This window comes from Thunnus albacares, chromosome 16 (assembly GCF_914725855.1).
Source record: "Thunnus albacares chromosome 16, fThuAlb1.1, whole genome shotgun sequence".
In the NCBI taxonomy this organism is placed as follows: domain Eukaryota; kingdom Metazoa; phylum Chordata; class Actinopteri; order Scombriformes; family Scombridae; genus Thunnus; species Thunnus albacares.
In genome coordinates, this window is record NC_058121.1 from 17,380,539 (window position 1) to 17,442,041 (window position 61,503).

Genomic DNA, 61,503 nt, shown 5'->3' on the forward strand with positions numbered 1-61,503 from the left:
GGGGGGGGGGGGGGGGGGGGGGGGGGGGGGGTTACAAGGTTACAAGGGTAGCTGTAACCTTGCTAAAGCTAAGAGACACACCATGAGGGAGAAGGACAGTGCATTTTGCACACATGAATGATAACACTACTGAGAGAAAAACACATAAAATACACCAAGAACTAGTCTCACAGAAATCACCAGCCGTACAAACCCACTGCAGGAATGGGACCAAGATCATTTTGGCCAATTGTTCTTACTTTTCTTTTCACTATATTCCCTCCTTGTTCTTCAGTCTTTATTACCTGGTGAAACTCTTGTGTGAGAAATAAGAGCAATTCTGGCTTCATTGACATTTAAAATGTCAGAGTGGGTTACTGTGACTAGTGTCAAAATAAATGTAGCTAATGTGCTCATTAATCTTTAATTGCTTGGAGGGTCTCGGTTTTTGGCAGAGCTGAAATGTCAGACTAAACAGGTTACATAAGTCACATCATTCACTCTAGATTGTCTTTGGTGTATAAATTTATGTCAACACCTGAGCTGAACCAGTTTGTCATTATAGTGCAAAATATTTTCTAGCCAAAATCTGGTTCTTGAACTGTAGCCAGAGACCAAGGCACATCAACACATCCTTAACTGGAGTGAATTCTCTAATAGCGCAGTGCTATAAAAGGCTGCACTCAAGAAAAAGGCTCAGTATGGCCATGTTTTACTTTGCTAAAATATACATGCTAACTTTATCTATTTTGGCAAGTGAACTTCCTCACAGCATCTTACAACCCAGACATTGAATAGTGATCGCACATCATAGTCACTTATTTTTGTTGTTTTATTTCTCTCTGTGCATTGTTTTAGTGTCTCAGTGTGAGACTGGGTTTATTTCATAGACACAGAGAAGCACACATAACTCAGCTATTCTCCATGTAGTCATAGTGTCCGCTAAGGCAAGGCAAGCAGAGGATACACCAAGTTCACGGGGCAGTTTTGTTTTGTTGATGTAGTTTCACCATTTTATAATTTCACTTGGATGTCTTGTATGTGCTTTGGACTAAATACATTTTCAATATTGCCTTTTAGCCAAAGCAAAGAAATCCAGCTACAAAGAGGACACTGTAATGCTATTCAAGCACCTGGCACAAAATAAAATTCATCACAGGTTAATTAAAGGTAGCATGAAGCCCTGCAAAGGAGGCTACATTTGTCTCAGGACAGACGTGGTCACTGACAATCTCCATCTTAATTACAGTTGCTGTTCCTGTGTGTTTGTTCGATGCAGGTTGTTTATTTTCAACTTGACAGGTTTCTTATATTAATAGCAAACATAACTTCTTCAAAGCTCTGTTGTTCTGCCAAAGTCCAAGACTAAACTTTGTGTTTATTAGAAACTGACTCTCTATTGTGATTTACAATTACTCTGCATAACTAACATTTATCCATCTGGGCAGGAGATGCAGTTCACAATATAATAGCACATAACCAATATTAGAGTTTCTTTAATGGACATATTGTGTCTCTTCCCCTCTGCAGCATCATCTCTAAGAGAACCTGGGCAAACAGAAGCAAACACAAAAAGTGTCACCTTCACTGTTAGAATTACATATTTAGAGGAGCCAGGCTCATCTTACTAATGGAAAGAAAAACTAATAGAAACGTGTTTCATTCCCATCCATTTTCTAATGACGCACCTGAAAGACTTTTTGTGTTGTGTGCCTAGATGAGTTCTCCAATTTCTGCATCACAGCAGAGTGACAGTCTCCATGTCCAGTCTCTCCAGTGAGTACAGGTTCAGCCATTATTTGTGATTTTCCACATCTTGCAAAAACAGCATCTGTGCCCCAGACATGTTATGCCACGATGACGAGGGAGGCTCATCAACAGGTTACTGCCACTTACAAGTTCTGCCTCGCTTCCTGTCTGCTAGAAATTAAGCCGTAAATTCTGGAAATATATTAAACTAAATTGACATGTGAACTAAAAAAACAAAAACAAACCTAATAGATCACTATGTGTCTATCCACCTCTAACCAAACACCCCCTCGCTACACTTGCCATACCTTTGCACCCACTCAGACTTTGCTCAGCCTCCTCAGCTGTGACATTTCTGTTTGGAAGGAAAATCCTGCTCAGCTTTTTGCAGCAACCTGCTACTTTCCGTGTGTGTAACCAGCCCAAAATATTCCCTGTCCTACTGACGTCCAGTTCAACCTTCCTGAGTGATGTATTTACAACACTGGGTCCAAATCCTCCTCACATCTTACCCCTGCCAAGGAAACTTTTTGCCTTCTGCGTCACAGCAGCCTGTTACTTCCACATACCGGTCCAACTCTAACAGTGTCTGTTCTAGCATATACAAGCTAACTCCTGTCTGCTCCCTGATATCACACTCCCATGATCGCCTGAAACGTATTTCCTCCAGTCTATGGCGTAAACAAGAAGATGACGTGTAATGTGGTTTTCCGCTCTTGAAGACAACAAATTTGGCACGAGGTGTACCACAGGGATCTATTTTTGGTCCTCTTTAATATATTATTTTTTTATAATAGTTTTCTTTGTGTTTCAAATTTTCAAATTTTGTTTGCGACATGTTTAATGTAGATTTTTAATTTTATACAGATGCACCATATTTGACTCAGCACCTATAAACAACAGGACATTCACTCAGCTCCAATAGGATTTAGTTGTGAGAACTTGGGCTGTCTTAATGTACATGAAAAGCTGAGTTAATGCTGTTCTCAAGAAACTGGGGCAAGCTCTTGCGTCAGGCAGATACAATTGATGACTGTGTTAATGCATGATAGTGCCTGCCAACATCATGCCAGTTGTCATTATTTTGTGCTACAGTTCAGCCAGCACACCATTTGCCTTTGGCTATATTTGTCCAAATGTTGACAGAGCATAAAACATGACTTTTTGAAAACCTTATTTGAGCCCAATTTTCCCTGGCAAAGTCAACTTACCATTTGATGTTTTCCAGCATCACCCCTACCAGGTGTTTGCTGTCCTCTACTGGTGGTCACTGAAGCAGTTGAGTTAAATGTCTTGCTTAAGGTTTGGATTGTCAGTCAATAACAGGAGAACAATACTAATTAATACTAATTATTATTTTTTAACATGTTCCTATGTTGGTGATTTAGTTTGTCCACTACACTAACCTACAGGCTGCTGCTGACAAACTACTTGAAGTATTTTATCTGCATTTTACACACCAGCAAACTGGACATGCAGAGCTCACTAGATCCAGTGTAATCATATGAACCATAGATTGGATGCTATATAATTACTATTGCGGCTTCAACTTATATTTCCACATTTAGACACCTCTTGGGTGAAGGAAGGCAAACAGTATTGTTACATTAAACACTAAAAATCTTATTTTAATCCAAATTGATTTTTCTTCAATGAGGCATCATTGTAGCATTTACAGCAGGAAATCAGTGCTGCATGGATTTTGATAGCTCTAAAAACAGCACAGGAACCAACATATTCCTCAGTATTTGTAGTAATTTTGGACCACTAGGAATAAGGTACAGGACTATGCAGGATAAAACTGCTAGTTAGAAAACATGTAATGATTAAAAAAAAACCCTTTGAAAACATGATTTATTTTTGTTTAATAAGCAGGAATGCACAGATTATATTAATTATAGCCTACAACAAGACCACAGAATTAACCCTGTCATGATATTAGTATGATATTGTGACAAAGTTTGATTATGTGTAAAACTAGTCAAAACAGTTTCAGTGTTTACTGAATTGATATTCTATAAGCTGATTGTTTTCGGTTCATTTCTTGCTTCATATGATCTTTTCTTTCTCTTATGATTTCTACCAATGATCTCGCCTTCGGTGCTCCACATATCATGTGACGGGGGAGTGGTAGAAAATCAGGAAACACATCGCCGCTGCCAGTCTCAAGAAAAGGTAGAGTCCAAACTTTTACACAACTGAGCTGCAACATTTAGTAAGAATGAACAACACTAACACATTAGGATGGTTAACGCGGGTTTATTGACGTTGTTTCACATTTTAGGAACGAAGAAACTGAAAGATTTTGTTCTGCGAAAAACGAGAAAGGAGAATCTTCAAATTGTGCTGCGACTTTGTAACTTAATGACTTCTGCAAAGCGCTGCATGTTTGAGGAATAAATCTTATTTAAATCATCTTTAACCCTGATAAACATATGCGGATCATACGTGAATAGTGATCCTTTACGCACTCCTACTGTTGTCATTGGAAAGCTCCTATGATTTCCGCATTGGGACAAAAACACACAAACAGTAGGCCTACACACACGGGCAAACAGTATAATTAATGCAAGAAGCATGATTATAAATGTCTAATTTTGTTTTTAAGTAAAGTCATTAATCATGATCAAAATTAACCCCGCCATTAGCAATGACATTGTCGGATATAGCCTCAGATCGAGTTTCCTAACAGATGGTTATTTGCATACTGGTCATAGTTTCAGTCTTCTTATGTCAACAATACAGGAAGTCTGCATGACAGGGCTGTAGTGAACAGTCCTGTCACACACAGATAAGACTACATGCAACAAATGAGCAAATGTTTGATTTAGAAAATGGATTATAAAGAATAACATGTGAAAGAGATTGAAACTGAAAGGCCATGTTCTACCATCTGCTGTAAATGACCATGTTGTAATAACTTGCCTGACCTGGAGTAGATGGCCAAAAGTATAAGGACACCCCTGTGTAATCAAGTCTGGGGCTGTTTTTCAGTGTATCCCCCTCTACTCCAAGATGTGTTCCAAGCAGTGTATTTTTGATATGTTTTAAAATATGTCTAGAGGAGAATTAAGTTCCAGTTAAGGGAAATCTTAATGCCACATCGTACAATGATATAGACAAAAAGTGCTGTGTGGCAACAATTTTGGGAGGGCCCTTACCTGTTTCGACATGACAGTACACCTCATTAATGCTTTTGTGGCTGAATGGGAACAAATTGTTGCAGCCGGTGTACAAAATCATGTGGAAAACCTTCATAGAAAAGTTGAAGGTGTTTTAGCAACATAGTCATGCTTATGACTGTGGAATAAAATGTTCAGAAATTACTTATGGGAATGTTCAGGTGTCCACATACTTTTGGCTGGAAAGTGAAGCTCAAAGACATGTCCACGGGATTCAAACTTGTGACTAACATGACTGTTAATGGGGCTTCTAGTCTCAGCACAAGGCTAAGAAGGAAAAGAAACTACCACAGTAGATATTTTTGGTGTTTTACGGTTGAGAGGATTTGAAAGTAGGCTGAATATAGTTTTTATGCCAACATGAAATCAGGTTACTTGCTATAACTTTAATGCCAGCAGCACACCATTGACCATTTTTGTTATGTGTAGCAACTTTATTGCCTCTATTAAAGCTACCCCACATGGAAGTGTAGTCACTAAAAATGATCCAAAACAAAAGTTATTCTCTCAAATCACCAACACACTAAAATAACATCAGTAAGTAAGGTAATGACATCTCTGTTTGACTCATGAATGAATTAACAGACAGTGTTGTTGTTGTGTGTCCTCACAGATCTCCATCATGGCCTACCAGGCTGGGATTCAAGAGGAGCCCAGTGTTCTGGTTAACAACATCAGCTCCAACATCCAAAAGCTGACACTGCTGAGTAATGCCCACACACACACACACACACACACACACATACAGAAGTCATCCTCATCATCTGCAACAGTCAGATAACATCTGTAGTGACAGTTTATTGCCTCCAGTGTGTGAATGGAGTAAATAAACAATATCTTCTTCCCTCTTTTCCTCCTCAGTCTCTGAGCTGCAGAGGGCAGTGTCTCTGTTGGGAACGGAGCAGGACAGCAGCCAGCTACGACACTCGCTGTGAGTTAAGTGGACTTGATTATGACATGCGCTTACATAATTAATCTATTATGATGAGCATCTTTTATAGATGATTAGTGCAGATGCTGGTACAAAACAAATCAACTTTTCAACCATGCCTGTCATGCAGTAGGCAAGTTATAAACCATTAAAACCTATACTGTATCAATACAGATACAGCTTTTTAAACCTGATATCAATCATTTTCACTGCAAGTAGCCTCTCTGCTACTTCTCCTCTCAGTGATCTGACTGTCATAAAGTCTATAAAGTCTTTTTGTGCTCAAACAGAATGAATTCTGCGTGTCTGACATATTTTTGTCTTTGGTCACCAGACAACAGAAACAACAGCAAGGCAACCAGCTAGCTAAGGAGACTGACCGACTAATCAAGGCTTTCAGTGCACTTCCTGTCGGCGCAGATCAGGTACTGAACTCTACAGTAACTTTGTTGTACACTATTGTTTAAAGCCACCAGACTGAATAAAAGTTGCAGACAATTAGCTCCAGCTCTAACTCTTGTGGCCTCTCTGTTGATATTTGTTTTTTTACATGTCTTTCAGCGACAGAGAAAGATACAGAAAGAGCGTCTGTTGAATGACTTCTCCGCCGCCCTGAACAGCTTCCAGAAGACGCAACGCCAGGCAGCCGACAAAGAGAGAGAGTTTGTGGCCCGAGTCAGAGCCAGCTCCAGGGTGTCGGTGAGTAACCTGCTGTAACATGTCACAAGAACAGTTAAGGTGGAGCAGAGCGATATCATACAAAGGTCACCACACTCATGCAAGAAAACTGGTGAACTTCCTAAACAAAAAAATGTGTTTTTATGCACTTTAGTAATATCAGGAGCTTGATCAGTGGGTACAGACATGAATTTAAATGTAAGACCCTGGCAAAGAAAGTTGATAATGTAGACATACAACCCCCAGCCGGGTGCATGCCCAAGACAAAAGCAGCAAACAAAGGACAAGGAGAGGTAGTCTGCAATTGTAAAATACCTCAAAATTTAATGATGCAATGTTTCGATCATCAAGGTCTTCATCGGGCCGTGTGAACAAAAAGCAGACTGCATATACAGACAAAAAAAATACAGCTCCACCTACAGTTAGAGGATTACATGATATAAAATAACACAAATTTAAGACCCATTATCATTAACTACTGAGAAAATATTTGGATTTTCGTAAATATGTAAGGGGCAAGATCATTTCCTTTTTAGCGACATCTCCCACTGCTGTCAGCCAATTCTATAAAAGAGCTTAATATTAGTAAAAAGTAATTGCAACACATAAATGTCTTGTAGGCTACATTTCTACCCTTATTATTCTTGACTCAATTTATAGTCATTCATAATAATTTAACCTCTATGTCCATGTCCTTGATGGAGCATATCGGGCTCTGGGGACTGCAAACATTTGAGAATTAGCTTTATATACTTCCCCAGATATCTGCTGCCTCTTGTATCTAAACTATACAGTATTATACTGTATAATCTTAGAATTTCTACCATCAGACACTGTCTTCTTTTGGATCTAAAATCCTATTTTTATCTGAATTCTGAAAGCAATTTTCAAAAACAAAAAATCAAATTAAAATCCTTTTAATTTTAAAAACTCTGTATTCCACTGCAGTATACTTGCAATTTATAAATATATAATTTAAATAGTATGTCAAGAAAGGTGGTGTTGAGCTTTTATTTGTTGTTGTTTTTTAAATTTGTAATACAATGGATGTAAGTAGTCTGGAATTTGTTGTCAAATTTATTTGAACTGAGAGTTTACATGAGAAGCTTCACAAGATGTAGTTCTCACATTACTGTGCCAGACATTTAGACACTGACTCCTTTGGGAGAGCCTGCCTGCCTGCTTGCTTGGCAACTTTGTTCCCTTGTCGCTTATCTCAGTGCACAGAAAAGTACCTGTATCTGCTGTGTTCACACTGATAAGCAGGAACAATTCTTTACTGCTTTGACTGGTTGGTAATTCTTGGCTGGGACAAAAATCTGTTTGCCCTATAATGTCACCATACATGAGGTTTTTGACAATTAACTTTACTGCCGATACTGACTCTAATTATATTTAATGAGATATTACGGTAATGTATGTATTCATAAACCTCTGAATTCACTTTAACAGGGAGGCCAGCCGGAGGATAGTTTTGGAAATGTTCCTCCTTCACCAAGGTAGGTCTTACATTTCTGTTTATTATCATACTTTCTTTTCTTTTAATATTATCATCATTATTATTGTGTCTACATTTGTTTCTGCAGTGACTCCCAGATGCAGGCTCAGGCTGAGGCCATCACTGAAGAAGACCTGAGGCTAATCCAGGAGAGGGAGTCGTCCATCAGGCAGTTGGAGGTACAAAAAAGAACCAAATGTCTACACCAGTGTTGCCAGTAATATATAATGTATATAGTGAAGTCAGAGGCATACATTAATCACTTTTCTTTATGTTTATTAATTCAGTCTGACATCACAGATATCAATGACATCTTCAAGGACCTGGGGATGATGGTCCACGAGCAGGGAGACATGATAGGTAAGCTCCTGTCACTGACATGTAGATGTTCCTTTATTAATGCAGCTGCTTACAACTGAGACATCACTTACTGATAACAGGAATGTGGGCAGGGTCAACTCAGTATATGCCACATTTTAACCCAGAACCTGCCCAGAAAATAGCAGCGATTATTAATGTAGGTACAGGGACATTCTAGATGTTCACAAAGTGGGATATGAAAAGATACAGTATATTAATTCCTGAATACCTCAAAGTCACAATGAAACAGCATTTTTAAGGCATCTTGCCTGTTGAAACAAAACTTTTCAAGTACATTTTCTAGCTATATTGTCAGTTAGTTAGTTGCCTCCTGTTAATCTCTGCAACAAATACTGCACCTGTTCTTTGTGAGCTACATTTTTTATTGCAGTCAAATCTATTTTGTTCATATAATTATATACAAATTTGCCTAAAAAAGGTCTTTATTATCTATACAACATATGACAGCCCCTATTCTTCAATAGATGCAGAAAGAAAAAAACTTTAACAGGAAAAAAAGGAGAATCAGCACAAAGAACTGAATGACAAATTCTAAATAAACTAAACTAAAACTAGTTTATTAAACTAAATAAAGTGCAAACATATATGAAGAATAATCAAGCAATTCTGTACATACCCAGTCTATCTACTTATCTAATGACCGAGCAAATACAATTGTGTAGATTTGTCTCTTCTGCCCACCAGTTGCTTGTAAAACTAAAAGTGTATGTGTTTTCTGTATGTGCTCTGTAGACAGTATAGAAGCCAACGTGGAGACCGCAGATGTGAATGTCCAGAGGGGCACACAGCAGCTGGCACGTGCTGCAGACTACCAGGTAAAACACAACTGGACAGACAAGAGGATGGACAAAAGAGAGGACAGACAGATACACAAAGAAGGGATTAAAAGAAAGGAACAGCAGGAGGGGAGAGGAGTTCAAAGAATAAATGTTATAGAAGTTAGCTCGTAGCTGGTGAACCGGTGGAGGAGTCTTAACAAGATTGGTTGCTCGAGGCGTCTCTGACGTAGCAGTATGTGTGCATATATGACCCTTTGACCTCCTTCACAAGGACTTGCTTGTGTAACCAAGTTTTTAGTCAGTTTGCTAAAGTAAATAAGAGTTGGAGACAGAGTGTTAAGGAGAAATATAAAAGAAAAAGCCTAATCACAAGTTGTGAGTCATTTCAAACCATTAACTAGTCTGAGAGGAATAAACTGATTATATTTTTTACTTATTTATGACTTGAACAACCACTTTGTGCTTCCCCCCACCCTCAAGCGGAGCTCCCGTAAGAAGATATGCATCCTGATGGTAGTGTTGGCCATAGCTGCTGTTGTTATAGGACTCATCATCTGGGGCGCTGTCAGATAATGAAGACTCTTCCTCTCCTCCTCTTCTCCTGTTGAGTCATCAGCCTGGACAACGGATGTCCTCCTTTGCCTCATTGAAACTGTCTGTCTTTCTTTGATTTGATTATATTTTTAAAATACTCGAAACGACTGCACAGCCTTCACTGTGAAACGAAACCAGTTCTGGTAGCTTGATTGTGATTATCAGTTTTAATTGAATGATTTGTGTGTGATTTAGGCGTGATTTACGAAGACAGGAAAAGTTTTAGTCCTCATCTGATTGTCAGAGGGAAGTGTAATCATAGGTGGAGCTTGCTGTATTCATTGGCAGCCATGTTGGCTCCAACAACTGTTGCTGAGTAACCGTTGCCACTGCCCTATCAATGTTTAGAGGCTCACTGACTAATGAAGCAGTAACTTCCTCTAGACAAGTATGGATGGGTTAGTAAGGCAGTGCTTTTTTTATCATGTATCTCCTGTACTTTAAGTTATAATTAATTAAAATGATTAGTTAATTTCTATTCAAATTTATGTAGTCGTATTACAATCACTAATCTAGACATGACCATCCTAAATCTGTGGTTATGACAGTATATCACACTCCCACTATCAGCCAAGATAAGATTTTTTGTTAAATAGCTGTTGTGTTTCCTTTGACTACACAAATTGTTTTTAACTATGTAGCCCAGAAGACTGGAAGTCAAGAATGTTTCCTTTTTATGATTACTTTATTCATTAAATTAAATATCACATTTCAGATGAGTACACACACATAATGTAAGTATAACATGTAAATAGGACAGGCCAGGTGAAGTTATAGTTGTTTTTTATGGATTGTTTTAACCTGCTTTGGTGTGCTGTACTTAAAGGCCCTGCATGCCCACACTGGTGTATCCATGTTCTGGTTGATTAGACCTCTAATTAGCCAACCTAAGTGAAAACACCTGTGTGGGTTTACCATTTGCGTGGACTTTACCCATAGAAAAGTACTGACAGTCAGCTGTCACTCTTTTCTGCACCTGAGAAACTACTTTTTCTATATTCTTGATATGAAGAAACCAAAATTTTTACACATCCAAAGTGCAGTTAGTTAAAGCAAACACTAAATTGTTTGCCTCTACTATTATACTCAAATGTAAAACTATGATTACATGTATATTTTTAATAAAAAGATTTAGCTGCCTATTGTGTGCTGAATAAATTACCTGAATGTACTGAAGATGAAGTGAGAAGAGTACTTTTTACTGAAAACACACATTCCCTGATGGCGTGATTACAGTATCCTACAGTAAAAATACTGGGTGTTAACTTTATATTTATTTAAATAATTTGACATTAGACTGTTTTACAGTTTGAACTAGTACAACATATTACCAACAGTGCTAGATTGTTAATTCAATAGTTAGTTTAACATTCAAAGTTAAATGAAAAACAGGCAGTGGACACGTCACATTACATATCATTTGGTGCTTATTTATTTAGGTGCAAGTCACTCCAGAAAACAAAGTTTAAATGTGTCAACAGAGAGTTTTATTAACATGATAGCTCCACTGTGAAAGCACTAGTCTCTTTATGGAGGGAATCTGAAGAACTTTATGTGACACTTGTCTTTGTTTGGTTGGAAATACTCAGGTAATATAGGTAGAGCTACTTTTAATTTTAAACCGAAATGGATATTCTGTGTAAATAACAGTAACTTTTTACCATTTTTTAAGGTCAATCTGATGTGATGCACAATAGAAAATACTGGTAGGATTCAGATCCAGGTCTGAAGTTAGTCGCTTTAGTCAAACTCATGGACATAAAGGATCTATGCATTAAATAGACAGTACGTAAGTGCTGTACTTGCACTTTACATGAGTATTTCCACAATATGCTGCTTTATACTTTTACTCCACTACATTATATATTATTATAAACACAAAATTTTCTTTTCAGCCCTCTACATTTATTTGACAGCTTTAGTTACAAGTTACATAGAAGATTTCACAATGTGTGCTCTGCTTATAAAATATGATGAATTCCTACAGCATTGATCAATATACCAAATAATAATCCTACTATGATGCATTGTATATATGATGATTTAACACTAAAGGACATAAGTTCTTTTGCCTTTAATATTTAAGTACACTATTTGTATGAGTATTTTAAAATTGTGCTATTGGTATTTTTACTTAAGGATCTTAATAATTCTTCTAACTGCTTTTTGGCTGTGTGTCTTTTAAGCATCTCTGTGTCTTCCCTGGGACAACACATATATCAATATATGTCAAAATGTCAATATATATCAACAAGGCCATTGAGGACACTGAGGCCATGTCTTCTGGAGATTTAGAAACCAATAATGTACAATTTAAGAAGTGCACATGATGGGTATAGCATAGGCTGATTCTGGTATTTTTGGACCAAATATATTCAAAATTGACTCTTTTAGGTGAAAAGATGAACAAATAAAGGACTCACTATTTCTCCAACAGAGTTTTATTCCTGTGTGTGAGAGGCAATGTGGAGAAAGCTGTGAAAACTGGATCTAGAAGTTTTCAAGTTGGAAAATTCCAATTTATGTAACAGATCAATAATTTTACTGGGCAATCTGCTGTGTAAGTCAAACACAACACAGTGTTAGCAAAGGGGGTACAGATAGGTTAACCAAACAGCTACTGTTCCTTGTAATCCAACTTTTCACCTTATTCTATTTAGTGTTAGTTTGCAGATCAAAACCCTGTTAGAATCACAGTTGCTGCATGCTTTCAGGCGGGGATTGGTGAAATGAGTGAATGTCATGCGAAATAAAGAGCATACAGAGGACTGAAACATATCAGCTTGTCTGTGCATTGCCTCAAATCAATGGATCTGTTGTCTTGTCCTCTTTGGACTATTTGTTTTGCAGCATGTGATGATGAAAGTCACATGGAACATACATGATTGTGAGTTTCAGGTTCACAATAAGGTCCAGACTTGGCGTTATCTTTGTTTATTGAACTCTGGGGGGCCACAAATCTGCACACCTCTTTCACTATAGATGATGTGAACCAAACAGGACAATAATGGGATCTTGTTGTTTACCTTTTGATATTTGCTTTGAAATTTAAATCCAATGACCTCTTGGCAGAGCATTCAACTTAAATTGTTTGCTGATGAGGTTAGGCATGAAAGCCCTCCATGTCAATGATTGAATCACGGTGAAAGTCTGCTTCTTGAATTGACTGATTGCTTTTTTATGCTGTCATGCTCGTTCAACCTCACACTGTCTGTCTCTCTTCGATTGTATGTGTGTGTGTTGTGTGTATATGGGGGAGAGAGACTTTCTGTTTTTGGAGTATTTGAAGCTCTATGTACACACTTTCTTATCTTTCTGTCATTGAACTACGTGTCACTTGGACTAAGATCTGTGTTTGCTTGTGTTGGTCAGAACATGTATGTGAACAGAGTACATAAGCCTTTTGTCTATGTAACGACTCTCAGTCCAGAGTAGACACTCTTGACTTCATCCCTCTCTGCAGTCCCAGCTCCTCAGTCATGCTGCGTCCGACTGTCCTCAGCCTCCTCTTGGCATGTGCAGTGTCTTTCAGCAGCTCTGCCGTAGTCCTAGAAAATGGCATGCCCATCCTGTGGGCTCATACAGCCGGCCAACTGACTGATCTGCCAATACAGAATGGCATCTTGACTCCCGAACCCTGGCACTACCTTCACCGCATGAGTCTGTACCGCCTGATGATAGCTGCTACAGACCCATTTATGGGATCCATGGGGACAAATGCCACAGACAGTCCTATGTGGGGACTGCCACTGCAGCTTGGATGGACGCTAACTTCAGGTGAAATGAAAATTATGATCTTTTTTTTTTTAAATCAACATTTTTTAATCAAGTGAGAAAGTTGACGGTGAACAATTTAATTAATAAAAGGATAATCATTCAGGTAAACAATATCAGCACATACAAATCAAATTTAAATGACTCAAATACATATGAAGAAGATAAAATGAATATATTACATAATACATAAAAATAAAAAAAACATGCACAACACAACTATAAACATATTCAGTCAGAGGTTTCAGGGAAAAAAAGCTACATAATGTTTCAATGTCTTATTACTTTTACTTTTATATACTTTTTTGTTGTTTAATAAACTGAATGTAGAGAATTCAGTTCTGGGAGAAAAGGTGAGATCTTAGGGTAGTGATTTAGAAAATTTCTGTTTGTGAATTTTAAAAAAAACTTTGCATATAGAATAATGAAATGTATCAGATATTCAAGAGTACCATCATCTGGATTATCATAATGACAAATAATATCTTTAAGATTAAGAAACTAGACAGCGTTAGTAGCTTCAAAAAAGTGAGACTCTAGATCTGTCCAACATTTTTGAGATATTTCACAATCAAAAAATAGGCGAGAAAGTTTCTATATTATGTTTACCAAATGTGCAAGAACTATCAATGTCTGCAAAGCAACAAAACAATTAGTATGGTATATTTTATACAAAATTTTGAGACGTTCATATAGCCTTGTTTGAAAGAGCCAAGCCCTTCTCCAGCTTATGTTCTCAATTTGAGACCTCCAGAAAAACTTGCCTCTAGGTACAGTTTTATTCTTTCTTTGAAAAGTTTGGCAGATATGCTTATTGTTACACTTCATATCTGTTAGTTCAATTCCATCCCACATCAGTAAAGGCTGTTTTATATTATTATCACCAAGTTGCTTTTCACAAGTTGAATTAATCCATTTGGAATAGCATGAGTCAAAGAATTAAATTCTCTGAAAGGAATTGGAAAACTGTGTACAGACATAAACTGTTAAGAGGACAGAATATTGCCAAATTCATCAAAAAGACTGAGAATATGAATTATATCTCTTTGGAACCTTTTAGGAAAGAATAAGGATTTGTCTCTAATAAGTATGTTTCAGTTGTTCCGGAGGATACAAGCCCGCAGATACATCAAACGCTCAGCAATGACCTTTGACCTATAGAATAAACAAATAATCACCTTTTATAGATTCCTTGATTCATTGAAACATACTCATTACATTGTAGCCCCAAACTCAGTGAACATAACACCATAGCTACCTAAGAATCCAGACAGGAGCTGATGATGTTATGTATGATGTGTTGTTTCTGTAGGGCGTCTCGCTGACCCAACCGGTGCTACAACCTGCGGTCTGCAAACAGGAGATACTATGTGTATTTCTCCTCAGAGCTGGTGGGGCTGTAAGTATACCAGGCACACACATGCACACACAGACCACTAAATCCTAAAAAATAAAAAAAAAACACCTCTGTCTTCCTCCAGGTGTGAACTACTTTGCCTCTGTACTGCCCTTCCTGTCTGCTGCACAGCAGGGCTTCATGGGAGCAGGAGTTCAGGTACGTGTGCAGCAGGAGACCTCAAACTGACAGTGAGACAGTTGGAGAAAAAAAAAGAGTAAAAGCTGCACTCGTGGAATATATTTGGATGTTATTGTTTTAATCTGTAACCTGCAAAAAGTTGTGGTTCTGATGATGATGATAATGATGATGAGGACAATTGTGTTATTATTAGGTCCAGATGCAGGCCCCTGCAGGCGCAGAGGACTTTTGTACCACCTATGCTGACTGTGCAGCTCGCTACCCCGATGCCATGGCTAAGTGGGACGCCTTTTTTACGGTACATCAAATGCACGCACACACGCACACACAAATCCACATATGGCTTACTGGTTTTGATATACGGTAGAAATACATTAGTGAACACTGTGTCATGTATTAACCATTTTGAATTCAAACACACATACAGAAAATACAGTTTTTAAAGGGGCACTGCACTGATTTTACACATTAATGTGAGTTCACTGGTCATTGGGAGAACTACTGAACCAGTGCAAACTGTTGTATAATGTGTGTTTAAAGGGTCTCAAGACTGCTGCTGAGTCTCCTCTGCCTGAAAATGAGAAGAAGGACTCTATCCTCGGTCTCTACTGGGAGGCCCAAATGACTTCAACTTATGCCTCTGCAGCATGCAATGCCAAGTAATCTATCTATCTATCTATCTATCTATCTATCTTAGAGCAATAGTCAGTGGACATTTTTGACATGCTGAGAGTTAGATGAGAAGATCCATACCAGTATCGATCTTCTCTTCCCAGTGTCCAAGTATTCTTTTAACTTTTCTCATCTCTGTCTCCCTCCCCTGTCCTCTCCTCTCTCTCAGGCAGAGCTACTATTCCTCTCCTGAGGTGTCCTTCGCTAAGAGCTGGCTGAACTCAGCAGAGTACGTATCAGCAGCACACTTCCAGTCCAATTTGGAAAAATCTGTGATGTTCATACTCCCTCTGCCAGGCCGAGTTTTACAGGTACATACCCACAACTCCATCCATCCTTTCTATCACATCTTAAAACCTTTGTATTTATCTAATTATTGTCCTGTCTGCCTTATCTTTGCCTACAGGAGGGCGACATTGCACCTAACATTGCTGATATGAGTCAGGATGAGAACCACACACTGTCTGTCTTCTCCTGGATGAACAGTATGAACAATATACTGGGTAGGGAAGACACACACACACACACATACTATGATATAGCTTTTTTTTAAATTGAATTACCAAGCCTTTAAGGATGATCATTATCGTGTGTCATCTACCAGGTGGAACATTGGTGCGTCTGTGGCGCAAATCCATGTGTTCAGTGACCACAAGAGAGAAAGGCCGGGAGATGTTGGAGCAGCTCCTACTGAATCCCAGCTTCGCCACAAGCACTTTCCTGTCCATCGTCACTGGAATGTCTACCAGCTGCTGAGAAAGACACACGGAGAGAAATGGCAACTCCAGTCATGTAATAGCTTTCCCATCCAAAAGTTGAAGACATATGCTTTTTACAGTAAGGATTACTTTTGAATTACCCACAGGGAGGTTTCACTAAGAGAAGACTCTTGTAATACAAATAGACATAAGTAACATTTCTTTTCCATAAAAGTAGTTCAAGTACTGAAAGTAAGTCCTGTCATTGTTGGGAGATCAACAGGCACTCCTACTCATTTTATTGCATTAAAATAAATAAAGTTACAGTAAAGCAAATGACAAACACAAAACACTGGAAGCTCTTGTTTGAACTCTTGTTTGAATTCACACACACAATTTTTTTTTTTGCAGAGAACATCTTATTTGAGGACATATAGATTTTATCTCAGGACTACAATATATTTCAATGTGAGCAGGTTCAAAGGTCAGACTGCTGCTCTCACATTATTAATATGACAAATGACAACATTTATGGGATTTTTTTCTCATGACTGTTAAGATAATCAGTCTACTAACTACACTGTTGAAAACAATAACCTTACTCCTAATTTAGCACCATTTATTGATTCACATAAACTATCCAGTGTACTGAATGTCATCCTCAGCTCTACTCCAGTCCAATAGCGCTACCTGGTGGCGATATGATGTAACTAACCTACCACCAGCTTTGAAAGTATAAAGCACAAACATGCACCATTTCCAGGCTTGATAAGTGAAGATTATGGAAAATCAAAACAATACCGACAATAAACATTTTTTGACTGTAAATTGGTGAAAAAAATAACTCATTACACACTAGCTGAACACTGTTACACTTGAAGTTTTATAGTGAGAGACATGCTTGTAACCTTCATTATCCCCAATGTAGCTACTGGAGAGAGCATCCACACAAAGGGATGCTGCCAGACAGAAAAATGATATCTTTGTGGTAAAATTACACTAATCTGTCCATTAGTTTATCATTGATTCACATCAGACACAGGCATCATGGCCAGAGTCATCTGAACACTCAGTGCCCATCTGCAATTTGTATATACAGCATTACGGTTTCCTGGCAATGGATTATTGAAAGAGAACAGAAACACAGTTTTTTTTTATTGTATTTCTGATAATATATTTCAATGGCAAACTAGAGGACTGAAGATAACTCCAGTTTGTATATGATGTGCAAGGAAAACAAGATTTATGCAAATGTCTTTATTTCAACACAAAACATAACATTTACTTAACAAAATACAACACACATTTGGAATTACTGTAGGTGATGGCATCAAATAAGAATGACATCCGAGACATTTTCAAAAGCAAGACACAGAGGGCCATTTCATCCGCCATGGAAAAGCACAATAAAACCCTCTGCATGTTATTGACATTATGTAACTAAGCTACAGTAGGTCATGATTGTCTGTGGAAAAGCAAGACATACAAACTCACAAAACAAAACACAAATGCAGAATGTAATATCCTGTCGATGCTTGCACACTGAAGTACTTTTTTTTAAAGTTTATGAGCTTATTTTGCTTAGTACAAATACATTACATTGATGGGGCATTGGAGGTTTCAGTATTACATTTAAGGTGAAGCCAATTTAACATATCAGCCTTACTCATGTCGTCATACAAAAACAGAATGTCTAGAATACATTCTGGCTATAACTGCTTTTAAAAAAAAGTGTTCCCATTTTTTCTTTACATAAGCTGCGCCAACTTCCAGACTGGACTCACACATAAATACTGCTTCCTCGGGACATGTAAAGTATACGATTCACAACACTGCCTGTTCAAAATAGTCATGAATGAAGGTTTGACAACACATATGTTGCATTGCACCAGCAGTGGTTCCCAAACCTTTGGAGGGCTGCAGAGCTACTGCGGGAGGTGCACATCAGTGAGGGGTAAAATGTGGTGATGAGTGAAACCACAGTGCAGAAGTTGAATACACCTTTTTCACAGCAGATTATTTTAAAATGTCTAACACAGGCATAACTGATAACAGTATTGATAGACCCCTTTGCATGGCAGACATTTGGACTTGTCAATGCAGGAAAAACACAGGTGTAATTAGTGACATTAACGATGGCTGCACTCCATTTAGATGAGCCAGTTCAAGCGCTCTGGTATAGTGCGCGCTCACTGACTGACGTAGCTTACTGGGACAATTAATGGAATGGAGCCATTTTTAATGTTATTGTTTACACCTGTGTTTTTCCTGCTTTGACAAGTCAAAATATCTGCCATAAAAAGAATCTATTGCCCACTCTCCCAAACAGCGACTGTCCAATCATAGTTTAGAGACTGTGTTTTGTGAGACTGCCCATTGGGAATTTGTGAGAAGCAACACTGAAGTTTGAAAGAGTTTGAAGGAACTGTCTTTCCATAACCAAAACAGAGTGAAATTGTAAGGACTTGTTTTTATTCAACTCTAATTTAAACTGCAAATGTTAGCATGCTCAGCAAAGCTAGCTTACTACTTACAGTTGTTACTTCAAAACTTCCAACTTTATCATGATATGGGTTAATGGGTTACAAAAATCCCCGTTCAGGACCTGAACATCCACTGAATGGGAGCCAAGATGCTACTATATCAACATATATATTAACATCTGTCCTATAATACTAGGACATCTACTGTGAAAACCTCAGCACATGAGCCCTTTTAACTTTTTTTAGCACTCTACTTCCAAAAAAAAAAAAAATTAAACAAAAACTTCCATCTCACTGCACTTGTACCTACTTTGGATATGCAACTTTAGCCTCAGTGTTTTAGCTTCAGCTGTATCATGTACATAGCCATTGTATTCATATATAAGAAGCTTATACAGAGCTCTTGTTTAAAATGATCTATTATTGTGGAGTGGACGGGCTTCCAAAGGGAGGGCATGGCAGAAAAAGTTTGGGAACCACTGATTTACAGTAACAATGATCTCCTTGACAGTAACGTTGGACTATAATCAACAATGTATAAATACCATGTTTCATTCTGTGTAAAGGAATATCGTTTATAAAGTGTCACATTTGAGCACCATGGTATCCTAGCAACTGCAAGGATACAGAAAACAGACGCGGATTATAAATGTCACGGCGGTCCAAAAGGAATGATAGTCAAAGCCCCATTTCCTCTTAGCACTGGATATAAATTTCACCAAGCTTGACAAAACCTGTGAAAGATGGCATAACATAACACTGAGCCTGTCCAGATATAAAATAGGAATGTCACTGTAAAGTCTAAACACAAGGAGAGGAGTAGAGCTAGAAAGAGAAATTTAAACAAACATTAGTCAGGTTCCCCCACTGTCGAGCTTGAGTAGCAAGGGGAGCAAGTGAAACAGCTTTGGCAAATACTCTGGGAGAAACGTCTTCCAAATCGTACTCAAATCCATTGAAATCAGGGGGAAAACATCTGCCGCCATCCAGGGATTTCAGATGTTCGGTTTTAATGAAAGTGTGCTTCACATACACATACATGTACTACACAGTATTGGCCATCATCAATCTTACTTTGGCTTCTTGCCGTTTGCGGAGTGGTGAGGTAGAGAAATGACTGAGCGGCAGACCTGCTGTTAGCTGACTTACGGTCGAGATCGCATGTTGATGGCATTTGCATCTGGAGTGTTGCTTGGCTATATGAGAGGTAGAGGATCTGTTCGCCTCACACAGGAAACTGCCCTGAGCCTGCTAATGCACTGGAGTGTGTGTGTGTGTGTGTGTGTGTGTTGGATGGAGAGAGACAGAGAGAGAGGGAGAGGAGAGAGTGTCTGTATCTGTGTGTGCTGGATTCTATCTGAGAGAAAGCTTTATGTGTGTGGGCATGTCAAACAGTCATATGTACATGTACAAATATATATACTGTGTGTGCTGAGAGGAATGTTCAGGGCGTTATGCTTCTCCATAAGCTGAGGCTTTGTCCTTTAACAGGTCCAGACACAAATGACAGCTCCAGCTCCCTGTGAAGAGAGAGAGAAAGAGAGGCTGAAATCTTTCTCCTTCCTGCTCCTTTCCATATATAGCTTTCGCCTGTAGCCTCTCTCAAATATACAGTACAGTAAGACTTATATTGTATCAACCCACTGATGTATAATAAAACCAATGAGAGTGGCTCTTAGCTGTTGTACCTTCAGGGGGCTGGGTCATCGGAGGCTTCAGGCAGTACATGTGGTATCCTCTGTCACAGTCATCACAGAACAGCAGCTGGTCCTACATGGGCAGCACACAATGAACATCTTAGATATTATATGAAATATGTACAGGGGGAAGACAAATAAATAGAACTCTGAGGTTGCTATAAAGGTTTATAGGCTTATATTATATTGAATGCCATTTAGCAGCACTCATCAGCTACAAAAGATGCCTGGCACTTTGTACTGTTTTCACAGCATCATGAGACAGCTAACAGTGCTTGAAAGAGGCCAAATCCTCTGCCCTCCGTCTTTGTTGAAACTACGCAATAAAAAGAAAAAGATTTTCAAATGTTAACTAGACAGCAGTGTAATATTATCCACCTTTGTTACAGTGTTTGCTATGGAGGAGATTTTATTATTTCAGTTAGTCCTTTTTATTAAGTGTTTACAATATTATTATTATTTGCAGAATGTTTCTTCAGGCTCACCTTAAATCTCAGTTTAAGGCATAACATCATAGCTAGTTTGGAGCCAACCGTGGTCCAGTATGCAACTTACACAAATGTAATGGGGAAACTTGAAGCCTCCAGTGCAAATAAACTGAGAATGGACTTTATAGTGAAATAGGAGACATCTTGTGTCCATCAGTTAAACTTCTGAGGTGAAAAATATTTGCACATTCATAGATTCAAGATTTTTCAATGAGGGAGAAAGAGTAGATGTAATTTTAACCATGGATCTTAAAACATGTCTGGAGCAGGTCTTTAATGTTTTATTACCCTGTAAAGCACTTTGGACTACATTTGTTTTAAATTGTGCTATTTATGGTTTGTGGTCATTTGCAGCTTTTATCACAAAAAAGCAAAAAAGCATATTCTTCATGCTTACAAAAACATATTACTGATGTAATTATTATTGCTGAACCTGGAAGGGTGATTTATCAAGTATATGCTTGGCCAATATGGTAAATTAAGTTCAATGTGATGTATTGTTCATGACAGGCTGAATGTTGGATGTGGAAAGGTCAAGGCATTAAAAGGAAAACAAGTCAAATTTGGTGAGCTTCAAAGCAAAATCAAAGGGAAATCTAGAAATTACATTTGAACACTGACATTTCCGGAGCCACAGAGGATCATAGATATACGTACATCGTTCTCTGAGGTGCCACAGATGCTGCAAGACTTGCACTCGATGCACTGCCACTGGTATGTCCTCACTGCCTGCATCATGTTCTCAGTGAACTGCAGGCATGTGGGGTGACCTGTGGAGGGACGGCGAGGAGAGACGAGAACAGTGAAGAAGGAATGGGTTACAGCGTGGATCGCCGGAAGTGTCTGCAAACCAAAGTCTAAAGCATTTTCCTAGGTAATCATTTAAAGACATGTGGCAGAAGCTCTGAAATTGTGCAGGAGACAGAAGACACAGACACAAATGTAACTGCACATCTAAATATATTTAGAGCATCCATCAAAAGCTGATTTCCATCATCTGCAGCTGAATCTGCAACATCGCCTTCTTAATTTTACGTAATTTCTTAATGGAGTAAATAGGAAATTCTCATCTGATGCAAAAAATGTTCTTTTGTAAACACATTTTTGAGATACAGCAGAAATCAGTGAATCAAAAGGAACGTCAAGCTGAAGTAATTTAGAAAACAATATGTCTGCCATCATGAAAAAAAGATGAAAAAAAAAGCTTGTCTATGTCTTTATAAGAGCCAGCAGTAAGTGTTAAATGTGTCTGTGATTCAGACTTCTGTAATTGCACCCCGTAGTGTTGACAGTCCATACAGCTGGATGAAATGTGCATCAAAAGGAATCTAACCACAAAAGACAAGTGATTATATGTCTGGAAAACAACCAGCCAAGTAATGTTTTATCATCCTCCCATAATTCTACAGTCATTGCAACACATCTTCTGAATGTTATTTGGTATATTATGTGAAGTACACATTTTTACATCTACTGCCAACTTTTAAAGCATCCCCATTAGCGTCACAGTTCTGTCAGCATGTCATACACACAGTATCAATGGGGTATCAATGAGCCATGAATGAGCCATAATCAAGGAAGAACTGATTTACATCTGGACTGGGAAAGCAGCCAGAAAACACTGAACACATTCTCTATCAGCCTCTGGTGGGTGAATAAAGACAAAACGTGTCAAGTTGAAGCTGCAACCTGCCTCCCAAATGAAACTGTGGAATTACAGTCAGGGAGAAATTAGCTGTGGCAGTTGAATAGATGGCCTATCAGCTTTAACGGATTAGCAGCAGGCAGTAGAATGAGCGCATCTACTCAGCGTCTACTGACAGGAGCAATGGGATGCCGATTGGCTCTTACCTCTCGGCTACCTGTCCTCTTAGCCAATGGAGTGACTCAAGAGTCCAACGTTCATCCCTCCCCCTGCCACATTAGCAGCAACTCATATTCATTTTGCCATGGAAAACCTCATGTCATTTATTCCTTTTTTCTCTGGTCCACAGTGTGTGCTATCAACCTTTTCAGTCCAGAGTTAACAGGAACATGGCCGTCAAGTTTATGATGTTGATTATCTGACGCAAGCAAAGTCAAAAGTAAGAGATTTTTTTTGTTTTGTCTATCAAAAATTGAAAAATGTCTTAACATATCAAACTGTAAAATCCACATGAGCATAATAAAAAAATGGCAATACTGTATATCCATCAGAAATGAAACTTCCAAGAAAAAGCTGGCTTTGCGTATAAATATATCCGGCGTCTCTTCCAAGAGTTTAAAATAAATCCGGTGACTTTTCTGGTAGAAGTGCCCTCAAGGTGAGCCACTGTAGTCCGATCTGCGCCTTCTTTTTCAGTGTTCGACTAAAATAAAAAAACATCTTTTCAGAAAATTATTTATATTGCAAAAAATGTCCAACTAGTCAGAAAGTCTGCTTCTCAGCTGTCATCCGCAGCCTCATCGTCTGAAAACAAAATGTCTTCCAGCTCTGCGTCTTCAAAGCCATGAAACGTGGAGGCCTCGCTGTCTGATGTGCTGCCGAACAATTCTTCTAGAGCACTCAGCTTCCTCCCATCCTTCTTCACTCCTCCTCTTCCAGCTACCATGAAAACATCAGCGTCAGAGCAACACAGAAAAGGCCACACACTCTTGCAGCTGTCCTAACAAACTCTACTGTGGCAAGAAAACATTTCGCTTGCTGAAATGCACACCCTGCTCTCTTATTGCATAGGACGGTTGAGCTGATCCCATAAATGTTTTGCTGAGATATCCAGAAGAGGTGGAGTTGGCTAGTGTGGGAAAAAAAGGGGGGAAAAAAGAAACAAAAATGCAGCCAAATGTGCCATAAGGTAATGCATGAGAACTGAGGAACAAGAGTGAAGGCATGTCGTCTAAAGGCAGAAGTCCTTACTGATGGACGAGGCTGACATGGAGAAGCATGCAGGATGGAAGCAAGCAGCGGATCCTATAAATCGATGTTATTTTTAAATGGAAAATTGCAAAGAGTTTCAGCAGTTGGCTCTTGATTCTCATGGTCGACAAGGCTCATTGACAACCCACTGAAAAGACACGGTAGCAACATAAAAGCTCACTTCACTGCGCACCATAAATGTCTGGTGAAATCTATATCATCAGCTAAAAAGACACAGGTCAGTTTGAACAAAGATGACTTGGAATAACTATTGAAATGAAGGTGTCCTTTGTATTTTAGTGATTTTTTACCAACTAGACTGAACTGTATGAACATTACTGTGAACTGTAAAGGCCTAACTAGACTTTGTAATAATAGTATCATGACTGATTGGCTGATCACCCAAAGAAATGATATGATTATTAATCCACATCTTTGATGCAGACTCTTAAACTGCATCAGATTTGTGGCCACCATTTCAGTCCACGTAGAAAAAAGTTAAACATCGCAAGGAAGCGAGGAATACACATGAACAAGATTGTGAATAAAAAGGAAGCAAAGGGAAACAAAAATGAGATGTATAGTAGACACAAATTAAAGTATGAAGTAAGAGTCTAGCAGACAACTTATTTCTGATAGTCTTCATTATTTCTTCATAAGAAATGGTATTCTCTTGTCCTCACTGCTAATGTAATCACTGCTATCATCTCAAATTATACAGAATGAGACACCAATATAGTTAAATATTTTAGGAATATGCTTATTCCCTTTTCTTGCCAAGAGTTGGATGAGAAGGTCAAAACAATCCTCATATCTGCACACTAAATATGAAGCTACTGCGCCTAGCGGAGACTCCAGGGTGTTACAGTGTCCAGCCAAGAAATAGTCAGGCACGTATCTCCCTGTAAAAACACAACTTTTTTTTTTTTCTACACTACAGTTTTTTACACTTTGGTTTTTGTACAGATTAAACAAACAAGATATAACGTGCTAATTAGTGAGCTTTGGGAGGTGCTTTTGGACAGAGAGCCTGGCGAGCTGTTTGTAGCTTCATATTTCCCATACAGACATGAAAGTGGTATCAATCTTTTCATCTAACTCTTGGGAGGAAAGCGAATAAGCATATTTAGCAAACTTTTAAACTATTCCTTTAATGGTGAGGCGAACCAAGAATGGAATGGAAAGTTGTGGAGACTCACCAGAGCGTCCACAGTCAGAGCAGGACACCAGTTCCTCAGCCTGGCCTGTTTTCCTGTTGGAGCCCTGGTCTCCAAGGCAGAAATCACAGTAGTCGTTGGGGATGATGACACCATCTGGACCCTTCTGAGCTGTCGGCAGTAACAGACACAAGTAAGGAACAGTATACATGGGACAGCTTGACGGCATCTGGGTTATCATAAAAAAAAATACACATTGGTTTTTATGTGCTACCACTTACATTCCTGTTCTACGCAATTACATTCTAGGTAGCGTCTTACGTTTATGGTGATCAGAGCTCTGTGGAGGAGACGGGGTCATCTCTGTTTCCTTTTCCTCCTCTCCCTCCTCCTCTGCCAGGTGAGTGTGGGTGTAGTGGTAGCTCAGGCCGGGTCGGTTCTTGTAGCGCTTTCCACAGACTACAGATAAAACATCACAGGTCCTTTAGAAACACACAAAACCTGGTGCAACGTAGAGCACCAAATATACTAGACTGAGAGTCTGCTCAAAATCAACTGTCGTCCCTGCCTAAATGGAAATAAAACAGAATGTGTGGAGGATGCCAAAGACAATTTGTAGTGACTTCATTTCAATGTCAGTTTTCATGTTTGATGGTTTGCCTCAAACTTATTTTATATGTGAACCAGATCATATACAGCAGAAAACTCACCAAAACATCCACCCCATGCTGTTGTATGCTTTTATTATAAGTTGTTAGTTTTACTGTGTTTTAGACTATATATATATACTGACAATACTAACACTGTAACAATATATCCGATTATAAAATGTTACTTAAACAGTATAAAAAATGGCTAAAACTGTAACATACTCCTCATTTACTTTAAGACTTTGTTCAGTTTAAGACAGTGTTGAGAGCAAAGATTATTGCTGCTAAGACAGTGTGTGGAAAAAAAAGCTTTATCTGGAAAATTTCAAAAGCAATAAGGCCCTTAGGACAGACAGCTAATGTGAAATCAGGCATTTAACCAAAGATCATCATCTTATTGATAATTACTTCACAAGAAAGTCCACTGAAAAGTCTGATAGAATGGGGGTGTATCAAAAGCATTTTCCTACAGCTGCTTCTAACAACATTGCATAGTTTTTATTGCTCTTTACACATATAATGCTGTTGTTGATTATTACAAGCACACTAACACAAGGCCGGAGCTCAACAAGCATCTATTTTATCCTGCTGTTGTTGTACTGCCACACCGTGGACGTCACAACTCGTACATATAACAACAGGATTGGGTTGGAAGCATTTGGTGTGCTACAAAAGTATGAAACTAGCACAGACTATCAATCTAGTCTAGTATTATTCTTGGGAATCATAGAAAACTCTTCAAAGTGAGCACATTAGAGCTGTAGCCATCATAGAAGTTTCTTATTATGTATCTCAACTTTAGCGTAACGAAATATGCATATTTTACCACCATCCAATACCATGGTTAAAAACAAACTAAAATTTTAATTTTCCATGACATTCCTTTCAGTGTAAACACTTCTACAATGGCTACATCTGTGGATCACGTCACAGCTAGAGTGGCCTAAGAAACATGCATCCCTCAGTGCGGCATTAGCTGAGCTGGCGCTAAAGCATCACTTGGCGCATGCCTTGCAATGAGCAAGCGTTAAGGCACATGGCATAGCGTTAGTGTCATGCAATGCTTGCACTGAATTCAGGAAGGTTGTCTGTACTAGTATAAAGCATGTAAAGCATTAGACATCTCTGAAGGATTAGCATTCAGCCAGCAATTCCCACACCAGATGCCCATAAGCAAAAAGGCCCAATCATAAAGACAGTTCATGGAGCCCCTAGAAAGACAAGATGGCGACAGATTCAGATACCTTCTTCAGCCTTTTTTGAGTTATGCTTTTGTTTGTATCTATCTGGAACAGAGAAGACACAAAAGCAAACAATAAAGGAAAGACAGAACAAGACACAAAACGAGGATGAGATTCATTTGTTTGGGGTTCATTCAGCGTGCCTATCTCTATCCACATCCCCACGGCAATCCATTCCATCTGGATTCTGTCCAAGTACGAAAGTTGCATGCTAGTCAGGTCTGGATTGACAGCAAAGTCTTTCTTCATGCTGCAGAGCACTGCTCTTAGGAACAGAAGGAGAGAGGGCTATCATTGAAAGATGAGAGAAAATGACTTGTCTGCTAGATTTTAAATTTCAAATGTATAAGCAAAGACTTTTGAGCAGGCATGTGGAGAAAAGTTTCCATAATAATTTGGAACCAGGCTTAGGTTGAAGACACTGTAAGTCTTTTGTCATAGACACCACAAGCTTTTAGAAACATTGTGATTTTTTTCTGAATTTAGGTCAACAAACATGTAAAAGACAAACTTAATGGTACAAAAAACATGATGGCACATGATGTAAGAAAGAGGCAACTTTTCTTCTCTCTTACTGTCACAGACGTAAGGTTTGTCCTGGTCGTCGATGTTAACAGGTTCTGTCCTCCTGCGACTTGATCCTCTGTTCTGAAACGAAATCCAACACATACTTAATCATCCGGTGTTTGAATGTTTCAATGCAAATTCAGTATATTAAACAGCATATTGTACGTAATTTTGCTGTAAAATTAATCAAATATGTCTCAAAAACAGGGATTGGGTAAATGGTATTTAGCGAAGACAGAATCCATTAATCTTCCTTGCTTTCATGGTAGCAACATGCTGTAGATTTTTTTTCATTTAATGGATTTTGTATTGACAAAACTGTTATTATTCTCTTCTGCACCACACACACACACACAAATACAGTATGTGTGACTTCCCACATCCTGTCTTTGTGTCTGACACTCACTTTGCCTCTGTTTCTGTTCTTTCTCTTTGGAGTTTCCAGTTCAAAGTCTTCGTCATCATGGAAACCATCCCCGTTTTCATCTGCTTCCAGAACTCTCTGCAGAGCACAAATGCACACATACAGAAAGAGAGAAAGTTAGATGATGAAGAGGAAAAGAGGATGAGGAGTAAAACATGGAGGTGTGGGTTAATGCTCAGTTGCACGCTCTAATTTCATTCCAAAGCGTATCATACAAGACTGCTTTTATTGCTCCAGATCTTATTAAATTAAGTAATTACAGTGAAATCCTGCTATAGAGATCATTTAGATGGAAAGATCGTACATTAACTTCAATTACTGGGTGTGAGGTTTTTTACCAACGATACAGAACAATACACATAACTTTAATTATGGTTGAGGCAAAATGCAAAGTAACAAAAATACCTGTATTTCCAGCAAGGTCTCTTCTTCTTTATTGATGTTGTTTTTTTTCTCCAGTACGTTTTCCCCCCTCAGGAGGGCCTCCAAAGCTGTGGCCTCCCCCGGGGGCACCTCACGCTTGGGGGCCAGCTCTGCTTCTGTGGAGGTGGGGGCAGTAGAGGGTAAGAGAAAAGACGTTACATTTTGGATGCACAAAGTGTCACTTTAGTTTGGACGGAGGGCCAACGGCTAACGAGGCAGGCTGCCAGATTCAACATCAATAAAAAAAACTATGGTGCACCAGGGGCACAGTGAGGGAGGAAGGAAATAATGAACCAAAAAAAAAAAAAAAACTGCTTATAGGCCTAAATTGCGTCTCCAATATCTCACTCTTTATTTCTTGCCTCCTCCAATGTACTTTATCTTTCTTATTCTCTCTCTTTTCATTTCCGTGGAGTTGAACTTGAGGCGGTGGCTTTAGCATCGACTCCTCTTTGAACTTTAATGCCAGGCTGAAAACAGAATGAAAGTGGGGATGTGATAAGACAGACGGGGCATGAGCTGCGCTACTGACGCTGTAAGAATCTCTTATTGAATGCAGAGCTGCTGTACCTCTCTGTGTCCTCTCTTCCCTCCTCTTCCTCCTCCTATTTCTTTGTTTCTATTTCTATTTGTGTTTTCTCTGTTCTTCCTCACCTCTCCTTTGACTCTCCTGACACCGACAGTGGGGTAAGAAGTTAAACATGAGAGCTCATTGCTTTTAACGCATCTTCAAATTCAAATGTATATAAAAAGCCCTCAGTGTCATCTACCCTCATGCCGTATGTGTGCACTTTTTTTTTTAGACCTTGATCAGATTAAACAAGGGGACTTTATACTGAAGGAAGCAAAATGGCTGCTGAAGCACAGCTGTTGATGTGAGCTGTGACATGAAGACAAATACAGATGGTGTAGAAAAATAAAAAAAAGGAATTGAATTCCGGTTTAAAACTATTTCAAGAGTAATCTTGTGACAGAGTCTTCTGTGTACCTTCACACACGCAGACAAACCTCTCTGCTCAGGAAGCATTAAATAAACATAAAGCATTTCCAAAAGCCCCGAGAGGGGAGCACTCGCATTCCTCTGTCATGTTATGATAGATATCTGAGCCAAACTGCAGAACTGGATCTCTGAAAAACAAAACTTCTACTCGTTCACCCTCAGCTACGATTGCTTTCCTGCTCTTGTTAACTACAGTACATCTCTGCTTTTCTTTCCCTTTATGTCCTGTGGTCGGTTGGTGGGTTGCTGCTCTGGGGAGTTCTCCTTTTTTTTCTGAAAATGACTGTCCTGTGACTGTCCTAGTCAATTTTTTAAAGTCAATTTTAAGTTTTTTAAGTTAATTTTAAGTTATCTCAGGGTACTTTTCATATGAGCAGGTCTAGACTGTATTCTTTAATATATAGAGACCCGGCATTCCCCCATGAGCAAGCACTTAACGACAGCGGCAAAGAAAAACTCCCCTTTAACAGGAAGAAACCTCGAACAGAACCAGGCTATAGGTGGGCGACCATCTGCCTTGACCGGTTGGGTTGAGAGAGAAACAGGGAAGGGGAGAGAGGAGACTTAAAGCAGCATTGAGTATTATATTGTGTCTGGAAGACAGCGAGGGGGAAACAATGGTGTGGCAAAGCAGAAACAAAGACGTGCCTTTATTTCTCCCCCTTATCGGGTTCCTGGGACATTCCTTTGCTAAAATCCCCTATGACACACACATATGCATGTATGGATGCATACACACACACACACACACACGCAGACAAAAAAAGCACACACTTCCACCTCATAAGACTAACTTACATTCTAATGCCTCATGGACAAATGATTATAGAGGCCCTGTTAGGGTGCTTCCGTGCTGCAATGGTGAGGGAGAGTCATATGTGGGGGTGTTTGTGTGCTTATGTATGTGTGTGTGTGTGTGTGTGTGTGTGTGTCTACTGCCAGAGAACAGTGAGAGGAGGCATTGATTCAGGGGAGAGAATGAACTTGGAGACCTGGCGAGAGAGACGAGCTAACCAGAGCCAGATGGTCAGATAGCGAGCATTAACGCCACTCAAAGCTCAGTGCAGCTACACAAGAGCAACACACACACACACACACACACACACAACATATACGTGTATGTACAGGATGCATCAGTTTAAGTGACTTCGATTGTATAAATGTAGGTCGATACTGCGGTGGCAATGGCTTTCACTGTGCATGCATGTCACTATGTGTGTGTGTGTGTGTGTGTTGTTGTTTGTCTTACCTAATCGAAGCTCACACAGGCGGAGCTGGGGATCGAGGGGAGGGTGGAGTCGCCTCTTTTTTCTCCAGCAACGAGCAGGGTAGGTATACATCTGTCCCGCCGCCTGGCCTGCACTCACACACACACACACACACACACACACACACACACACACACACACACACGAGCATATATATGAAGAGACACAGGCTCACAGGAAGAATTTTAACAACCACTGGCAAGCTTACCATTTCAACAAAACTTGCATTGAGAGCCCTCCACACACACACACACACACATACACACACACACAAAAATACACACAGTGGACTGGCGTTGTTTTCCTGACACTTAATATATCCTGATTTCAGGGCTCAGGCTAATGGTCCATAAATCCAGAGAAATCCTGCTCTTACAGCCAGACTGTTTGTGACTCATAACTTGGAATTTGTTTGACTATGTTTTGGGAATTTTAATGTCTTCTTTGCATATAGATGAATGGTGGGAGGCACAAAAAACATCAGTGTAGAAAAGTTATCTAATGTTAAAAATCGGTTATTTTCACTTTTACTCCAATATCCAATTTAAATAATTTTGTTTCACCACTATTTCAGCAAAATAGGCCTCTTGTATCATTTAGATTTCGGTCCTGTGTATTCTACCCTTGTGTCCAATAATATTCCATCATTAGCTTGGCAGAAAACATAGTTAGAGGAAAATAAGTGTTTTTTCCCTGTCTACATGAGCAGAGAAACACAAATCAAGTAAAGGAGGGGGAGGGATAAACCCAGAATAAATGCATATAATGTGTGTTAGGTCTGCCACAAAGTATAGGGTGTGGCCTGAAGGGCTTTGCATACAAGATGGAGAGCAGTCTATTTGTGTCCAGCTCTCAGTAAAAAGCAGATTGTTCCCTTCGGCTGTACAGGCGACCCAGATGTGCAGAGCGCATTCTGACTGCTTGTCTCAGGATAAATCGGCAAGTGGTAACTCATGAAATATACAAAAGAGGAGATGACTTGCTTTTTTTTTTATTTAGGGACGGTATCTATAGGTTCATCCTTTCTATCCATCCACATTTAGAAAGAAAAAGTTTGACATTTTAGGGAATGCGCTTATTCACTTTCTTGTGGACAGTTAGATGAGAAGATTGATACCACTCATATCAATCTTCTCATCTTATTCTCTGCGAAAAAGTGAATCAGCGCATTCTCTAAAATGTCAAACTATTTCTCTCATATCAGTAGAAGTGGGAACTTATAATATGGACGAAAACAGATCCACACTATTTAGAACTTCTGACTTGTTTATTTGGAAAGAAGTATCAGTAGCACAACATAGTTCAGCGGATCAGTAGGTTACTTCTCACCTGGCTGGCGGTGTCGCTTTTCCATCCAGATGTAGCAGTTGTTCTGTGCCACGCCAGTTTGCGAGTCCAGGAAGGGCATACGCACACTGCGCTCGGCACAGAGACGGGCGTTGTAACTGCGACAGTGCTCGATGGCCTCCCTGTAGAACTGGTCACCGAGCCTGACAGACAGACAGACAGAAAAGGCGGCAGGTAAACAGTCAGATAGACAGACAAGAAGGAAGAAAGACAGAAGATAATCACTTAAAATGTATTGAATGTAATACAACAGGCTCATTGTCATTTCCCTCTACAACTGCCCCATTCATTCAACATCTGAAGTACATTGAAAAAAATATTCCTTTGTGGAACTCAAGTTACCCACAAGTAACATTATAGTCTTATTTCTGACATTGATCCAAGCTATTTCCAGCATGCTGCTTCGATTTCGGCTGTCTGTGCGATGTGAGTGACTTTTGACGTCCTACCAGCTAAATGCTAACATTTTTTGGATGGTTAATGGTAATAACATGTGCTGGGCGGCTGATGATTTGGTACGGTCTGCAAATCAAGTATTAGGGGGCCTGTTCCATCCTGGTTTATTCTAGCTTAATGTAACACACCAAGACTTCTCTCCAGCATTTTGGCTCAGTTTGTTGTTTAAAATCAAAAACAACATGAAAACAGCTGAGCCGAAAAGGAATATCTATACAGGCAAAGCATTACGAGGGGCTGTGAAGGAGGACACAATGATGAACCATGAGAATAGATGAAATGCTTCATCCTGTCAAACTGATAGATGAGTGAGAGTACCGGATCGAAGTCCACACAACAGATGGACTACACACACGCGCACACAATCGACTAGCAAGACGGTATAAATCAGGATGTGTGCTATCAATAACCTCCACAGTCTCAGTCCAGAGGCAAGATTTTTGCAGCTAAGATCATTGGAGTCAGACGGAATAAACCAAATGGAACTCACTTTTATAATGTTTTTCATGTTTCTTTACTAAAATGACAGAGGTGATCCTGTATTTAATTACATAAATCAGAGAGGAAGCCAGAGGAAATATGGTTCTGCTGCAGAAACACTGAATTGAAATGGCCAATAGTCTCTTAACAGTTTACTATTTATTTACTTTTGTTAAATGAGACAGCCGTAAAGGAGAATTTGCCGTTAGTATCTCCTGTGTAAGATTTCCTATCATCAAATTTCCAGAATTCTTCCAAAATTAATAGTTTTAAAAAGGTGCCACTCAGATCATTTACAGTTGAGGATATACTCAAAGCAGCAGAATCTCATCTGTCTGTCTGTTTACGTGCATACATGTCTATCTGCTTGCCAGTCATCCTGTCTCCCTGACTGGGCGAGCAGAGATGGGCGCTCTGTTGACTCTCTACACAGATATGTAAAGAATGCCAAGCTGGACAAAGACCAGCACTCTGGTCACACTGAATCTCACAAAGATGTGCAGTGTTTGGAGGTGGAGGGAGCGGAGGGTGGATGGAGGAAGAGGATGGAGGGGGAGGGGGGAGAGGGGTGAGAGGTTGGAGTGAGTAGCAACAGGGAGCGGACCAGGTATTGCATGTAGGAGAAAAGGCAAGGCAAGTTTATTTGTATAGCAGCGTTCAACAACAAGATAATTCAATTAATGGCTTAGTCGATCAACTGAAAATGAATTGCCAACTATTTTCTATAATCAATTAGTCGTTTTGAGTTATTTTTTTAAAGGAGAAATGTCCAAATTCTCTGATTCCAGCTTCTCAAATATGAATATTTTCTGGTTTATTTAGTCTTCTGTGATAGTAAACATCTTTGGGACTGCTGGTCTGGACAAAACGAGACATGTGAGGATGTCACCTTGGGCTTTGGGAAACAGTGATTGAGATTTTTCATCATTTTTGTACATTTTATAGACCAAAGTAACTGATTAACCGAGAAAATAACCAACAGATTAATTGATAATGAAAATAACTGCTAGCTGCAGCCCTACACAACACAATATAAACAGCATCTTCCCAACATTGGTGAAATAGAGAGTTACATGACAACTCCATCTGGATTGATCTTAACTTAATCTAAAGAAACAATAGTACATCTTATTGAAGATAGATTATTCTAAATTATGTTGAGATACAACAGATATGTGGTTTCATTTAATAGACAAAACCCTGGTATTATACAGGACAGTGCAGCTGCCTCGGTCATGGTGTATTATCAGGAGAGGCATTTAATTTGATCAGCAGTGTCACAAATCAAATATGTACACCAGAGGTCATCAAAATCCCATTGATGTACGTATCCATGGATTTATTTTGGTAAGGCAGCAGTAGAAAACAGCAGCACAGCTAACATGCATCTCCAGTACCACGGTGTGTGTACGGTATAATGTCAGGGGCTTAAACACGTGGCGGTTGCTAGCTGAGGTTCTTGTCAAGAGACACACAGATACGAGGCCTGCAGCTGGTGTTTTTGGTGGCGTCCGTGTGTTTTTACAGTACGACAAACCAGCAGTCGCAGTGATCCGGTCACATCTAAATCTGCCAAAAGATACTTCCTGTCAAATAACTCACATTCCCAGAGGTGAAGCGTTATCTCTGCTGTCAGTAGTTGTTGCTTGGATTGAAACGTGTGTGCGTGTGGACCTGCAGGCCCTTTATCCTCATCTGTCTGTCTGTCTTTCCTTCTTTTCCTCCTTCCTTGTGTCATCCCATGTCGCCATTTTTGTTTTTGCCCAATTTCCAACAACAAAGCATCTGCATAACGTCCCCGGGTGGCTTCATAAACTCTTACATAAGTGGCTGTTCGTGCCTGCTTGTTTGCCTGTGTGCCTTCATGTGCATTTGTCTGTGTGGTACATTCATGTGTTGGGTTAAGTGAGAGTAAAGAGACAGTGTGTGTGTGTGTATATGCCTCCAAGACCATCTGTCTATGAGTTGCCTGTCCTGAGACATCCTCCCCCCCAACCCACCCTTCCCCAACCTGATACAACCATCAGAGATTGTACTGTGCTACTGTTTGTACCCATTAGTGGACTGTATGGCTGATCCTAGTTATGGTGCTTATGTAAGTGGAGTTTTGCATGTTGGGAACGCACATTCCTCTTGGTCAACAGCTTCCTGGATACTGATGGAATCTGCAGTTGCTGTGTGTGTGTGTGTGTGTGTGTGTGTGTGTGTGTGTGTGTGTGTGTGTGTGTGTGTGTGTGTGTGTGAGTGTGTGTGTGTGTGTGTGTGTGTGCGCGCGCTTGCGACCACTGTGATTGTCTCAATTGCTCCCATACTAGCACACAGAGAAGCTTTGTGTGGATCAGTCAACGCCAAGTGCAGAAGCAGCCATGGGCAGAGCACCATTTCATCAGCTCATGCTAATCGTTTACAGGTCAGCGTTTTCAGGTATAAGCTCACAGAGATGGACGGGGAGGGGGGAGAACTTAAACGAGCAGGACCCTGTCAGTATTTCAATCCCCTCTTTTCTTCTGTGTTCAGACATCAAGGTGTATCACACCTCACAGGTGCCCATGAATGATTTATCACAGCCAGAGGGAGACATCGGACAGCTGAGGTGCTAATTTCATTTGCACTGAACTTCGGGGGTGAGCCAATAGGATCACCCACACACACACACACACACACACACACACACTCCCAAAGAGCCAGCTGAATCCCAAAGAAGAGCTTATGGACTTTATGAATATTCAAACTTACACTTAAGCCTCTCTGTGGAGAGCGGAGAGGGGTGTGGGGGGTGGGGGGTGTAAGCTCTATAAATCAGCCTTTCTGTTTAGATGTCTGCTGTCATTCCTCTCCATCAATCTTACTCTCATCTGTCGCATATTTCTGTCAGTTATGTATTACTCAAAGCACCTTCTCTTCCTCTCTACTAAATAGAATAATTAATCAATGAAAGAAGTCATCAGTTGCATAATAAATCACTATACTTCTCTTCACATTTGTGTTCATCTGTCTACACTGGTCTACACACATTCCTCGCTGTTTCAACAAGCTGTGAAGTGATACATGACACTTATTAGTTTCTTCTAATGTGGTACTAATGTGGTTATTTTAGAACTGGAAAGATTAGTCGAACAATTTTGATAGTTGAGAGTTTGAGAGAAAGTGAAAAGTATTTGCGTTTTTTTTTGTTTCAAGCTTCTCGGTTGTGAGGATTTGATGCTTTTCTTTGTGAAACATGTTAATAAACTGAATACCTTTGGGGGTTCTGCTGTTGCTCTGATTAAACAAGCAATTTAAATCACCTTGAGCTCTGTGAAATTATAATGAGCATAACTGAGAAAATAATCAGCCTTAATCAATGTGTTTGTCTGTATTGGTTTAAAGCTACATAAATTACCATTTTGCCAAGCTGCAGGAAGTGTTGTGCCTCAGATTGGCATAATCATCCTTTGTCACTCTCTACATCAATGAACTCTCTACATCGAGGGTACATCATAGGGTCTAGATTACATCCGCAAAGACACTACAGGCCACGAAGAGGCCGAAAATCAATTCAGCAGACGACAGACAGACAAAGACTTGTAATTCACGTGCATATGTTTTATTTATGATTTGTTATTATAATTTAACTGCCTGATTTCAGGGGTTGAGGGAACATAAAATTGAAACACTATCATCAGCCTCTGGTAATGTACAAAAGGGCTTTAAGTTTGATTACACTTCAACAACCACAAACTTAATTTAATTTAATTAATTTAATTTCTCCTACACAAAATGAGACCCCTGATTAGATTAGCCGGTCTGCTTTTTCTAAGAAGTGACTGTGTGTCTGTGCGTTGGCATGTTTGCAGGTGCTTGAAGAGCCATGGTAGTATTAAAATATTGCTTTGTCTCTGCAGTTATCACATTTGAAGGAGATGCTGTGATTTGTTCCTTCAATTACAACCATGACATACAGTAGATGCATTAGAAAAAAGAACTTAGTGCTAGTTATTTTATTGTCATTATGTGAACATAAAAAAGGAGTAAAACCTGCTTGAATATGTCTTTCTAAAGAACTGTTTGGGATAAAACATCACATCAATGTTATTGGATTATAAATGGATTTATAAATGCTTTACAATTTTGGTCAAACTCAAATTATTTCAGTTTCATATTAATAATAGTAGTAGCAGTTTTTGTAGTACAAAGCAGGAGTACTGTACTCACTGACTAATTCAAACATCACTCAGGCAACTAATTCTTCCACAACTCAGCTTTTAGCCTGACATCTATTGCTTCACACACATCTTTCTCATAAAGCTTGCATGATCTGCCCACTAGAAATCATTTATATTATCTAAATAAAAGTGTCAGGGAGTGATGGGGGTTTATAGCAAATAGGGAAAAGGATGGTAAGAGGATGAAGTCCACTTTTGGCTGAAATGAGGCCCCAAAGACTAGAGAGGGACTAGAACAGAAAAGGAAGTGTGGGGCAGGGCAACAGCATGTGGGCACTGATTGGCGCCTTTGTGGCACTTTGTAGGCTGAGCAGCGGGTGAAGCAGAGAGCAGGGAGACGAAGAGGAGGAGGAGGAGGAGTAGCCAGGGAGAGAGAATGGGAGGGAAGAGGAGGGGTCCGATTTGTCCCCGGGCACACGTGTTCCCTTTCAAACCCTGTCACACTCATTTTCTCTCAAACACACACACGGATGCGTGTACGCACGAGCGCACACTCGCGCGCACACTTGTCCGTGCGCAAACAGACACACAAAGGGAAGAAAAGAGAAAGGTGCAGAGTGCAGTCGGAAGAGGGCTGGGGGGGGGGGACAGGACAGGGGAGAGGTATAGTGCAAGCAGCTAAAGAGGAAAGGGTGTTGCAGAGGGGAAACCCTGATTCAGATGCTGCAGTTGTTTTGCTCTGGAGGGGAGGTAGAGAGGCTGAGGCCTGATGAGGTAAGGGGTGGAAGGTGGAGACGTGGGCTGAACGATAACTCACTCCAACTCAGCATGGTGTCACTGGAGGAAAGCAATATATTTCATATGTGAAGAATAACATGCATTCATATCTCGCCTCTCTACTTCCCCCCCCCCCCCACCCCCTTTTCCCCTTACATATCTCCTTACACACACACACACACACATAAAAAACATAAGGAGAGAAACATGTGCCAGTTCCATGTGCAGAGCACTGGGGAGGGTGGGGTGGCAAGGGGTGGTGGTGGTGGTGGGGGGGATCACTGCATGGAGCTTTCTATTAAAAAAATGTTCCTGGCCACTTAATTCCCTGTGCCTGGAAACCATTCCCGGACATTCCCATTCCCTGGGCTCGGAGAGACAAAGGCCAGGGTTCGCCCCTGTGTTGAGGGTGTAGTATAAATATATGCAGTAAATGCAGCCAGACAGACAATCCAATCCCCCCCCCCCACCAACCCCCAAACACACCCGACCTCCATCACTCACTCATGCTCCCTCTCACGCAAATTGGGGGAGGGGCGCGTGGCTACACAACCGCCCACGCATGCAACAAACACACACAATAAAAACACACAACCCCAAACGCTATAACCGACCCCCCCATCCAATCCACCACACCATCTCCTTCACATTCCCCCCCCCAAATCTTTGCCCACATCCTTTCAATCCTTAAGCAAACACAGCCGGACGACTTTCCACCTGAGCTCTGTCGTTCATTCAAAATCCAATCCAGTGATAAGAAAGAAGGTAAGAAGACACAAATATGCATATAAACACATCTCTGCACATGAAGCCAACAGCTCATTTGAATATTTCTCATGTCAGCTCCTCATTAGGTCCCATCCCACACGGCCTCCCAGGTTTCAATCACAAAGAGGTCTTTGTAAAAAAAAAAAAAAAGAGAGAGAGAGAGTTTAAATAAATCAAACTAAATATGCCCGGTTAAACAAGACTGGGTGAGTGTAGAAAGCCAGACATATTTACTGCCAGCTGCTGATGGTTGTAATTCATCTCTCAGAGCTAAACACTGGCAGGAGAGCTGGCTAGATTATTACCACGTTCTTATTGACTGCATATGATTTACCAGCCACATCCTGAGGACAGATGACAAGTCGGCCCTATTGTTTCGAACAGACAGTGGGGCTGAAACGTAAACCACAGCAACTCATATGTGCCTTAATATTGGCTCTTACACAATCATTTCACATACATTTTGGGACAGTTGGTCTCTTTTGGTAGGTGGAGTCTTGCATCTGACTTACACACACTCACACACATTGTTTTCCATATTTTTGCTAAGAGCGGTAGGATGGGGGTGAGGGGTCTGTCTGAGAAAGTCATATATGAAGGGCAGATGGGGCTCCCTCCCTCCATCTCTGCGGATGCCCCAGAATCAGTCTGTCTTTCTTTCCATGTACCCCTCTCTCTCTCTCTGTCTCTCTCTCTCTTTCTCTCTCTCCCTCAACAGATGGACCCAGGAGAATACTGGGACGCTCCTAATCTGCTGCTCTGCATGCACAACTGAAGACACACAAAAACAAACGCACATATACCTACATTCCCTACAGCCTAATCTGTTTTGCTAGAATACAACAGCTTAAAGCCATTCGTGCCAGACAGTAAGAGCTTCATGAGTTTTTACTTCACCAAATGGGACATTTCAACCTCCTTCTCTTTCCACTGAATATTAATTCAGAAAAATATTATTTTCACATTAATCACTCTGTAAAATTTCCTAATTTAAATTTGCTTTATTGGCACAAATGTCACAGCAACAATATTGCCAAAGCATCAAGAATCAATGAAACAAAATAACATTAACACAACATTAAGATTGATATTTATTAATTATATATACTTGTTTTACACTTGTTTAAAAAATTGATAAGTTGACACAGTATTATAAAACTGCCTGGAGTGAAAGCAGATAGATGACTCACAGATCATTGGATCAAATTATGTAAAGCTTTTAATAGCAAATTCCTGTCAAAACATGCTGTGTTAAAACATTTATGTGTCCTCTTGCACAATAGATGTTATAACTGTGTAACTCTCCACACATTCCCCATGACCAGTGGTAAACATCTGCTGTCAGCCAGCAGGAAGACAGACTTACACTCGGTAATATAGACTAAGCTTATACAGTTCATGCAGGGCAGAAATAAATAATATATATCTAAATAGCTCAAATGGATAAATCAGGGCTCATTCCATTCATGGTGGCTCCATTAATATTCCGGTTACTAGATTGTAATCAGGTTTAAAAAATAATAATAATAATAATAAAAAGCTTTTGGATTTTTTCACCACTTTCGCATATTTCCCCCAAAACACAACTATGGTTGATGTTTCTACAAATCATAAATTGCTCGTGCGCCCACTTTCAACATCAGGACTTCCGCAGTTAAAAGTAATCCGTTTTAAACCTAAAAACTTCAGGGAAACTGCACGACCTGTAAATCTGTATTACATTGCAGGTTTTCTATGACGTTGATAGTGTATAACAACACATTTGCATGCATTTAAAAGCACGAGCCGAGCAGTGAGCGCGAGAGCGAGCGAGAGAGAGAGAGAGTCTCCCTTTCAATGTGCGCTTTGTGACATGAAGTGCATGAAATTATCTATGCAAATACAACCGTCTGGCACTGACAAAGAGCCCTGCATGCAAACTTCTGTCAACCATGTTTATAAAGCACAATGTGGACAAAGGCAACTTTCTGCCTAAGTGAAAGTGCATGTGAGTGAGAGAGCAGACATACTGTATGCGCGCGAGTTGTTTTTTCCCTGCAGATTATGCATGGATGCATGTTTTTAAATTTGTATTACACAACCCAGCAAGAGGGATACAGTACCTGCAGACAACAAACACACGGAGATTGGCCAAGTACATGGCAAAGAGTTCAATTTGTGATTCTTATTTAAACGCACGTTTAACCCTACAGCCTTTGCATCATGTGCGCAATCACTACATGCAAACTATGCAATAATTTATTTACATATTGAAAATGTACTTACGATTTTAGAGGATTATGAATGACAGTCGCCATTTTCCTGCAGGACTGTAACGTAATATTCCAAATCTCGGTGTAGTTTGGGACCCTTATGGAAAAAACACAACAGCCAATGCGGTCCTGATCACTGTGCTCCCACCAATACAACACCAGCATCGAGACATTAGGCGTGGCTTCTGAGAAAACTGTCAAAATCAACGTCCCATTCCTCAGAGTAGTAATAGTAACCTTATGAAATATAGTTTATTTGGCTTTATTTTGTGTGTGTGTGAAAATAACACATTTTGAAATAAGAATATCATATATCACGAGCTTTCTCCTTTTTATAGTTGGTTCGCCAGCATATAATAACAATAAATAATAATAACAATAATACATTCGATTTGTACCGCACTTTTGATTTATAGTGAAACTGAAACTGCTACAGTATTAATAACATAGAACACACAACATAAAGAAAATAATAACAAGAAGCATTAAGATGAAAAAGCCTTCCTGAATAGAAAGATTAAGACCGCCCTTTATTTTTATTTTATCAATATTAATAAGGGACTAAAATTAAATGCAGCTAGGTTTTCGGAGTACACGTTTCTGAGCTGGTACTTTAAAGTATTTTGAATGAAATAAAACAAATTCCTACATGTATTATTCTGATGCGTGGCTCATACATTCAGAAAGAAAACAACCAATGAACACCTGTAACGTCAGACAACGATTGTCAGCGACCGGCCAATGAGTGCCATTTGGAGGCGGGACAACATGGCAGGAACTTACTGTACAGCAGTTAGCTCATGAGATATGAAACTGTAATGCTTTGAGGAGAAGGATTGTTTACCTTTGACGGAACTCGTATTTATAGACCTATTAAAATATTATTTGCATCTTACTAACATTTAATGTCGGGCATTAATACAAAAAGTGTCGGGGAAGATGTGTAGCTAACGTTAGCTGAGGAATGACAACAACGTGCTAACTTGGCTAACAAGTAAACACGCTGCTTCACGCTGGCGTAACACACAAACACACGCAAGTGAATGAAAGACAACGTGGCGTGAGGGTGCTTTAAGTTACCTCTAGGGGCCACAAACACTAAGGATGAAGAAGTGGCGAGAAGGGCAGCGACCGCACAGGCGACGAGGCGGCTCCCAACGCCACGGATGGTACAGAGGCAACCGGCAGAGATCAACACAGGACGAACAGTGGTGTGTTTAACGAAATACTGTCACATTTGTGTGGTGCTTAGTTTCAGAAATGTGATATGTGTCATAGTCAAAAACCTCAGTAACCGACATTCATTCTTTTGGTTAATATCAAGGACAATTATGTGTTTTATACCTGTTCACAGGTATGGGCATAATGATGCAGGGCCATCATATAGAGCATCTCAGAGAAGAGATGAAAACCAGTCTGCCTCTTCCTCCCCCTCCTCCTCCTCCTCCTCTTCTTCATCATCCTCATCTTCCTCCTCTAAGACCAGCAGTGCTGCACCAGGTCAGTACCAGACATCAGCCCCTCACCCTTGCTTGTTCAATGGCTGGTTTATTAATAATAATAAATTTAATTTGTACCACACTTTTCATTCATGGTTAAACTCAAAGTGCTACAGCATTAATAACATAGAACACACAACAAATAGAAAACAATAATAATAAGAGTTAGGATGAAAAAAGAAGTAAGATGAAAAAGCCTTCCTCAATAGAAAGGTGCAATTGGAAGTGTTAGTATCATCTTCTCTGGTGTCATGTCAGAAACAAAACTGAGATCTAAGCCATGACAAGTAACGTGCACAGTGTATTTGGTAGTTGCTCCGAACTGTCACAGTAACTAATTCTTCAACAGTGGTTTATATAGACTCATAGTGTCACTTGAAGACACTGTTAGAAACACAGAAAAATAAACTTGAACGGATGATTATGTTTGAAACCCTTGAAAAAAATCCCAATATTTAACATAATTGTAAATATTACATTACATTCATATCAAAAGCAAGTTACATTTTTTCCCATATACAATACACACAAAATTATAGGGAACAGTTTGGGGTTCAGTGTCTTCTTGTTCACGGACTCCTTGACAGGAGCAGTGTCCAACTTGAGCTGAAGTCGCCCCTAGTATTCCCACTATAAACTGAGTAACAGGCAGATGTAAATTAAATAGCTAGAAAAAAAGATAAGCATCAGTTGACCTCCTGTTCTTTCACCAGATCTGCCAGGTTTCTACTTTGACCCGGAGAAAAATCGTTACTTTCGCCTGCTGCCGGGGCACAACAACTGTAACCCTCTGACCAGAGAGCAGCTGCAGGAGAAAGAAAGGGAGAAACAAAGGAATAAGATGCTTGTAGAGGATGAAAAGCCCAGAAAAGTAAGTCTGTTGTGGGGATAATCATTTCCGTCTTTCTGCTTTTAGCATTATAACGTCAATTTCATATCCTTCAAGAGGAGTGGAGCAATCTGTGTCATATAATCATATGAGTCCAATTGAAAACTGTATTCTTGTAAACTGAGAAAAAGCATTTTGGCTATGACAAGAGGAACTGGCCTGATACTTTGGCCTGATTGCATGTTGCACACTAGAGTTCACTGTTTGTTGATTTCAGCAGAGGCAAGTGGGCCCCATATCTTGTGGTTTATTTCATTAGAAGAAATGCACATTTTATATCATAACAAAATAAGAGATAAATCATAACTAAACATCAGAGATTTGGCATTACACAGCTGGGAATGGTCCTAAATGTGCACACACACACACATTCTGTCAGCCTGGGTGAGTTTCATTGCTATTTAATGATGGGACATGTTGTATCATCTTCTCTATAGAAAGCACCAAGAGCAGGACTGAACACTTCACTGCTGCTGCAGAAAAGACATCTTGGCCTTTTACCTCAAAACTCCTATTGCAGGTATATATACATAGACACACAATTGTTTTCTTTATATTCTCAAGTCCCCACAGTAAGTTATACATTTCTGTGCCACAGCTGCAATACATTACAGAAAACAAAGTGTAACTGTAATGCTAATCAGTTCTGCATGTGCAGAGTGAATTTTCTTTGGAGCATTGCTGCCCCCTAATAATGATGCTAATAAAGTATGATTTGTGTTTCAAAAATAGTCATAAAACACTGTCAAAATATTTTTTTGTGAACAACAAATGCAATAATAACCCAAATGGTTTCTATTAATTTTTTTGGGCAAACATTGCTGTAAATAAATATGCAGACACGCATTGTCAGATAGGTCAGAGAAAGAGTGTAAATACTTTAGTGGACTATCTGCAGATAGGACTAGTCAGTGTTACCATGGTTACTGTGTGTGTGTGTGTGTGTCTCCAGGCTGGTCCATGAGGTGAAGGTCAGTGGAATGAGACGCCACAAACTAGAGATCCAGAGCACGGACAACAGCAACCCCAACACTGACAACTTCAGACTCATAGTGGTGAGAACACACATAACACACACACACACACACACACACACACACACACACTAGGGCTAATATACAACGTGATACTGTGATTCTTATAACTAATACTGCACTTGTGATAGATGCACCATGACATAATTTAGAGTTAGAAAAACTTTTTAAAATCTCAATCTTACCCCCCCAACCTCCTTTTCTTTCTCAGGGGGACTCGGCATGTGAGCAAGTGTTTACAGTCAATGATGTGTCTCACGGAGGCTGCAAGTACGGCATCATGAACTTCAGCAGCAGCAGCCGGGGTTCTCTGTCAGTGGAAATGTGTGACAACCTTTACTTCACCAACCGCAAGGTGGAAATATTTCACTGGAACTGGAGCACTGACTATGAATATGCACACATTTGTTGTACTCTACCATAACCCCGTTTTACCTTTCTAATTTAGCTGAATGTTTATTTTTAAAAAATGTAAATTAATCTCATAAGCTGAGACGTTTAACTGACTTCAGAACTGTTGAATCCACTTCAAATCCCTTCGTATATCTTGAAATAACAAGAAATCAGTTTTGTAGGTATCTAAAACGTTTTTTTGAACCACCTTATTTGTTTCCAACCTGCATTCTGTGAAGACCAACCGTACTCTGCCTCTGATTGGCTAGTACTTGTTGCCTTCGTTCGTTAGGTTTAGGCATGAGGAGTTAGATGGTTAGGGTAAGAATATCAGGGTAAGCCAATCAGAGGCAGAGTAGGATCGGGTCTCTGCAGAATGCAGGTGGGGGGAAAAAACAACGCTTTTTAACTCAACAGCAGTTAATTTTGACAATTATGCTTTGACTTAATGTGTTTCAGGTGAATTCCATCTGTTGGGCTTCAGTCAACTACCCAGACTCCCATGTGTTGTATCCTTCTTTATCTTTAGTAAAGCTCATGGTTGGTCCACCTAAAGTGTTGCTTTAGATTATTAGCAACACTCATTCGTTCTTTCTAATCCCTTATATGCATGATTTATATGTGTATTTTAGAACAGTGGTTCTCAAAGTGGGGTCTAGGGACCCCCAGGGATCCTTTAGGGGGTTCCAGGTGGTCCCAAGCAAAAGGGGGAATCATTTATTTTCACTATAATTTCATCCATAAGTAACACAGTGACAGAATGTATGACTGTTTTGGTCATGGGTTTCATACACTTTCTGTAATAAAACATCTAACAGCCAAAATCTTATCAGATGGGGGTCCGTGGTCCAATTTGTTTCAGTTTAGGGGTCCTTGATGTGAAAAAGTTTGAGAACCACTGCTTTAGACTATGTAAGATTTCCATTTGTTTTGAAAGGACAGGGCTTTTATTTAACAGGCTTTCCATTTGAAATGTGTCTCATCTCTGTCGAATGATTCCTAATGTCACACAGCAATATTTCACATAGATCGTCATCATTTTTGTTTTCCACAAACATCTTCTCAGCTCTCAGTGTTGTATTTTCCTTGACTGGGCCGACTGTCAGACTGTGTCTGGTGGGAGTGGCAGACACTCCTGGCTGTGTCAGTTTACTTCCTGCTTCCCTCTTCAGCAACTTCAACCCAGGTTAGATTAGTATTTTCACATTAGTCTATTATATTTTACTGGCAAGATTTTGTCAGAAAGCTTTGATTTAGAAGTGGCAGTTTCTCAGAATAATTATGATCCTTTTTAGTCCATGATCCCCTAAAAAAAGACTTCATGTTGGCTTGGTTTTGTTTACCTTCCTGTTTTCTCATTTCTCTTCTCTCATCCCTTCCCTCAGATCAGCCAGGGATGCTGTGTAGCTTCAAAATATCCTCAGCCTGGTCTTGTGCTTGGTGTCTCAACCCCCAGTTTGACAAGACCTTCAGCACTGGTCAGTCCGACCATCATCATTTTTCTTGCAACTCATAGTCAAATCAACTATAATCAATCATAATCACTGGCGTCTGTAAAGACGTAAGATTGTTTGCTTGGCTGGTGCTATGGGGTGTTTAACAATCTCCTAAATAACACTATGTTTGTTTGGGCAGAAACTAGGCTAAAGCAACACATACTGGAACCAAAATCGTATAATTTATCAGTCCAACTCGGGGTTCAAATTTGATTTGGAATACAGAGTAACCTAATCGCCGATCATTGATGTAGATGATTAAAATAATGACAGTATTAAAAAACTGATCTTGACAGGAGAGCTGGTTACAGGCCAGTCTTCTAATAAATGATTGTACATACAGTTCCTCTCCCTTGATTTCTAAGTCTAAAATAATGTGTTCTTGCATGTGTTGGCAGGCCTGTCTCGGAGGGTGATAGTGAAAGACGCAGAGACGGGACGAACGCAGACATACAGCGTTGGCAGCGACGTTTTGGCTCAGCAGTTTGCCCTCAGGGTGAGTCATCTGTTACATTAAAGCGATTAAAGCATGCTCGAGTTCACTTGGAATATGTTGTGATTTGGATTTAAATATGACTAAGGACAACATATGAGGGCAAAGAAATAAAAACACTTCTTTTTTTTTCCCCAGGTCCCTGTGCTGTTTAACGGCTGCCGATCGGGAGAGATCTTCAGCATTGACCTGCGGCAGCGAGGACGCAGAGATCAAAGCTGGAAAGCCAGTCGCTTCCATCAAGAATCTGCCATCACGTCTGTACGCGTCCTGCAGGATGAGAACTACCTGCTGGCTGCTGACATGTTGGGCCAGGTCAGGTTATTGCCTTGAAAACAAGAAAACTTATAAATTGTGGGTTCTGAATTTTAGATTTTTTTTTTTAGATTTGAGCCAAGGCTGTGGCTCAGAGGTAGAGCAGGTCGTCCACTAATTGGAAGATCGGCGGTTCGATCCCCGGCTCCTCCAGTCTGCATGTCGAAGTGTCCTTGGGAAATATTGTTCATGAAGGCTGTGCCATTGGTGTTTGAGTGTGTGTGAATGAGCATTAAAAAACTCCTGATGTTGGCATCTTGCATGGCAGCCTCTGCCATCAGTGTATGAATGTGTGTGTGAATGGGTGAATGTTGGCATGTAGTGTAATGCGCTTTGAGTGGTTGGAAGTCTAGAGAGGCGCAATATAAATGCAGCCCATTTACCATTACCACAACACAATTACCCTAATCCAAACTTCAGTGCGGGATCCAAGTCAAATTCCAGGATTATTCAAAATAACATTTATGCTACATGAATGTTATTATTACTGCACTGACTTTGTGTGTTTTCTTTATTTGTGTGCAGATCAAGCTGTGGGATGTGCGTGTGACAAAGCCAGTGCAGGACTACAAAGGACACTATAATGAGCATGCCTATCTTCCCATTCATGTCAATGAGCCTGAGGGACTTTTGTTGGCAGGTAAGAGAGGATAAAACGTTCTAGCTTCCCCAGTTTTGCTGTTAAACTGACTTGGTCAAAGAGAACCCAGGTTTACATATGAAGTCTATCAAAGATACACCTCATCTATATATCATATTTCAGAGATAGTTTGACAGGATTGAAACCTGCCAAAGATGTCTTAACTCTCCTCAGCTTCTCTCCCAAGGTGCTTTCCAACTCCAAATGGAAAAACTTATTTTTTCTTTCCGCAGTGGGTCAGGATTGCTACACAAGGTTATGGAGCCTGAAGGACGGCCACCTTCTGAGGACCATCCCGTCACCCCACCCGGCCGCGAACGACCTGATTCCAAGCGTCGTCTTCTCTTCAAATCTGGGCGGATGCAAGGGGCTTCCCGGCCTGCTGATGGCTGTCAAACACGACCTGTACTACTTCCCATACAACACCGACTACCAGGACGGAGGAGAGCTGCAGGCTGGATGTTAGGAAGAGACTGAAAGTGCTTTCTGCCACAAACTGTTACTTACATATCTAATAGGTATTGTAAGATTTGAAGGGTTTGGCTGGATAAAGATGTGATGTGACTATTTAACCCAACAGCCAGTATGCAGTTAATGTTCAAGAGGTTATAACGGACTTCTGATTGGGAAGACCTCCTTGATGTTGCATTGTAGTCTCAGGGGAATGTTATTTTTCACACGTATTTGTGCCAAAAGGAAACAGAAGTGCTGCATTCAAGAGTGCACACAACTACTACAGTTGGCTTACTGTCACCTTTAGAAGTGCACTTACATGATCGACTTAAATTTTTAATGGAAAATTAGGACGTTGCTGATCTAAATTTGAAAAGGACAAGACTGTGTTTACTCTATAACTCAGAACAGTTTTAATTGTTGAATGATATTCTCAAAATCATTAAACACAGTGACCTGTTGAATTGTATTTGTTCCTAAATGACACACACACACAGACTGTTGAGTTTCTGCAGTTTAATACATATTCTATGAGCATACATGAACATAAAGGTATTGATTTGTTCCGTGTGATATCTGTAGTCACTGAACATCTGTCTGAGATAGAACAGCGATAATGTCTGTGATTTCAGCTTATTTGTTGACATCATAATCAACTCTCCCAGTTGACAAAAAACCTCCACTACAGTCAGATCTCACAATGCAGAGGCGTCCAGTAGAGAGCCGGACCGTAACATATGTTGTATTTGTCAGATATTTGTCAGGTAGTGTCTTTTTGCAGTAAAGACAACCTTGAATGTAACTTAACTTGTTGCTGCTGCTCATTAAATGCTCCTAACTAACTAGCTACACAGCCTGAGTTGACAGATTAAAGGATTATTCTTCTAATTATCTCCCGTATTGAGGGGCCAGCCTCAAAAATAGTTTTAAGTCTTTTTCCGCACCATATTCCTACTGTGAGCCAGCCACTATATAAAAGCAGTTTGTTGCATTTCATCCCACGTCAGTCAGATTTGTTAACAGAAAGTAGTTTTGACATAATTAAAAACAAAACAAGGCCATTTAAAAATTTCCCTATTAAAGTAAACGTTTTTCCCCATATATGTATATTATATGTAAAATTTAAACAGTCAATGTAGACAGCATTATTAAGGCTGTTCTATGATAACCCGCCAATCCAAATGCACAAACAACCATAAAGGGATTATGTAGTTATTACTATTAAGTAGTTATTACTAAGTAATTATATACGTTGGAATGCATCTCTGTGCTACAGTACACCAGTGGCCGCTGAATCCTCCCGAAGCCAAAGAGTGACAGGAAAGCTAAAGCGTGCAGGGGTGAAGCAGAGGAAAATACAGTAGACCCACTCAAACATGGATCAGAATGCATTTTTCCGAATGCTACATCCAGGATACCTGCAGAAACAATCTTAGAATAAAAGTGCTGGAAACAGTATAAGATGCTATGTCAGTAACGCTATTACTAAATGGTTTACATGTTTATCCCCAGACTACAAAAAGGTGCTAATTGTACTAGTGGGTCACACTGAGAGGGATTGTCAAAGGGGTCAGTGTTTCATGTGCATTATTACAAATCTGAAAAGATCAAAAGGGGTACATGAAAATTTACCTGAACTCAATTGCAAGCAAGCATTTACAATACTCAGTTTCATATCTCTCTGAGTGGTTTCATCTCTTTCCTTCTTGATATTCAAGTTTCACTCTGACTGGTATTCTTCACAGTGTAAAATGTAGGCATATTAAAGTGAAATAGCATCACAGGACTGAAAAGTGAGGACAGCGTTAAAAAAAACGAGGTCCAACCTGCCACAGACAGTCTAGTGACAGCCGCTCAAATGCCACTAAAAACAACAGGGGAGCCTGTAAGCCGGAGACGAGGGGTCAAAAAGTCAAAAATGTCAGTTCCAGTTTCCATAGAGGCCGGCGTGTGTAACCGTTCTCTCTTTGACTCCAGCTGCTCTTCCTGCTAGAGCTCCCCAGGTTTTTGGTTGCAGCCGTTGCAGACCCTCACCGGATGATCCCAGCCGCGGGAGGGCACGGCGCGTCGCTCCTGGGAGCAGTCTTCACACACGCCCTGACCGCAGGCGCGACAGTGATGGATGGAGAGACGAGGGGAGAACTCCCTCTGGCACTCGCAGCAAGAGTGGATGTCCTGATCTGGGACCCAGTAGGCCGGGCGTGCTGCGTCTTTCACCAGGCCTGGACACACAGGAGAGGAAGCAGCAGCTGTTAATATGAGTCTCAGCAGCCATTGACTGATGAAACAATTATGACTTCTTCAGTTAGGGGAATTATAATAATATGTTGTCAAAACTAGCATTAGAAAGTGCTTCACAACCAACACACAAAACAACAATAAAATACAGTCATGTACGAACAAACAAGGCAAGCACAAGGAACAAATGAACAAAACCCAAAAACAATGGATGACTAAAAACCACAAACAAAACACCAGGGACAAAATGCAAAAACAACGGGCGAACTGAAAACCCAAAATAGAGCAGTGCAAAACCAAAGCACAACGCCAAGAACAAAGCACAGCACAACACAACAGTCGAATAAAAATAAGCAGAAAAATCAAAGAAAAATCATAAGAAAAGGCTTTCGGTAAAAATAAGTCTTCAAAAGTGATTTAAAAGAAAAAGGATCTCAGGCTGCTTGAAATGTTTTTAATGGCAATTAAACTTTTTCTCCAATATCATTCAGACCTGTTTTTATAGGAGTTAACTGACTGTTTTCACTGTTGAACAATAGTTGACTGGAGTGAAGTGATCTTTATCTGCATCGTTGTGATAATGCTCACCGAGAGGTATGTCGATAGCACCGACTACAGCTCCTAGAGTGTTCTGAACTGCCTCCCCAACCTTCCTGGCTATCAGGGTGCCTCCCTCCTCCTCCAAGGCAGCATCCAGCAACTCTGCAACAGGGGAAACATGCACATCAAGTCACACACATTGCAGACACACCCATGTATTTTGTTAGCTGTTTAGTTTTGTTTGTATGCATATGTACGTATGTGTGGATGTACGTAGATGTTGGGTGCATGTACTGTGCAGATGAATCTACTTGATGCACACACACACACGCACTGCAGAAACAATTTACCCATCGAAGACAATAGAGTTTGTCTTTCATATCTGAGTGACTTCAAAAGCTCCAAACGCATACCAGTTGGGATTCCCCTGTTGTGGAAACATGCATCGCAGACACGAACGGGAGCAAGGCCCCAGCCCCTCTCCGGGACCGGCCGGGTTTTAGAGGAGCAGGCATCACAGAAACCCTCTCCACAGGCACGGCAGTGGTGCTTGGTGTCATTGGCCTGGAACTCTTCCCCACATTTATGGCATTTCTACAAAACACACATTCGGGATTACATGAATCTATTTTCAATTGATAAAAAAAAACAACAACTTTGACAACTGACATAATAAAAAGTTTCGGTATGTGCAAGAATTGTTTTTTAGCCTTTTGTGGTTAAAACCTCTAAAAAGGACATAATGTCTGATTTTTCTTATTGGAAGTATGATTTGTCTCTCAGCCATCTGTCCTCATTTTCACCCTCACCACTGCTGCATCTAAGCAACAAATGTTCCTCTTGAAAAAATCGCATCTTTGTTTTAAATTTTGCATAATTACTGCATGTTTCAAACTGCTAAATGATTCTGTAGAAACTGATTTAACTGTTAAGCGTCAAATAACTTGAGTAAAAATGCTAAACCGAGTTCATTCAGACTCTGAACTGTGTATCAAGTTGGGTTTTACTGAAATGAATGACAACCTAGGACTCTATAGCCCCTCATTTGCTCTAGGCTGGTGGTTCTCAAAGTGGGCTCTAGGGTTGTGGATGTGTGAGAACCTGCATGCACTCATGGTTTTGTTGCTTTCTCTGGCATTGAGTTTTTTTTTTTACTTTGTGTTTGTATATTTTTCTAGTTTTGGTTCAATTCTAGTTATGTACCAGGATAAGAGAGTTGGGTTTCCAGTAGGTGGGAGCAATCTGGTCAGTGAGCCAGGAGGTAACTGCTTTGGCAGGCTTGACGCTGAGTTCAGACACGGACTGAGAAATGTATTTCACTCCATCCAGCAACCTCTGTGCAGCATTGTTGTTGTCTTTCAAAAAACCATCAGACTGAAAAGCAGACAAGAGGAGAGCAAAGAGTACATACTTATAACAAAGCTTCTGATGCGCATATCATACTGTACCTTGTATATATAGTTAATTTAACATTAATTGTGTTGGTTAAGTATTTCAGTGATGATACTACATGTGTGCTTCACTCTCACAGACTTGTATTGTGACAGAAATACAATAATTTGACACTGTTGATTTATGTTTGACATTTATACTCATTTTGCTCCCTTTTCATCAATATTATAACATGAAACTAGTTATTCTGGGCATCTATATATGACCAACTGGCAAGAATTAACTGAAAATGCAGCTCACAATGGACTTGACAACATTCATTTGACTTAAAACCTGAAATCTTGGCTTGCAACTTTGTTTAATTGGTTTAAGCAGAATCTCATTTAGGCTGTTCTGCTGCAGCCTTACCCCGGGCCAGATGTGCTGGATCTCTGTTCTGACCACTGTTTCCACTGGGTCCTGGTTTCCATACCAGTACTGCCTGCTTCTGTAAATCACTGCACAGTTGGGGCACTCGATTACATACCTGGACAAAGATGAAATAAACTCAGTACCAGTATGATGGATTATGATTATGTCGCTTTAGAGCTTTTTACATGTATTATAACCTGCTTACATGTAAAAACCAAATACAATACATTTGTCATAGCATTTCCTGTTATAACTGAACAAGCTAAAAGTCAATGAGTACAATGTTCCAATTTTACACGTGGGTTGATCACGCTTAGAGGTTTTTTCCAGTTTTTCACCTTAATGAATGACTATGTCTCCGATCATTTGTGTTAGCAAGGAAGTCATTTCCAGTCATTGTCCAAATGGTTCTGTGGCAGCTGGACTCACCCAGACCAGGCGTAGATGGCCAAACCAAACCACGGTGAGTCAGACGAGGCTGTCGTTTTAGGAACCACTATTACCTCCTTCCCTCCCTCGTAGCAGGCCTGAGAGGTTCAACACATACACTCAGAACCACATCAAGCAGGCTAATTCACTGTGTGCATGTGTGTTTGTACTTGCCTTGCAAGTGTAGATGCGGTTGTCGTACTGCGCAGAGTAGCGGCATCGATGTTTTGCTTCGTGGTCGAGTCCCTCCTTTAGGTGATTCATGCTTTTCTTACAGCCTGAACTGAAAATGGGAGCAAACCGAGTCAAAGGCCAGAATTTGTTTGCTTGCAAATATTAAAGGGATAAAAATAACGATGGTTCTTTGAGGGTCCTGACTTTTTAAAAAAATGATTCAAATGAAATGCTGTTGAATTACTTTATCATTTAATAATGAGATCATTTACTTGTTCATTTACACCTCATTTGAATGTTGTTGCTCATGGATCCCCCTAAATAAAGTCACTAATGAACAGGTATAATGTTTTGCTCATGATAAAATCAGACTTAGCTGCCATATACTTGTAAAATAAAAAAAGCTAAATCGATTTAATCGTAGCTTCATAAAACCAGAAGCCAGCATGTGAACCTTCATCATACCTCAGCAGGCCGCTGTAACATCTGAGAATGTTCATTTGAATGAATGTCATATTTGTTTTTTCAGTATAATGAATGCTCATTTCTGCTTTTTGATAATGAACTGCAATTGTTGCAGCAAGGAGAGAGACACATACCCACAGCTGAGGCAGAGGCTGGAGCAGGTGAAATATTCATCTGGAAAGAAGGAGTTACTGGTCATGTGCTCGTCTGGAATCTCCCCACTGAAACGTTCGCTCAGGGCCTGATGGAAGGAGTTACGGGGAGAGATTAAGGGATAGGAAGAGTCAATAACATTAACTGTAGATCATGATGGCTTTACAGTGTCAGCTGAATGCATTAAATCACATGATAAAATGTCCAGATGCGTGACTATACAACCCAGACTTACTAATTTAGAGTTGCTGCACACTTTTTGAAAACAAATTTGATGCTTTTTTTCAAGACCTCGACAGAGAAAATTTAATACCCTGTCCACAGCAGAACGAATGCACATTAGAGCTGAGCTTTATGTTTGAAATCAACTTGACAATATTAACAGGGATATTTTCCTGGATATTTTTGTATCTCCATATAACAATCTAAACTGTGTCCCACTGTTATGCTTGGCATTAGATAAAACTCTTTGTGTTAAATGAAACAATTTTAATTTAAAAATTATATTTTAATTACAATTTGCTTGGAATCGTTCTTGGACTCACAGAGTCGACTATAGTTAATTCTCTCCATTAAGATACATATACATTACAGTATATCTTATCATGTATATCAGTCTTTCATTCACTTAAGCAGCCCATTAAATCTGTAAACACCAGCTAAGCGGTCAGCAAGTTCTCCTTCATGTTTGCCGTTGCAGCTCCGCACCAAAAAACATCATTATCCAGATTCTAGCAACTATCAGAGGACTATAACAGAGGACTTTGTGTCGTCTCTGAACCCCCTGGCTAACTGTCTTTAGCTGAGCATCATCTGTACTGTTTGTGTTCTTCTTTAATCCTGTTACCTTCGTCAGAGCAGGTGGCGGCCTGTGGAGCACTGATCAAAACATGACCGGAAAACGAAAAGAAGGAGCTGGACTGGACTGAGTCATGACTGAAGACCAAACCATATTTAAATAAGTGAATTCTGGAGGAGATATTTCTCATGCAATTAGGCATCACCTCAAATTTAAGACCTACCATAACTCAAATAAGACTTTTTAAGATACCTTAAATTCTGACAATCTAATTTAAGACTTCCGCGGGAACACTGTACATCAATCAAGCATTCCTACCTGCAGAGCCTTGTAGATGACACTGGCAGAACGAGGCGAACGGGTGGTGTTGTTGTCCAGCTGCTGCTCCAGGTTGCGCAGCAGACCACTGAAGTCTGTAGGGGGGTTGTAGGTTCGAGTTCCACGGTACTGGACGGAGCTAAATGCTTCAGGAAATAGACCCAGTTTCCTGAAACGCTCCTGGAGCAGACGATCTGCCGATTCAGACGGTTTGTCTAGAGACACAGAACAAATAATGTCACAGACCGAAAAGGGCGTGAAGGAGAAGAAGCATCTTTAATGATGACATGATTTGATTTACCCGATCCTAACAGCTTTGTGTGGACAGTCTCATGGAAGATGATGACAGCAGGGCCCAGAGTGGACAAAGGAACATCTAGACCACAGCGGGTGGTAGTGGCTTTTAGCTCCCTGGTGAAATGTTTAAGGTAGGCATCTGAGGCATCACCGAGAAACTTGAAGAGATCGTCATGGAGACGGTCGGCGTGGGTACGATAGATGACCACATCAGAGATAGCCAGGACCTTGAGGAGCAGCCGGGTTCGCTGGCCTTGGTTGGCTCCTGATTACCAGTGAAAAGAGAATAGTAAATACCTGAAATATTTGTTTAAGCTTAAGTGGTAATTGTGAAAACAGAAACCTGCTATCTTTGTTTATATTATACAACTGAGCAAACACATTATTTGTCACATACCAGCTCCGAGTAGTCCCTCTGTGTCGATGACTACCACCTGGTGCACAGGGTCCATAGCTGCCCACACACCCACCGTGCAGGACTCTTGAGTGGGGGAGGTCTTGAACACTTCTCTCCCAAGGAAAAATGTATGGTTCAGAGTGTGAGACTTGCCCTCCCCAGTGTTTCCAAAGATGGAGACCACCTTGAGGAGCTCATCTGGTCTGCAATCCAGTCTGCTCACAAACTCCTCTTCATCCTTCACCTGAGAATCCACACAAGACAAACCCCATTGTCATGACATCACATTAATACAAGGTGCTATGAAAAGTTTTAAAGGTTTTTTCCAGGCACTTACACGCATCTCCTCCTTCTCATCCACCAAAAGGAAGCTGCACACTTTCTCCAGCTTGGCTTTCAGGATCTCAATCTCTGACTCCCCAGCCGTCACATTGTTCTCGTGGGGAGCTTTGGCTGGAGGGTAGGGTGTCAGCGGGTGCTTTCTCTTGTTAACTCCGCTGTGGGTGCGTTTCTGGCAGTCCAGACACAGGTTGATCTTACAACCCTGGCAGCGCACCACCGCTCTGAGCCGTCCACCGTTGGCAGAGCAGCTGCTGTCACCTTTGCATGAATCACAGAAAGGAACGTGGCCTGGCGCAATCTTGACCCGGTCATGATTCCTCATCCGCTCCTGGCGATGGAGCTCCAGTTCACAACGGGCACACTGCAAGCTGCCGCATTCATCACATTCAAACGCAGCCTCATCGGAACCCCCACAGGCATAGCTCTCCTGACAGACTAGGATTGTGTTCATTTCTTTATCTACAGCTGGACCTTGACCACTAATCTCAAACCTCACAGGTCAGTACAATACCCTCGGTGTTGATAACAGACGGGAACTATGACTGAGAGTAGAGCTGGTCAATATGGACAAAATCAAATGTCACAATATTTTTAGCCAAATATCTCAATATTGATATTTTGACAGTATTGTAGGGATTGGTCCTTTCACAAAATATTTACACAATGAGATTTTTGATAAATAATCATCTGTAATGTGGATATAATGACTAAATGGGTGAAGGCAAATAATAAAACAGCTAGAACAGTCTGGTAAGTTCAGAAAATGACATCACTTTAGTGTAATACAGCCTTTAAAACCAGGAAAAGACTAAACTTATGCCATATCACGATATTACAATATCTAGTCTCATATCACGATATCGATATAATAATGATATACTGCCCAGCCCTTACTAAGAGTAATTAGGATTGCAAAAGCAATGTAGTGGAAGACACAAGATTATGGCACTGTTAAGTAAATCTCTACAATCACATGTGATACAACCTTTTTTTGATCAAACGCTCCTAAAAGCCAATTCACTTATGTGCAATACTGTCGAATCATGTGCTATGAGATTATCAGATGATATGAGCACAAATTATTTCTGCTAACTATCAATAAGGGCATTCAGTCTGTAGTAAAGCAAGTCCAGGCAGCAATATCAAACACACATGCCCAGATATGTATGTTATTACTTTATGTTCTTTGGCACAACAGTTTGCTAGCCAACATTATCTACCCAGCATCCCTTGTCTTGATTTAGTAATACTATACAGATCAGATGAGTTGCTCCTTAAGAAGGTACGTTAGCCCGGTATGCTCATCCCTTTGGCTTAAAAATACGCTAAGAAACTCGGTAACTAATAATTTCATCTACCATTAGCTAAACAAAGAGACACACTGCTGAAAAAAAACAACCTTCATTTCAGTCAACTGACCTAGCAGTGGCTGCCAGTCCGACCGACGTCGACTGACTCGTTAAGTAAAACGCTGCCTCAGCACAGTCTAAAACTGGACACGTAGACTATCTAATAACACACCGCCGACTGACACACACAGCTAACGTTGGTGGAAAAAGTCAGCTGGCTTGAGCAGTTTTGTGTCAGACTCCTGTAGATGTTGTTGCTCTCACACCAGCTGATCGGCTTGTTTTTATCCAGAGGTCAAAAGTCATTACAAACACAATGCATTTTGGGAAATGAAGGACCATGGAGTAGCGTGGAATGACAAGCATTAAACCACTGCGTGTTATTCTATTTAAACCGTTGTCTTCTTGTTTTATATTATCTATACTAACTTTTACTTTCCGAATGGTTTCTATAGTTAGCTTAACAAAAGCTACTCGGCTACTTACAGAGAGCGTAATAACGGCTGCCCATAATGCTGCGCACCTTCCAGCTGCTATTGGGTCCGCTTGTATTTGTCGTCAGCGTACACCGAAGCTAACCCGGGTGGACGGAGACAGCACTTGATATACTAGCACAGCGTGTTAATATCAAGCACTGTGTCATATATAGTTTATTATTAGATATATTAAATATTTGAAAGCCTCTTGTTGTTGTGAGTTTACTACTGTGCGTTGCTTATTGCACTTTAATTAAGCCACTTCAATTGATAAGCACGGACGACCCGGTGTTAATAACGAGTGTACCCAATGTGAGGCTTGATTTTGGCATCACTTCGGTTGTATTTATTCCGGGTATTCACTAGTGATGTTGTTTCTTTTCTTATATTCTATTTAATTGCAGTAATTTAGCATTGTATGCATGCAGTCATGTTTTCCTAATTCGCGTCGCAAAGAAAGCACAACTTTATATCTTCATACGCCGCTGACCTTGCCTGTTCACGGATAGCTAACGTTAGCTCATTGCTAACCTAGCAACAGTGTTAGGTCGGAGAGTTCAATCAATGCTCGCCTTTCTACTTTACTCTCCGCGTTTGTATTGTGTGCGTGTATGATGGAGGACGAAACCTTCACCGACATCAGTGGCAAAGCCATATCTCTGGACTGTCAGAGTCACTCCAGCTTTTGCAGGGAGTTCACTGTCAGCTCCCCCAAAGTGTCCATCGGCAAAGTGATGGCGTACACCTGCTCTGTGTGGCTTTTCGCATACGCCGTGTTCTTCTTCACACAGGTATGACTAATCCGTCGATTTAGTGTAAAATTGTTATTATAGAATCGAAATACAACGTTTCTGTGTGTCCGATAGTTTTCCCTGCCCATAAAAATATAATTTAACTTAATGATAAAATGTATTTAAACGGTTCTAGATGAGTAAAAACTCAACTGAAATACTTGTTAGTATATAAAAGCACCAATGGTCATATTGCCACATAATTGATATGTCACATCAGGCATTCAGACAAAAAATATTGCATTATTTGATTTTTTTTTTTGTGAGTGTTGTCCAGGGCTAATAACAATTATTTACTTACCCATGATACTAAAGATGCACCGATATGGATACCGGATATTTGTCTGATACTGACTTAAATAGCTGGACTGTTATCTGTGACAATGGGTCAGATACCGTTATTTTAATAAAAAAAAATAACTCAGTAAATTTATATGCCTTACACCTAAAGAATGATCACAGTCTCTTCCACACATTGAGGCATACAGCTTATTAAACACTGGTATCGGATTGGTACTCAATATCGGCTGATACCCAAAGCCCAGGTATCAGTATCGGGACTGAAAAAGTCTGATTGGTGCATCCCAAAAGATGCTGTTTTAATTGTTACTGATGGTCTATCCTTTTTGTTCGTATGTTGAATATAATGATTCATATAAACACACATGTTGAAATATCTTCCCTCTCTCGCAGAACACTGCTGTTCTGTCCAGCGCTATACTCATCACCCTGGTCGGCATGATGCTTCACATCCACTTTGTGAAGGTGGACCATGAGTCCCTGCTGGTCATTGGCTCCTTAGGCATTCAGGTGTCCTCCAGCTACGCCTCAGGACGTGAGACAACCAGTTTCATTGAGATGAGCAAGATCAAGGACATTGTCATCAATGAAGCTATTTACATGGTAATTGAAGAAACGTATAGGCCTGTGTGCAAATGTATAGTAGTTATATCGTTATTCTATATTATTCACACTACAGTCATATCAGTTTATACTTTTTATAAGATGAGTGGATTGATGTTTAACATTTTTATTCCAGCATCAGATCATCTACTACCTTTGTGTGCTGTTGAAGGACTCTTCAGACCCTAATGCAGTGTCAAGTGTGGTGCCATTGTTTCAGGTGAGGATGAATGCAAGGTGTTCTGATATCTCAAAAGGCAACTTGCTTTTGGTGTTTCTCTTCCTCCTGTATAAAATATAATATTAATCATAATTATAAGAAGAACTTGTTTCTAATTTATGTCCTTTCTTTATCTTTCAGAGTTCGAAGCCGAGGCTGAACTGCTTGGTTAAGGTTTACAAAAGCTGTCAGGAGATTCTTTCAAAGTGCTGACGTCATACACCGAGCAATGTTTCTGGTCATGCAACATGTCTTCAATATTTTCTTGCAAAAGGGGGGGGGGGGGTATTTTGGTACATCCGTACTGTGATTTGATGCATTGTGTATTTTTCATGGTAATTTTCTATTTCTCCTTTTCTCACCTGTATGTTGAAACACACACAAGATGAGAATGTAATCTGTTAGATACCAAAGAAAGTGCTACCACATTTTAGAAAGAAAAATATTAGTTTTATAATGACTTTATGATGTACTTTGTTGTATAGTTACTTGAATAATATATGAAAAATAGCTCTAGTCTTAGATCACCTGTTTAAACCTTAACAGTCTGACCTTGTAACTGACACTGTATTGAATGATAGAAACCATATTTAAGATTTTTGCTTTCTAACTTATTTATGAATTTAGTTTTCAAGTGACTTATTATGCCAATTTCTGTATTCTGTCCGAATCTGTATTCTGTATCCACACTGTATGTTTTTGGATGAAAACCATTTTTTTTGTTACAAAATATCAAAAAGTCTTGATTACTGTTGCTGATACACCCATTATTTACCAGCATTGGTAGATAGTTTATATGCGGTTCTTGTGTTTTTGAGGAGCTTTACTTTCCTTCCCCTGTAGGGGGCAGCACCACACTGGCTCATTCATTTATCCAAACTGTTGAAAATCGAAGTAATGACTCAGCTCTGTTTGATAGTCCCCTTATGTAAACTGGTTTTAATGACAGAAGGAGAATGCTTTTGATTATATATATTATAGTATATAAAAGCTGAAAGTTTTAGAAGTGGTATAAACAGATGTATGAATATGCAACGTTAGATGTGCTGTATGTACAGTACATATTTACAAGTAAACATCCAAGCCTTCTTCCTCAAATACATTTTCACTTCCTCATAACTATGCGTACCTTCATTTCCTGAGGTAGTTGGTCATGTTTAGGCGTAGTTGTCACCGAACTTGTGATAGCAAGACCTGTTTTCAGAAATGTTACTCGAGGTTACCTGACAGGCCAAGTGACATTAATGAGTGTATGTAGAATCAGGTTCAAATGGACTTTTGTTGCAGAGGAATGACACTACTAACAGTATCAGTAGTATTGGCCTTAACTTCTGATGAGATTTCTTAATAATATAAGAATATAAATGCTGACCACAAAAAGTATGATGCCAGATCTATATTTTGTCTCAGATCATTTCTCGAGGTCTAATAAGTTTATTTTTGAACTCACAATTAATATTGATACTAAATACTTTTGAATAACTCAGAAGTAAGGAAACAAGGGCTTTTGAGTGCAGAGCATTCACTCAGTATTTACTGTGGCACCTTTTAAGTAAATTGCTATGTTGTATATTAACACAGAGTATGTGTTAAACAGTTTCTGCCAAGACAAGAATCCATTCTTGC

General features: G+C 40.0%; 6 protein-coding genes across 12 annotated transcripts; 4 read left to right on the forward strand and 2 right to left on the reverse strand.

Moving 5' to 3' along the window:
- Positions 1–2,565: 2,565 nt before the first annotated feature.
- stx7l (syntaxin 7-like) lies at positions 2,566–10,947 on the forward strand. The gene is made up of 10 exons (XM_044329757.1): positions 2,566–3,903; positions 5,524–5,617; positions 5,772–5,841; positions 6,176–6,266; positions 6,403–6,540; positions 7,972–8,018; positions 8,106–8,196; positions 8,305–8,377; positions 9,131–9,213; positions 9,658–10,947. Exons 1-10 carry the CDS (start codon positions 3,814–3,816, stop codon positions 9,748–9,750), a joined length of 870 nt encoding a protein of 289 aa, XP_044185692.1. The 5' UTR covers positions 2,566–3,813; the 3' UTR covers positions 9,751–10,947.
- A 2,235-nt stretch (positions 10,948–13,182) lies between these two features.
- Positions 13,183–16,802, forward strand: LOC122965356 (protein LEG1 homolog). The gene is made up of 8 exons (XM_044329365.1): positions 13,183–13,548; positions 14,858–14,944; positions 15,027–15,100; positions 15,276–15,380; positions 15,623–15,741; positions 15,924–16,065; positions 16,161–16,257; positions 16,359–16,802. Exons 1-8 carry the CDS (start codon positions 13,251–13,253, stop codon positions 16,508–16,510), a joined length of 1,074 nt encoding a protein of 357 aa, XP_044185300.1. The 5' UTR covers positions 13,183–13,250; the 3' UTR covers positions 16,511–16,802.
- A 1,217-nt stretch (positions 16,803–18,019) lies between these two features.
- On the reverse strand, positions 18,020–41,111 carry dpf3 (D4, zinc and double PHD fingers, family 3). 4 transcript variants are annotated; one of them, XM_044376150.1, is made up of 12 exons: positions 40,985–41,101; positions 32,076–32,236; positions 30,728–30,835; positions 28,461–28,594; positions 28,038–28,133; positions 27,640–27,712; positions 27,068–27,109; positions 25,495–25,632; positions 25,216–25,344; positions 21,778–21,890; positions 20,624–20,705; positions 18,020–20,455 (listed from the first exon to the last, which is right to left on the reverse strand). In XM_044376150.1, the coding sequence occupies exons 1-12, from the start codon at positions 41,014–41,016 to the stop codon at positions 20,388–20,390; spliced, it is 1,176 nt and encodes a 391-aa protein (XP_044232085.1). In that variant the 5' UTR covers positions 41,017–41,101; the 3' UTR covers positions 18,020–20,387. The 4 variants fall into 4 exon arrangements, 2 of the variants coding, with proteins under 2 accessions (XP_044232085.1, XP_044232086.1); XM_044376151.1 differs by lacking the exon at positions 27,068–27,109 and having other exon boundaries at positions 40,985–41,100; XR_006407686.1 differs by lacking the exons at positions 18,020–20,455; positions 20,624–20,705 and adding an exon at positions 22,972–23,704 and having other exon boundaries at positions 21,804–21,890; positions 40,985–41,111.
- A 597-nt stretch (positions 41,112–41,708) lies between these two features.
- Positions 41,709–48,647, forward strand: wdr21 (WD repeat domain 21). Of its 2 annotated transcripts, XM_044376147.1 has the most exons (13): positions 41,709–42,182; positions 42,326–42,471; positions 43,184–43,341; positions 43,797–43,879; positions 44,312–44,414; positions 44,605–44,748; positions 45,246–45,295; positions 45,893–45,972; positions 46,172–46,264; positions 46,681–46,778; positions 46,914–47,090; positions 47,616–47,730; positions 47,964–48,647. In XM_044376147.1, the coding sequence occupies exons 1-13, from the start codon at positions 42,076–42,078 to the stop codon at positions 48,194–48,196; spliced, it is 1,587 nt and encodes a 528-aa protein (XP_044232082.1). In that variant the 5' UTR covers positions 41,709–42,075; the 3' UTR covers positions 48,197–48,647. The 2 variants fall into 2 exon arrangements, with proteins under 2 accessions (XP_044232082.1, XP_044232084.1); XM_044376149.1 differs by lacking the exons at positions 41,709–42,182; positions 42,326–42,471 and having other exon boundaries at positions 43,254–43,345.
- Positions 48,648–48,684: 37 nt separating this feature from the next.
- zfyve1 (zinc finger, FYVE domain containing 1) lies at positions 48,685–58,011 on the reverse strand. Of its 3 annotated transcripts, none has more exons than XM_044376146.1 (13): positions 57,974–58,011; positions 56,134–56,506; positions 55,797–56,040; positions 55,404–55,664; positions 55,103–55,317; positions 53,967–54,073; positions 53,368–53,476; positions 53,194–53,291; positions 52,762–52,879; positions 52,165–52,335; positions 51,375–51,555; positions 51,010–51,123; positions 48,685–50,405 (listed from the first exon to the last, which is right to left on the reverse strand). In XM_044376146.1, the coding sequence occupies exons 2-13, from the start codon at positions 56,458–56,460 to the stop codon at positions 50,173–50,175; spliced, it is 2,178 nt and encodes a 725-aa protein (XP_044232081.1). In that variant the 5' UTR covers positions 56,461–56,506; positions 57,974–58,011; the 3' UTR covers positions 48,685–50,172. The 3 variants fall into 3 exon arrangements, with proteins under 3 accessions (XP_044232081.1, XP_044232080.1, XP_044232079.1); XM_044376145.1 differs by lacking the exon at positions 57,974–58,011 and adding an exon at positions 57,558–57,966; XM_044376144.1 differs by lacking the exon at positions 57,974–58,011 and having other exon boundaries at positions 56,134–56,854.
- Positions 58,012–58,270: 259 nt separating this feature from the next.
- Positions 58,271–60,631, forward strand: pigh (phosphatidylinositol glycan anchor biosynthesis, class H). The gene is made up of 4 exons (XM_044376152.1): positions 58,271–58,754; positions 59,448–59,657; positions 59,794–59,877; positions 60,019–60,631. The coding sequence occupies exons 1-4, from the start codon at positions 58,575–58,577 to the stop codon at positions 60,088–60,090; spliced, it is 546 nt and encodes a 181-aa protein (XP_044232087.1). The 5' UTR covers positions 58,271–58,574; the 3' UTR covers positions 60,091–60,631.
- The last annotated feature ends 872 nt before the right edge of the window (positions 60,632–61,503 follow it).

Coding starts and splice junctions, on each gene's coding strand:
- pigh (XM_044376152.1), top strand. CDS start 58,575: ATGATGGAGGACGAAACCTTCACCGACATCAGTGGCAAAGCCATATCT. Junction 58,755..59,447: donor CCGTGTTCTTCTTCACACAG/GTATGACTAATC, acceptor CCTCTCTCGCAG/AACACTGCTGTTCTGTCCAG. Junction 59,658..59,793: donor TCAATGAAGCTATTTACATG/GTAATTGAAGAA, acceptor TTTTTATTCCAG/CATCAGATCATCTACTACCT.
- wdr21 (XM_044376147.1), top strand. CDS start 42,076: ATGAAGAAGTGGCGAGAAGGGCAGCGACCGCACAGGCGACGAGGCGGC. Junction 46,265..46,680: donor TGACAAGACCTTCAGCACTG/GTCAGTCCGACC, acceptor ATGTGTTGGCAG/GCCTGTCTCGGAGGGTGATA. Junction 47,731..47,963: donor TGAGGGACTTTTGTTGGCAG/GTAAGAGAGGAT, acceptor TTCTTTCCGCAG/TGGGTCAGGATTGCTACACA.
- stx7l (XM_044329757.1), top strand. CDS start 3,814: ATGATCTCGCCTTCGGTGCTCCACATATCATGTGACGGGGGAGTGGTA. Junction 3,904..5,523: donor GCTGCCAGTCTCAAGAAAAG/GTAGAGTCCAAA, acceptor GTGTCCTCACAG/ATCTCCATCATGGCCTACCA. Junction 8,378..9,130: donor CGAGCAGGGAGACATGATAG/GTAAGCTCCTGT, acceptor TGTGCTCTGTAG/ACAGTATAGAAGCCAACGTG.
- LOC122965356 (XM_044329365.1), top strand. CDS start 13,251: ATGCTGCGTCCGACTGTCCTCAGCCTCCTCTTGGCATGTGCAGTGTCT. Junction 15,381..15,622: donor AGTGGGACGCCTTTTTTACG/GTACATCAAATG, acceptor GTGTGTTTAAAG/GGTCTCAAGACTGCTGCTGA. Junction 15,742..15,923: donor TCTGCAGCATGCAATGCCAA/GTAATCTATCTA, acceptor CCTCTCTCTCAG/GCAGAGCTACTATTCCTCTC.
- zfyve1 (XM_044376144.1), bottom strand. CDS start 56,589: ATGAACACAATCCTAGTCTGTCAGGAGAGCTATGCCTGTGGGGGTTCC. Junction 54,074..55,102: donor TCATCTACAAGGCTCTGCAG/GTAGGAATGCTT, acceptor TCCTTCCATCAG/GCCCTGAGCGAACGTTTCAG. Junction 51,124..51,374: donor CAACAGGGGAATCCCAACTG/GTATGCGTTTGG, acceptor CCCCTGTTGCAG/AGTTGCTGGATGCTGCCTTG.
- dpf3 (XM_044376150.1), bottom strand. CDS start 41,016: ATGGCGACTGTCATTCATAATCCTCTAAAATC. Junction 28,134..28,460: donor AGACCTTGCTGGAAATACAG/GTATTTTTGTTA, acceptor TGTGCTCTGCAG/AGAGTTCTGGAAGCAGATGA. Junction 27,713..28,037: donor AGAACAGAAACAGAGGCAAA/GTGAGTGTCAGA, acceptor ATTTCGTTTCAG/AACAGAGGATCAAGTCGCAG.